The 72,089-nt window shown below is 36.9% G+C and overlaps 1 long non-coding RNA gene across 1 annotated transcript; it reads left to right on the top strand.

Moving 5' to 3' along the window:
* The first annotated feature begins 3,979 nt into the window (after positions 1–3,979).
* Positions 3,980–48,508, top strand: LOC106032374 (uncharacterized). Its single transcript, XR_010831170.1, has 12 exons — positions 3,980–4,242; positions 4,922–4,961; positions 9,399–11,073; positions 12,592–12,684; positions 17,152–17,295; positions 27,167–27,306; positions 28,440–28,527; positions 29,168–29,374; positions 40,149–40,487; positions 43,679–44,535; positions 46,225–46,445; positions 47,078–48,508. It is a non-coding gene; the product is annotated as an uncharacterized lncRNA (long non-coding RNA).
* The last annotated feature ends 23,581 nt before the right edge of the window (positions 48,509–72,089 follow it).

The following is a 72,089-nucleotide window of genomic DNA, read 5'->3' on the forward strand; positions in this document are numbered from 1 at the left end:
TTTCCAGTTTTCATTTGCTACTTCCCATCTGAAGTACATTAGTTACTATAGAAACAGCAATGTCATTGGCATGGGTCTAAATATAGTGATGTCCACTAGTGGAGTAATAAGCCAATTTTTTTAATGATTTAGAATATGCAATATGGTTTGGAAAACAGAATTTTTGATGGTACAATACAATGAAAAGTTTGTGAGGGACATAATTTTCACCTTACAAAGAAAAAAATCATGATGGTTCCATATTATACAGGTCTTACCTGAAATTAAACGCTAGCTGGAAATAAACACTTTTATAGTTTTCTATTTCCACTGAAATTGTGGCAAAACTAATTTAACCTGAGTTCTGATTTTCATAGTTCCCATAATTATAACTTACAGCAACGACTTCCAGTATGGAGGCTTCCTCTTGGAAGATGGCATTTTATTTTCATCATCCTCTATCACAAGATGCTTTACTTTTGACAACATCTCACTTGCTTGTTTTATCCGAGAGCTTGCTTCAGAATGTCATAAGTATTTTAACAGCTACCTCTACGGTGGGTTGTTACTTTGAATTAGAGGATGCCTTGGTATCTTCTTAATGCTGCTTAGAAATATAATTGCGTGTGTGTGTGTGTCTGTGTAAGGGAGTGGGGGAGTGATTTCCTAAATCACAAGGATTCTACCAAGAATCCTTAATGGGTTTGTAATTGCATTTTTTTTGTCAATGTAAGGACTTTCCTTTCTTTCATGAATGATAAAATTCTGTCTGCTGATAAGCACATAAAAATGCTACTGAAATATAAAATATCAATATGGTAGTGGTGTTTCCCAAAACAACAACAACAACAAAACACCAAAAAACAATAACAACAATCTTACCAGCAACATTGTCACCAAGAATTCTTGAGAGATTTCAACTATGTTAGATACGTGTGTAAGCAGGGTGTCTCAGTTATAAATTGCATGTTTTTGTATATAACACCTTAATTTAAATTATTTGAATGTTGTTTAGGTTTATTTCTGTATATGGATATTGCCCACACTCTTTGTTTCAGCAAAGAAACATTTGTTTAGTCCCTTATTTTAGTGATAAAAAGGTTAAGTTCTGATGAGTCTGTAGTGGTTTTACTCGGGTGGGTGGCCGAGCTCCACCACAACCGCTCTCTCACTCCCCCTCCTCAAAGAGGAACGGGGAGAAAATACGATGAAAAGGGCTCAAGGGTTGAGATAAGAATGGGGAGATGGCGAAGTAATTATTGTGATGGCCAAAACAGGCTCAGCATAGGGAGATAGTAAGATTTATTGCCTATTACTAACAAGCTAGAGAAGCAAGAAACAAAGGAAAGAAACCAAAAGCAACTTCCCTCCCGTCCACCCTCTTCCACCTCCTCCCCCCCGAGCGGCGCAGGGTAATAGGGGTTATGGTCAGTCTATAGCGCTTCTTCTCCGCCACTCCTTCTCAGTCACTCTTGTCCCCTGTGCTGTGGGGTCCCTCCCACGGGATGCAGTCCTTGCTGAACTGATCCAGCGTGGGCTGCCCACAGGCAGCAGTTCTTCAAGAACTGCTGGGTCCGTACTATGGAGTCCGTACCACGGGGTCCATCCCTCAGGAGCAAACTGCTCCAACCTGGATCCCCCACAGGCAGCAGCTCCTGCCACGTCACCTGCTCCTGCGTGGTCTCCTCTCCACGGGCTACAGGTCCGGCCCGGAATCTGCTCCGGCAGGGGTCTTCCGCAGGCCGCAGTCTCCATCGGTGCAGGTCCACCTGCTCCACCGTGGTCTCCCCCATGGGCTGCGGGGTGGAACTCTGCTCCTCCGCGGTATTCCATGGGCTGCAGGGGGACAGCCTGCTTCACCATGGTCCTCACCACAGGCCGCAGGGGACTTCTGCTCCGGCGCCTGGAGCACCTCTCCTCCTCTTTCTTCACTGACCTTGGCACCTGCAAGGCTGTTCCTCACTCCTCTCACTCTCCCAGCTGCTGTGTGGTGCAGCGTTTTTTTTTTCCTGTCTTAAATATGCTCTCACAGAGGCACAAAACAACATCGCTTCTTGGCTCGGCTCTGGTCAGCAGTGGGGCCCTTACCTAACATGGGGCATCTTCTAGATTCTTCTCACAGAAGCCACCCCTATGGCCCCCTGCTACCAAAACCTTGCCACGTAAACCCACTACAGAGTCCTGAGTTGTCTCAGGTTTAAAACGAAAAATATGGTTATGATTTTAATTCCAGCTTACTGAACGGATAAGAATTTCCATAGAGAATGATCGACTTTTCACTACAAGGAAATACATACAGTTTTAAAATTTGTGAGATAGCTGTTCAATAGAAAGACACAAAGCAGAGCATAGTATTGAGTTTCACTGAAAAGTTAACTTTTGGAGGAATTAATTGTAGATTCATAAGACATAAATTATCGCACTTTCAAACAGGATGTGTTTTCTATTCCCAGAGGAACTTCCAGATGTAAGCTCATTATGTCTTGTTAAAGAGAAATTGCTGGACTTGTCATTTATATGACAAACTTTTAGTTAGATTGCTAACTGTTTCCAGAATTCTAGCAATTAACACTGTGAACTTTAATTTTTGCTTCATTTGTATAAAATGCATTTGAAATAATTTATTTGTATTTCATTTGAAAGGTTATCATGTTATGTCCTGGTAAGTGACACAGTTCTACTTCCAAACTGTTGATCTCTTCCACGTACATTAGCTTCATCTGTCAGTAGACAGTATTCAGACTATTTATATTTCCATTTTTAAGTGAGAAGGGTAAGGATGTGTACAGTGCAACACTCTTATGCTTTGGAATACAGATGTTCTGTTTTTATACCACGCTATACGAATGAAGAGAGAATGCTAAAGGTAAAATTGTTTTGAAAGAATTATTAAACCTGATAGCACAACGGAACATCAAAAGCATTTATAAATCATATAGACTGCATTTTAGACTATGTAGTTAGTGATCTCATTTAGCCCTTTGTTTAGAGTCCTATAATTCCTATTTGTCTATGTACAGTTATTAAAAAGCTGTTCTTTGCTTTACTCTGCTTTACTTTGCCAGATTTTGTTATCTTCATCTTAGCTACTGCTATTTCCTCCCTCATCTACCAACATCTCATCTCTTCCTTAAATGATTCCAATACCTTTTTTCTATCTTGTGTTATTCTAGTCTGTGTTGCTATAAATGAGTAAAGCCCAGGGCTCTGTTAATCCTTTCTCTGTGGAAGAGTAGATTTGTGTAGAAAGGCCAGTGTCAACTCTCAACTTCTGATTAGGTTGCCTATAATTAATTACATTTTCTGTAGAAAACCTAAGGCTCATTGAACAGTTGCAGTTCCCTGGCAGGGTGTTCCATTATTTACAGCATAATTATGTATTGGGACTGCATGAACAAGTTTAGATTGGAAAATTTTTACTTCAGGACAGTTTTCATTTTGTCGTCAGTGACACTGAACAGGTGGTCATTTCATTTAATAAGGATACATAAGAAAACAACAAAATTTTACTATGTCTCACACTGAGTAGATCTTTATATGAAGAGCAGCTGTTGCAACAGCTATTAGGAAAATGGCATGACAAGCCCTTCAGTGGTCAGAGATTAACCAGAAAAATCACTTCAGACCTTACCACTAGAAGTCCAGGTAGGTATATCTTAAGAACCTGAAAACTGTCCTTCCCAGCTTTCCTTATCAGATGTCTTTCTCAGGAACGTTTTTGGTTGGTTGGTTGAATTTATTTATTTATTTATTTGGGAGGGTGGTGTTGGTGTTTTGTTTTTCCTCCCCTGCAGACAAGGACATTGTGAGACAGACCCTTAGATTCAGACTGAGCAGAAGGAAGGAAAAACCCAGCTTCTGTATCATGTTGAACCAATCAGTAGTTTCTTGTGATAATTCATTTTGTATGGATACTTTTTTGGAATATTCACATTTGTTTCTTTAGTACCAGTATTCCAAAATTCCCAAATTCCTTGTGAGACATCTTATTAGTGGATGTTGTAATGTTACTGAAAACAGTCTAGCAAAAGTCTTTGTTCTTCTATTTTAAATATTTTGCATTTATATTTTATTGTACTAGATATTCTTCAACTTTATTTATCAGGTGCTCAGATTTCATGTCTTGAGAGAGAGATACTAAGGAAAGCAAAGCAATTAAAAATCTGAAAGCTTCTCAGAAGAGCTGGTAAAAACAGCTATTTTGCTCTTTGCTGTGCTATACTGATATCAATCAGAATTTTATATTGTTGGACTAGGAAACAGGTAAGAAAGTCTTTGATTAATTTTTTGATACTGAAATCTTTACATCTGTGAAAGAATATTGCACCATCTGCAGACTACATTCTTGGAACCATTAACAGTAATAAATGCTACTGTGTTCTTCATGTGGCAACTCCATCCCAGATAACGTGACTTGCAATTCACATTTATTGTGTGACTTAGCAGTGGATTACTACAATCTCCTATGTTCTGTGGAGTTTGAATTGCATTTTGAAGTTCAAGCGCAGGGCAAATAACTGTATGGTTCTGAGAAAAACGAATATATTTGACTCTTGTTTCTTAATTTGTGAACATTTCAAATTCTGTGTGCAATCACTGTGAGGGACTGTTAACTTTGGCTTATTAATTCATAGTTGTCAATGTTTTTCTATGTAATTTTTTAGTCTTGCTGCAGCCCTACAGAGTAGTTAGCAATAAGTTTGTTGTTAGAGAAGGCAAATTCTTCTTAGCTGGAAAAAAAGTATCAGTGACTTCATGTAGGATGTTTTTATGTGTATTGCATTGACTGAAAACAGTCTGCTGCAAAACACAGCTATGCTTATAGGTGACAATGTTTATAAAACAATGTTCGAAATAACACAGTCACTCAATGCATCCAAGAGAAAGCTGCAATCTACTAGCAACTTCCCAGCATTTAGCTTTCATGTCCTTTCTTTCCTAGATCACAAATTTCTGCAGAGATTACAGGATCCATTTTCATGGTAAGTTCTTTATTCCATGTTTAAACACCTCAGTATGTATTCTGATATATCCAGGCAACAGACATCAGAAGCTTTTACAGAAATAAAGTGTTGATGTAGATATCTAACCCAAAGGGCAGCTTGCTTGGTTCCTAGGTTATTCCCATAGCATTACCAACTTCATCTGAAACAAGAATCTTTCTGTTTCAAAGAGGTTAGCACAGTAGTCTTAAGTTAAGCCTTGGGGTGTGTTCATATTTTATATGATTAGATTGAGGTATATCAAAACAGCCAAGCCCAGAACAGGAACTGGAGGTGGTTATAGACGAATGGATGAGCAATAGCTTTCTCCTCAGCTTTCCCCTATCTGTCCTGCAGATGTTCTGTTATTTCCAAACATTCATACTGGTAGCCTGTTGGCTGAGCTCTGCCACAAACATGAGGCCAAACCCTTACAATACTCATGGTCATGCTTTATTTGGCTGGCTACTAACATATTCCTGACACAAAAGAGAATAAACAGCATAAGTGTGAACAAAATGTGAATAAAGGCAAAGCATTTGGTTAGTCTGAAATTTTTCCTTTTGCTTGTACTCAAAATCCTGCTCTAATAAATAGTTCCCCCTCTAGAATGTTAAAAAAGGGAGCATCTTATATAATAAAAATTTTAAGCATGGTAATAGGGTAAGCATTATAGTAATAGCCATAAGTATATACCATAGCACTTAGATGACCAAGATTGGAAAGATTTATTGCTAAAATAAATAATCATTAAAAATGATTTATTATAGCAATGTATTAATGATCTTTTGAATAAAGTGTTTTAAGTTTGAAAGAGATGGGAACTGGTACAAAAATAACTTAAAGGCTCAGATGTATATGTTTCATTTAATATTCAATTCTATACTTTCAAAGATATTTGCATGACAGAGATAGTTATCTCTTCCTATTTCACCTCTTGCTCCTATCAAAAGTAATAAAAATAAGTGTACAGAGCTATCAACTTTCAGTTAGGAGCTTTGTAAATCAAGCTAATCAACACTAGATTGAATAAGCAGCTGAAATCTTTGAGTCTTTCTGTCTATACCACAACAGAAAAAGAAAAATATCAAGGTAACTCTTGCTTATTTTTATAGTGCTCATCACTTTTTCCTCTGTAGCATTAAATGAGAATGTAAAACAAAATGCATTTCTCCACTCAACATTTATTTTCTATATAAAGCTCCAATAATAATGTGTTTTTCCTCTTTCATTCTACTTGAGTTGATTGAAAAGTTTTACATATTTACCAACCCCACACTTTGCCTGGCTTCATGAATTATGCAATTAACCATGAATGCAATTTCCTGGATTTTACAGTAATAGCTTTAATTGTGTAATGCAATGCTGTATAGACAGCTCATTCATAAACTATAGAAAACGTTAGAACAATTTCTTACATGGGTGAGTATTCCTGGGCAAAGTCAGATGAATATGATAATTTGTCTAATAAGCTATTTCTGGACAGTTTTTACACAGGGTTAATATTCCTTAGCAATGATATTTTCAGGAATACTTTTACCAGGCTATTCATGAGAAAGAGATCAATGATATTTTTGCATGTAAGCTGAAAAGACGCTAGTGTCTTCATTTTTCCTTTCCTTATAGTAGCTTTATAGGTACACATACACATGCAGACCATATAGTAGAATACATCAGTAGGTGTTCAGCCCTTCTAATTCTGCTGTGGGTAATTTAATGCAGTTAAATGCAGTTATTTATCGTAAATGATAGACACATTCTAGCTTATTTTACTAATTTTATTATATTTACCACTTAATCCTGTGTGTTTTACACAACTAGCTTAATGAGAAGGAATTCAAGAAATTGTTTATCTATTACTGAACAACCCTAATGCAGTAACAGAATTAAAAATCATGAGTATTTTGCTTTGCATTGCACAGGAACAAATCTGTGATCCTCAAGCACTTAATATCTCTGAGCACAATGTTTACACCAAGTAAACAGTAAGACTCATACAGAATTCAAGAGATCAGAAAGCTGAGGCAGTATGAGACATGAAAAACCTTATCTTTCATCTTTCTTTTATACATTTGTAGCCTTTAAAATAAAAGATTCCTGTCTTCCTCATGGCCAGCCCACCTTCTTTACCTGTTATGGGCATCCATTTTCTGTCAGTGCATTATTTGTATCTTAAACTTCAAGAGCTCACCAAATTTGCAAAATTGCACTTGAGACTATTATCTGCAAGAGTCTTTTCTTTAAATCAAAGGGCCCATGCACTCTGCTGTTAGATTGCATTTTGTCTGATCTATCAGATTTTTTATGATTAAGAACATTTGATTAGAAGTGGTTAAAAGAAAATTAGAAACATGCACACAGTCCTGCTGTGCTTGAAATGGTCAAACAGCTGTTTCAGGAGTAGTCTTGAGATCATCTATAATACTGGGAACAGTCAAATCAGTCATCTCAAAGCAGCCTTCTTGTTCTTCGTTACCTGGTGTCAGTACGGTTCAGCCTGGTAGTCAGCTAGCTACCTAGCTGTCTGATTTGCTCTTGGGGCCCCTTACCTCACTGAGGAATGGAGGATTAGACACCCTGGCCTGGGTTCAGTGGCCTAAACAGAGACATTTAGTAACATTTTGGATGCTCAGGACAGCCAAGAAATCTGCAGCAGCAGGCAGACACTGAAGTAGTGAACTCCTGCACCTTTCCAGGTGTCTAGCAGCACCTCAGATGACCCCAGTTATTTATCTGTGGGTAACTGAATCCTGTAAATCATATCTGTAAAATGCACAGTGAGAGCATTTGAGGCAAGGCAAATAAAACAGCAGTTGAAGGGACAAACAGGAAAGAGACTCTATAAGGTTGTACTTAGTTAAAACCTAGAAACTGTGGGCCTCCATTTGCAGGCTACACACTGTACACTTCATCCAGACTGTAATCCCTGATTTATTTAGAAATCTGGTTCCAAATGTGGCATTTACTTTCCAAAACTGGCTTTCGTCAGGCTCCAAACCTTACTTTAATATCACCCATTATATTTTAGCTTATTTCGCCTTTGTTGCACATGAGTTGAGTTGCAAACACAAAATTTGCATTGGAAAGAAATCAGCTTTTGTTTACTTTTCATGTGAAGTCATTTCTGAAAAACAAACAAACAACAAACTATTTTTTGTAAACAATATCTTGCTTTAATAATGAACCCAGTTGCCAAGGAATTTTCTGGTAATTATTTCTTTATTATTTAATGGCCCGAGGCAAGTATGAGAGTAGAGAACATTCCCCTAAAATAGGAAGGAACTGCAGCAATGGCAACTCTCTCTGGGATTATTGCTGTTATGAACCATTTTCAAAAGTTTATGATGCAGACATACAGGCTTGAAAGCACTCAGATTCAAGTTATTCAGATATTTTAGAATTAACAGCCTTTTTAAAGCCCTAATTCTTTCTAGCCTACATTTCAAAACAATTGCTGAACTATTTTATATTTTTTTTCTACCCTGAGGCAGATAATGTTCAGTAGACCTGTTGTCTTTCCACCTCTTGTAAGAAAGGCGGAGCATCATAGTAACTAGATATAAACTCCTTCATGCATTTTCCTAATGCTTGTATGTCTTGGTTTGAAAACCAAAAAATGTCAACTTGGTTTGACATTATGGAGTTATAATACTTGAGCAGAAAAATAAGGCTGCTTTGGTCAACACTTGCAAGGACTATGTCCTATAGAATGTTAGCAATCCTAAAGCCTTATAAAGTCTATTAAAGGCATGCTGGTACGATCACAGTTTACATGTTAAGTAAATGAGATAGAGGAGTTCATGTACTGGAGGCACTTTGTTGTCCTAAAGGAAAAGGTCATGGTACTGTGTTCCTGCCACCGGCAGCTTTGCCACAGGCAGTGAACACTCCAAGGCTTGACCAGCCTTGACTTACTCTTAATCAGGGTAGATGTGAATCAGCTGGTACTCCGGACAGGAAAATAAAGTCCACTCACCAACTTTCTGCTAGTAGATCTGAAAATGGATGGTAACACATTTGGGAGAGCTTCCGAGGGTCATTTCAGGAACCTGTTTCTCTTCCTTGAGTATTAGACCTTTTTCAGGCAGGCAAAAGGCTTTATCAGAAGCCATTTTATTATTTTATCCTTCTGCCTGAGGATGGTGAGAGCATATTAAATATCTATCATATTTCTGCAATGGCTACTAATGGAAATAGTGCTTTCTCCTTTATCTGTTTGCATGAAATCACTTAAGAATTGTCTAAATTACAGAAACTGCATTAATTTAAGTTTGTCGAATATTTTTGTGGTTACAGGAAAAAAGGCTGTTGAAATAAAAGAAAAATTAAGTCTAGTGTACTTGGTCTTTAAACTCTGAACCAACTAACTTGTATAGGTCCAGTCTGATTCATTTATAGGGAGAAATTTTCTTTTTAGACTTTCCTCTTGTCTTTCAGAGAAGTACATTTCCACTCTCTTATTTCTTTGAAGTATCTCATGTCGCCCACTTCCAAAAAGGTAACTTGTATGATTCCAGCTCTACAATACATCGTTTTCAAGGGCGCGAGCTTTACAACTGTGAATCATAAGGTAAGATATAAGCATGAAGATTTTATTGCAACCAGATCACTTTTTTTTTTTTTTTTTAAGTGGTAAGACTGATTTGAACTGGTCTGCAGTTTAGTTCCTCAGCTGCTGAAGTTTAAAAAATTGTTTGTTAAATATATTCATTCTTGTGTTTTCAAATACAATTATTTTTTATTACTTATTTATTTATTATACAGGTGCATTTATACTGGTACACATTTCACCAAGTGATAGGACAAGGACAAATAGCCTCAAGTTGCACCAGGGGAAGTTTAGGTAGGATATTAGGAGAAATTTCTTTACTGAAAATGTTGTATGGCATTGGAATAGGCCATCCAGGGAAGTGATTGAGTCACTATCCCTGTGGGTCTTCAAGAAAGGTGTAGATTTGAAACTTAGTAGCATGGTTTAGTGGTGGACTTCAGTACTAGGTTAAAGGTTGGACTAGATGATCTTGCAGTTCTTTTCCAACCTGAATGATTCAATGATTCTATGATTTTTTTTCTCCTGCCTCCTTTTTGTATTGCAAATTTTTTTTGCATATGTGTATACATATAAATTGGGCCTGTGTGTCTGCTTTCTCTCAATCTGTGTTCACATCTTCTTATTTCGAGATCTCTTTTCTTTTTGCTCAACCTTAATAGTTTTTAGCTGGTACTCCTTGGTAATCCTGAACCAAGATTGCTTTAGAATTCTCTGCAATATTTGACCCACAGAAAATATGAATTATTTTACATTAAAATATATTCTTGTCCCCGAGATCTCTGGGAAATCTTTTAGCATCAGAAATGTATTTACTATAGTCAGTAAGTAAGAATTTGTTCTGAACTGAGGAATTCAGGAAGAAGACTACATTTTGCAGCAGAGTTATGTCTTCATTCAATTGTTTGTATCCCTGTGTCTAGTCTCTATGTACAAGTTGTTCATTTTATTTGTGGCTTGCTTGACTGACTATACATTGATTTCTGAAATGTTAAGACTTTCAGAGTATGAAGTCTGAATATATCACTCTGCAGCTTGAAGGTAGTTCTTAAACACTGTAGTGGGTTTACGTGGCAAGGTTTTGGTAGCAGGGGGCCATAGGGGTGGCTTCTGTGAGAAGGATCTAGAAGATGCCCCATGTTAGGTAAGGGCCCCACTGCTGACCAGAGCCGAGCCAATAAGTGACGTTGTTTTGTGCCTCTGTGAGAGCATATTTAAGACAGGAAAAAAAACGCTGCACCACACAGCAGCTGGGAGAGTGAGAGGAGTGAGGAACAGCCTTGCAGGTGCCAAGGTCAGTGAAGAAAGAGGAGGAGAGGTGCTCCAGGCGCCGGAGCAGAAGTCCCCTGCGGCCTGTGGTGAGGACCATGGTGAAGCAGGCTGTCCCCCTGCAGCCCATGGAATACCGCGGAGGAGCAGAGTTCCACCCCGCAGCCCATGGGGGAGACCACGGTGGAGCAGGTGGACCTGCACCGATGGAGACTGCGGCCTGCGGAAGACCCCTGCCGGAGCAGATTCCGGGCCGGACCTGTAGCCCGTGGAGAGGAGACCACGCAGGAGCAGGTGACGTGGCAGGAGCTGCTGCCTGTGGGGGATCCAGGTTGGAGCAGTTTGCTCCTGAGGGATGGACCCCGTGGTACGGACTCCATAGTACGGACCCAGCAGTTCTTGAAGAACTGCTGCCTGTGGGCAGCCCACGCTGGATCAGTTCAGCAAGGACTGCATCCCGTGGGAGGGACCCCACAGCACAGGGGACAAGAGTGACTGAGAAGGAGTGGCGGAGAAGAAGCGCTATAGACTGACCATAACCCCTATTACCCTGCGCCGCTCGGGGGGGAGGAGGTGGAAGAGGGTGGACGGGAGGGAAGTTGCTTTTGGTTTCTTTCCTTTGTTTCTTGCTTCTCTAGCTTGTTAGTAATAGGCAATAAATCTTACTATCTCCCTATGCTGAGCCTGTTTTGGCCATCACAATAATTACTTCGCCATCTCCCCATTCTTATCTCAACCCTTGAGCCCTTTTCATCGTATTTTCTCCCCGTTCCTCTTTGAGGAGGGGGAGTGAGAGAGCGGTTGTGGTGGAGCTCGGCCACCCACCCGAGTAAAGCCACCACAAACACACACTTTTTTCTTGCTTGCCTTGGCAAATTCTCTCCTCTATGCTTATCTAATGCAAATTTTTAGAAATGTATCACAAGCTATTAGAGAAAAAAACATCACAGTTAAAACTGAAATTAATTGCTAAAGACCATAATGTTTTTCATATGGTCTATATCAATGTAAAGTGTATTCATTTCTCATTGGATTTTGGTGTGATGCAGCTTTCTAGAACTAGCAGAACTGAATCGTTGTAGTATTCTCAGTCTGGAGCTATGCCTAATTTAGATTTAGATGTAAGATCACCAAGGAAAATATGCGGCTGTGGAAATGAATTCAACATGGGGAAGAATTTAAGCTAGAGTGTTTTGCTGATTATCTGTGCCTCAGTGTTATATGCAGACTCTTGGTTGCCCAAATTTTCCTGGTAATTGTTAGACTTGCAAGAAACACTCAACAAAATACTTCAGAGAATAATCCCACATTTGATGACCTACCTTAGTGCATTTGCATTTTATGATCTCATATGACAGCTGAGATACAGTTCCCAGCACAGAGACAGTTTTAGAAGTCATTAAAATAATTTTTTGAACAGTTGATTAACAGGATGTTGGTGTTTAATATTCTCAGGGTAGGAAAGAATGCACTGAATTAAGTTTATGTGAGTCACAATTCTTGTAGCAGTCATATTTACTACAGGTGGTAATATACTGAAGGTTATTTTTTCAGGACCATTGTAAAATGTCTATTTTAACAAGTTCCCCTATCTGCTGCAGTGCAATTCCAGTTATCAATGGTAGTGGGATAAAACACTTGATAAGGAGCAGATATGATCAAAAGAGGGAGTCAAAGAAGCATTCAAACTTTTAATGTAAGGAGACAAACCAGTCAGCTCAGAACAAAAAGAGCAGATGGAGAAATGGTGATGTACTTAATCAGATTCCACTCTCAACAGTGTTGTAATTTGTGACACATCTCTATAAGCAGGCTTCACTGAAGCAAGGTGACAACATGGAGCAAAGAATATGTAAAGATCAATGACAAGAATGAATGTACCTGAGAATTGGATGTTCGACAATGGTAAGAATTTTAAAACCTTGAAAGCTCATCAACTTTGTCCATTAGGAGGAGACATTGGCAGTTAGACTGCACACTGTGGGTTATAATCTCAGTAGCTCAAGCAAACCAACCAGAAATGAAAAGAGCTAACAGAAGCAGTGCTAGAAAGATCTTGGAAAAACCTTACCAGAGTCCTTCATTCTCACGCTCAAGGGACAGAAGTGATCAGAAATGGCAGGAGTTAGAAATAAAGGGCTGTTAAAAGCAAGTCATTGAAAAGCAGAGCAACTTCCATATCGTAACCTCACTCACATGCCAATTTAACACATGCGATAGATCACAGCTGTAGAATACTAGGGTCTCAGATAAATTTTGGTGAAGGACTTTACTAACAAGTAATGTTAACATGAACACCAGCTATGAGATAGCTTGGTAGTTTAAAAGCATGTAAACCATTCACATCAAATAAGACTCTCTACATAGAAGGTATGGAATTATACACTCAAAGAAAGCCTCTGTGCTTTTATGAATGCCATAAAATGTGAACCTGGTCAGCAAAGGGGCCCAGCAGAAGTAGGAAGAATGTTTGCCTGTTAGAAAAAAAAGAGGTTAGAATGTTTATGTCTGAATTTTCACATTGAGCATTTCACACTGATATTACTGGTTAATAGGGTTTTTGCTAGGAAGTAGTAAGGGTATGAGGACACTTGACAGTTTCATATCCAGTATGGTAAAAGAACTAAAATACTGGAAAACAGTACTATAGATTCTGTATAAGCAGTCTGTGAAGTAGACTGATGTGAGGTGCTTTAGCACTGCGATAGTTAACAGTGAGGAAAACACTTCTGAATGAAAATCCAACATAATGAGCTGCTGGGAATAGTATAGCAGGAGGTTGAAGGCAATAATGCACAGAAGCACCATAATCACTACATGGGCCTTTTATTAAGAGGGTCAGTAAAGTGTTATTAGAATAGCAGTACAGCCGTACTAAAATGGTAATGCTTTAGCCATGATTTCTCTGTTAGACTAATTCTTAGAAATAGGCCATGCATCAAATAGTACCATTTCCTTAAGCTTATAATTTCAATATTTATGAGTTAATTTGAATCCCAAATCAAAAAAAAAAAAATCAGTTATGCAGCTGTAGCAAACAACTTATCTGATGCATAACTAATTACTTTGAAAAGTTCAGCTGATTTCCCAGCCTCCCTCCCACCAACTCCATACGCATACAAGTTGATAGCAAATTTTCTAAAAGAAATAAGCTCATGAATACTGCTAAATACCCACAGCCCAGTTTCATTTTTAAGAAACACTGAGATATGGAATAAACCCAAACCAATGTGAGATAAGTGCTTTCAGTTCCTTCCTCTTCACAAGAGTCATAATTTCTGTACTTTTCAGTGCCAATTTTCTCTCCTCTCACTCTATCAGCTTTATGTAGCAAGAGTTTGTTAGCAGAGGGAGCTGCAGGGGTGGCCTCTGAGAAAAGTCCAGCAGCTGCCCCATGTCAGATCAGAGCCAGTTCCAACTGGCTCTAAAGGGGACCCACCGCTGGCCAGAGCTGAGCCAGTGAGAAATGCTGGTTGAGTCTCTGGGAGAGCAGAGTGAAGAAAGGGAAAACAAACAAACAAAACCAACCAACCAAACAGCAACAACAAAATGCTCTGCAACTGTGACTGGGAGAGAGGGGTGAGAACCAGCCCTGCAGGCCCCAAGGTGAGGACAGGAGGTGCTCCAGGCAAGCAGCGCAAGTTCCCCTGCAGCCTGTGGAAGGGCCCCTGGTGGAGCAGGCTGTCCCCCTGCAGCCCATGGGTCCCACATGTAGCAGATCTCCACGCTGCAGCCCATGGAGAGGAGTGCACACAGGAGCAGGTGATTTGGGGGAATCTGCTATCCATGGGGAACCCATGTTGGAGCAGTTTGCCCCTGACAGATGGACCCCATGCTACGGACCCATGTGGGAGCAGTTCTTGAAGAGCTGCTGCCTGTGGGCAGCCCATGCCGGATCAGTTCAGGAACGACAGCATCCTGTGGGAAGGACCCCACGTAGAGCAGGGGCGAAGAAGTGACTGTGAAGGAGCGGTGGAAATGAAGCGTTAGGGACTGACCACAGCCCACGTTCTCCTCTGCTGCTCAAGGGGAGGAGGTGGAAGAGGGTGGATGGGCGGAAGGTGTTTTTAGTTTGCTTTTAGCTTGTTATTAGTTTGTTCTAAGTTTGTCACTTCTCTAGTCTCCTAGCGATAGGCAACAAATTACATGAATCTCCCTATGCGGATTCTATTTTGCCTGTGACAATAATCAGTGAATGATCTCCTTGTCCTGATCTCAACCTTTGAGCCCTTTTCATTGTATTTTCTCCTCTTTTTCCTTTGAGGAGGAGGAGAGAGAGAGTAGTTGTGGTGGAGTTCAGCTGCCCAGCTAGGTAAAACCACCACACCCACTGAGAAAATTAATTTATTTATCAGAATTGAACCAATAGCTGGCTATACGTAGTTTTTCTCTATCTATATAAAATTTATATAGATAAATTTTCTAGGATTTGTATTTTTTGTATTTTAGGGATTCAAATCATTCATTTCAGTTTCAAGCACAACTGGGGAGGTAGGAGTAAAGAAATAATAGAGGAAAAGAAAATATTTCTTTATTTTCTTTTTTATTTTCCCTCTAACTCTTAGAGACTTTGAATTTTGGAGGGAAATGATGGTGCTGACCTTGAGGGGGAGGAAGCCTGCAAGATTATGGTTCTGTCACCACCTACTCAGAGCTAACATGTCCAAATAGCAAATGAGTACCACCAAAGAAACCACCCTTGTTATCAGAGCTAAAGATTTACTAGGGGCTGTGCAAAATTTTGTGTAGGGTAGGTCTGGATGTGTAAGAAAAACATGGTGATTGCCTGAGAAGTGTGGATTTGTGGACTTTGTTACGCACGGGATTCTCCTGTATTACTCTGCTAAGGCAGCTCTGCTTTTTGCTGGAGCAATTTCAGTTCATGCTTACAGAGTCATGCCACCTGGAAGGTTGTCTCTCATTTTGTTTAGTACCTTAGTGGTTTGTGCTTAGGTCTGTTTTCTTTTATAAAGACAGACTTTTCAGATGTGGAGTGGCACACAAAAATTCTATTTTTTTCCATTGTTGTAAGTTTTCTGCTACATGGAATTGGAATTTTTTGGAATGCTGTATTGCAATTAGATTAACAAATTCCATGCTTATTGTCATGAAGAAGTGATATTTTTTAGACCAGTGAATTTGTGAACTAAAGCTATGCCTCTAACTCTGAAAGCTCAGAAAAGAATTACACTCTTTTGCTGTTAATATTTAAACAGAAATACTACATTTAGAAAGTTTTAAGTTACATTTTTGTTACATTGGCAGTGAGTAGGCAAAGGACCCTGAATAGTCTTGGTGCTGCAGAGTCTACATTTTCCTAACCTTTGTTTCACCCTTATGCTCTCCCCAAAGCTCTTGCATCAGCATGTAAAAATCCTTTTGTTTTAAGATCATTGCTTTTCTGTAACTCAGGGGGCTCATTATTCAACCTTTTGAAATTGATTACTATGTTTAAGAGGAACTGGAAACTGTGTTTCGCTGGACTTCCTCTTTTGGAAACAGGTGAATATAAAGGGTTTGAATATAATCCTAGGAACTTTTTTTTTTTATTTTATTTTAATGGCTTCATTCTTCTCTGAATATAAAACAGCACTTTAGTGTTAGCTCTTTTGCATTTCTCTTGAGTAAACCTGATTTAATTTATGCTAAACATGATGGAACACCTGTGTGCAATGGATAAAAACTAGAGTACATAATATTGGAAGGAGAAATGTCACATCCTAAGTATGGAAAACAAGCAGCAAAGCTCTGGAGTTTCTTTTAACCTTTTTGTTGTCATTTTGGAATTAAGAAATATCTGAAAACAAAAGAGATCTGAGAGAGATTATTCTGTTTTACCAAAGCATGAGACAAATTTTCAGCCAGTTCCTTATGTGTACAGAAGCCCAGCCTGTGGAATGCAATTTAATGGATAGACTAAAAGACTAAGAATTAAAGTAGTTGGTTTCTGATTACTTTGCCAGTGCGAGATAAAGCAAGTTGGAAATGTTGTGAGCAGTAGCAGGGCCAGTGTACCAAAGAAAGATTATATGAGAACAATCTAATAGCTTTCTTATATTTTTTTTTTCAACCATGAATATGATATGAAGCTTTTGAAAGAGTACAATATTTGATATAGCTCCATTTGGAAAACTGTGTTCATGTAAGATAAAGTATGAGGATGTGTTTTAGAGGATATACTGCATTAACAGGGAAAGAGGAAGCCTGACTTTCCTCTTGTAACTGAGTCAGCAATTTGATTTAGCCTGAAAAAAAAACCACAAATGTTACCCCAAGATATATCATGTGAAGTATCTCCATTGAAGATTGGGGATTATTACTTTTATTCGATACAGAGTTAATAATTTCCCAATACTATTCATTCCTTAACAGGAAAGAAAAAAATAAACCCTGGATTATAGATTAAATTCAAAGCTGTAGAGTGCCAACTCTGGGAGAATTCTGAAGGGAGGTATCATTGCTTCCTGTAACTACTGCAAGTGGATAAGCACCATGGAGGGGAAAGAATTATATAAGGTAAGGAAAAAAGACTGTGTCAAACCAAATAAGCATAACATACATGTGAATAAACCAACTGTCAGAGAGAGAGGATATAGCTCCAAATAAGAAAAGTGAAGGCCAAAAATGCTGTTTGTTGTTAAGGAGGAGTTAAACAAGTTTACTTTAAAAGGCAACATGTGATGAGGTTGCCTGTGACAGAAAGTGTCTGAGTCTGGTTCAAGGGAGGTACCTCCTGGTCTTGCTGCAATAGGTTCATATAATCCTCCAGGCTGCTGTGCACTCCAGCACTCCTCAAAAGAAGGACGTTATAATAATACTTAAGCAAGAGATAATGCATTTATAGGGACTTAACAAGGAGAGAACAAATACAAGATGTTTTAATGTGAAAATATTTCCTGGGGATTGTTCTCAGCTAGTGGGAGAAAGACGTTAGTATGGAGAAAAGATTTAGCTTTTCCATTTATGTAGGTTGTAATTAGAAGTTCTGCTCTTGGTGGAACTGGCTTATGATGTCATTCATATTTGCTGTTATGGTGAGTACGCAGACCATTGGCAGGGGGGTGGGGTAGGGACAGGGCGGCACTAAGTTTCACAATTTACAGGAAAGACTGTAATTACATTATTACTTACCCTCTCATCCAGAGCAAGGTTTTATTGTCAACTACAATGAGAAGCAGGTGGGTACTAAGCTCATCAGAAGTAGGGTTGCATACAGCTGCATTGGAAAGGAAATAGAGAAAACAGAATAGAGGTATAAACAACAAACTGAAATATTGGTTGAGTGGGATCAATACATAAGGCTGCTGGACCTAGCAACGTTAAGGGGAAATACAGATTTCACTTCATAAATTTTAGTAGTCCATCATTTGTTTTTACTTTCAAGTAGTAGTTACAGGCCAACCAATTGCACTTGGAAAGAGAGAGAGAAATGAGCTGCCTTAACCTAACTACAGCTGTAGGTGATTGCAGCGATGAGAATGGGAATCTATTCAAAGGTCTGGTCTTTCTCACCATCTGGCCCTTTGGCTCCCTAGTGTGCTGACACTGTGGTATCTTTGTGAACCAGCTGGCAGACATTGCTTTGGCTTCCACCTTCCTCCCGGAAGCAGAGTCTGTCAGTTTGCAACAATGACAGGAAAATTTTCTAAAACCATTATGATGTTTAGGACAATTCAGTTCCTAACATACCTCCCAGGGCTCTTGAAATAGGTCATATTTATTTGCACAGTGCATCATATATTTTCAGCAAATATATTGAAACAATCCTGAAATGCAAAGGTGAGGTATAAAGAAAAGGTAATTTTTCAAGTTAAAATACAGAGATGAGAATGAGCTTGATGTTTTGAGGTTTGTTTCATTTCTGCCGGTAAATCAATACATTACTTAGATGCTAAGGCCAAAATTCTCACATCCACTTTAGGCACTAAAAGAAATGATCTTATTTTCAGGGTTGTGAGCTTCTACTGCTCCAGTTAACATTAAGATGAGAAGTATGCTTGCAATTCCCCAGTAATTAATAAGAAATGTTTCATGGGGATATTATAAAACTTAATTAGTTAAAAGTCAAATTTCCTTCTGTGTTCCCCCTTGCTTTTCCAAAGTCATTTTACAATGTATCAAGAGATTCATAGTTGGAAATAAACATATGACTTAAAAAGTGTACTATCTTGAACAGGAATCCAGATGACCTAGTTCAGAGTAAATTCTTTACGTTTTTCTTTTTTGTTGTTGAGTTTCTTAAACAGGGCTAACCTTCATCTTGTGGAAATGTCTACATTATACAAGGAACTTCAGACACTTTCAGGAGTACATATTTTTTAATCTGTTTCAGTATACTTTCCTTATAACTTTCTGCAGCTTGTTTACACATTGTGCTCTGTAAGCCCAAGAGATTCTCTAGACTCACTTAAATGTGAGACAGTTTTGAAGCCCTAGAAAACAAGATTTTTACAGATATATACTTAGAATTTTATGCAGGTATGCTCAGCAAGGACATTACCTGAAGCTCAGTTATTTCTACTAAGACAAAAAAACCTGCAATTCGTTAAAGAAAAATACATGGCAACATACCTCATGAGAATCATGTCTACATCTCAGATTTTCCTGTTGCTAGAGACTCCATGAGGAACGTGCATGGCTTTAGGGTTTCATGCTGATAAATTATAGATGGACTGAGAAGAGCATAGGAGCAGCAGATGTTACTATTGTCACTAACAGTATAGAGAGGCTGGCAGTGGAGTGTTGTCTTGTGCTTGCTTGGAGGGGACTATTTAGAATAGACACTTCTGATAAATTTCTTGTAATACCTAACACCTCTCACCTTTTTGTCAGGTATAATTATCAGATAGAAGTATGTAAAAGTGACGAGCATTACATACTACATGAAATTTATAGAAAACATATGTCTGTATAGAGAATGGAAGGCAGTTTTAGGGGAAACAGTGCTCTGGATCCTGCAGGGGACAACACTGAGAAATCTAACAGGCAGGAGCTGAGAGAGGGATATTCACACAGAGTAAGTCCTTGGATTAAGACACAATATTTTGTAGGGTTCCTACATGGGGGGTGAGAAAAGGCATGCAATCCTCCAACAAAGCATGATTTAGAGAAGGAGTATGATATATTTCCTGCTGTTGTGTAACTCAGGGTATAAAACTATTCACAGAATATATAACATGCTTATTTTAATGTGGTATTTTTAAAATGGGAATTGATCTAAGAGTTTTCTAGGATGTTAAAACTATTGATTTTCCTCTTGGAAAATGTTTTCTTCTCTTCACCTACATATTTAATTGTATGTTTACAACATGATACATATCATTTTATTACCCATATATTTAACATAATCTATAGCCAATTTTAATGAAAAGAGATACAATTTCAGAGAGTAAATATTTGTCTACTGACAGAAGAATTTTCAAGAATTTTCTAACAGTAAGCATAGTTATTAATGTGTCCCTTCGTTAAAGAGAATATAATTATATACAATATAAACAGACACAAAAAAAAAAAAGAGAATTTGTCATGAATCAGCACACATCTCCAGCAGGGAAGTATATTTTAATGCTCCCTTTCTTACTAAAGGGTTTTGATCAAACTTTAAGTACTTGAGGTTAAGTAGCAGCTGATCACCTTGCATGGTTTATCAATGTGGCCGGATATTTGCACCTTTCAGTGACGTACCTGACTCTGTTCATTACTTGGTCACTATGAACTGATTTTTGATGAAATTAAAAAAAAAAATAAAAAAATAAAACAAACAAAAGCTTCTCCTTTTGAATTTATGATGCTGGGCTAAGCTTCCAATGAAGTCTCTAGATTCTTCATTTACTTAGTGCACTTCCATATGGTTATTTTTTTCCGAGTTAAAAAGTGTGTTCTAGTAATAGACTGTCATTGCAGTTAATGCTGAAAACTGAATTTCTCCATTTTTAACAGAAAATAGACAGACAATACAACATTTTTTTTTTCCTGTGTTGCACTGGATAGACCAGTTCCAATGCTGACTGAGCTGTGAGGTTTTCAAGTGAGACTGCCAAACATGGCACCTATTGGCAGAAGAAGCAATGATATTGTAATCACAAAAATCTTATGAACACAGCTGAGATGTAGCTCACTTTACTGAAGTTATCGCTTCAAAGCATTAACCAGGTAAAATAAATAAGAAATATGTCGTTTCCAAGGACATTAGATTCATGGTGTGTCTTGTAAGGGTCCTTCGGAAAGTTTATGCTATGTGTTTTAAATGTTCCTCCTCACCTACATAGTATGTAGTAGTAACAGCTTTAAATAAGCACAGAGAAAAGGAAAGGAAGTTACAGTTGCAGACGAAGATGAGAAGTACATTCAGCTAGGTGTACAAGACTAACAGTGCATGGTCTGTCAGCTCTGTAGTATAGTGGAGCAAATTAACAAACCAACCTGGATAAAATTTGTCAAATAATACTTTTTTTTTTCAGATAAAAAAGATAAAACTTCATTTTCCAGTTTTACTATGCCAAAAAAAAACTCACGTATATTTATAAGGTTAAGCAAAGACCACATGACACCCACCACTAAAAGATGAAATCTGCTACTAATAATAGTACTGGAAATCACTTTTTAGTTTTCACGTGCATTTCCTGCTAGAGAAGTCCCTGAGAACTGACTCACATTCTTAAGAAAATATTTTAGGTTTGTCCTTAATTTGCTGTAAAGGCAGTCATGTTGTCAGACAAACACCAAAGATGTCACAGTTATAAAGATGGAACAAGGGCTGACAAAATGATTCCTGAAATTTTTCACTTCCCGTTCCTCTGCAGTCTACACTGACTCATATAAATGTTGTCTACAAGAAAACAAACAGATGTGCTGTAACTCTACCGCTTTTCTTTGGTTTCTTCACTTGAATAGAACAGCCAGACAGTACAGGCTAATTGATTCAGTACTGAAAAACAGAACAGAAATAAAATTACTTTTGCTGTTTCTCACTGAGAAATAGATGAAAGTCATTTTAGTCTTACCATGATACAAAAATCATTGTCAAAAATTCTATTAATTCATTGTGTCAACTTCAGAACAGTAGTTCAAGCCTAATATTCTGTAGCTGTGTTTATCAGATGGTATGACTTACACATGAATGCTTGCCAAAGTGTAAATTTCTAACACAGTAAAGGAAAAAAATTAGACAGTGCTCTCTGTATCTTGTCAAACAAGGATGCACATGCTTTCATAGTCCACAGGAGTCAGTCTGTTACTTTCAGGCTGACTCACATGCTTACCCAATGCCAAACTCTGTTTGAAGCACCTGTCATGAGTTAAATTAGTCACCATCTGCAGGTAAACATAATCATAAGCACTATTGTAAGGTTCTTGTTCTGTAATCACTGCATGAGCTCCTGGTACACCGAATGCTCAGGGTTTTGTTTTTTTTTTTTTTTGCTTAACTTTTTAAAAAATATAATAATAATGAAACTTATTCCAATAGGTTTTTCTGTTATCTAAATTTATGTCTCCCATTAATTTAACAGTGGAATTCTCCCTTAAAATCTCACTACTCATTCTATCTTATTCTAATCAACTGCCCAGATAATTGTATACAATATACGTATGTATCTACGCGCATATGAATACGTATAATTGTATATATAACTCATTAAGAAAAAGGATGATTCATTTCTGATTTTCTACCTTTTTTATCATCTCTTCATTATCCATTTTGCCAGTCAGCAAGCTGCTCAGTTTCATTACCTCTCTTAGAGACCTCTCTACAGCCATTTGATTTGCAAAAGTAGAGTCACAGATCTCTTCCCTCAGTTCTGTCCCCTGGGCTCTTTCCACCAGACAGTTGGACAGCAGCACAGATACATCTGAGGCATCAAGTAGTGAAGAAAAGGTTCCTGTGCAGTTATGGAGAGTCACACAAGGGAGTCTGACCCGTATCATTTTATCTATTTCAGCATAAATCATACATTCCTTATTCAGCAGCATTTAAATAATGTAGAATGCGTTCTCTCTTCCTGTACTTGCCAGGAAAGCCTCCACTTAACATCCGTTGTTTAAACCATGAGAATCTGCACAGAAACCAGGGCACTGTATGAACATCTTTTTTTTGGGGGGTTTTCTCCAATTTTTGTGCAAAAGAGTGGGGGAAAGGCAAGCATGGTCATTGTCTTTTCCAAGCCCCTTCTTCCACCCTAAAGAAAGAGGAAAAAAAAGCATACACCTGTAATCTCTTTCACTGACAGAACACCACACCTTCAAAGAATGTATTTTCTGTCTCCAATGTGGTAAAGTGAATTGATGTTCAATATAAATATGATAACAAATGTGCATGTAAATGATCTGAATTCTGCAAACGCTATGATCTGCACCATTTTCAACCTTGGGGTTCTTCTCTGCTTGGGAACTAAATAACATTGTAGATAATGTGTTTAGAAAAGAAATTTTAACAAGTTCCTATAATAAACGTGGTCTTTGCAATTCCCACAATAATTGGGATCTCCATGCTGGTAATACATTTACAGATTGAAATTAAGTAGGGCATAACTGAAAAAGACTGTGAAAATTAATACAGTGCAGCAAAACGAAAACTCCTGCATATGCCTCCTCCCTGTAACTCTGCTGGCTTTGAAGTTGTCAAAAGAATTTATTGCTCCTTTCTCTGATCTTGTTATTCCTTTCCTTTGAATTCTCTTTGCTACACCAAAAGCTATCTTTTCTCCTTGCTTTTCAATATCAGCCTTCCCAATATTCATTGAATTGTTAGCTTACAAATATATTTCTAATTTTACTTGCCCACTAGATACTTTTATTCTTCCTCCCATGCTGTTCTTCTGGAAGACCATCTTAGTAATAAAATATGTCACTTGCTTTCCTTTTGCAAAGCTATTGTAAAGTTTCTCTTAACTGTAATGAGTCCAATAAACAACTGAGTAGACAGGTAGTGAACAAAAACATCATTTTAATGCATTTAATAAAATAACCTGGAAATTTATCTAAGAGGTGAGATAAACTTAAAAATTTCCATACACTTCCATGTGAAAAATCTTACATTTTGTTACTTCCTTTATGTCCTCCATGTTTTTAGAGGTTCTTGTACTTTATCCTGTAATCAAGATAACTTCTACATTGCTTATTGGTTTCTTCAAAGAGAAGAAAACCAGCAGCTAAACCCTCAACTTTAAATACACGCATTTGTGATGAATATTTGGCAGAAGGTACCGTTCCCTTACAAGTCTTGCATAAATCTCAACCTGTGAGACCCTGCTGACCACAAGTTAGGTGATGACTCATCTTCTTTGCTTTCTGATAACAGGAAGCAGTTGTGGAGTTGCTGCTGGGAATCAGTAGCTAGTCAAGGGCTACCTACTTTATACAAAAGACTTTGCTAATAATTTCTCCTGACCTGTTTGCAATATCAAACAGACTACTTTCTGACTGGTGCAGAAAAAAATGTATCTTTCTTTGCCTAATTAGCCCATTTTCTCTTCTCTTTCTTTCCAACACAGTCAAACTATGGGTTTTTTACTTCATGGTCTAGAAAACAAACAAACAAAAACAACAACAAAACACATACACACACAAAACAAAAACAAACAAAACCCACAGCAACAAACAACAAAAAAAGACAACCAGTTGTGAGGACACAGAAAAAAATATCACTGGAAAAACATCAGTTCTTATATTTTTAACCACTCAAGTCTATGCTTGATCAACCATGGTGAGTCCTATCTGAATTCCAGAAGGTTATTCTTTTTCCTTTATAAAATTATAGCTACATACTAACAACAAACACTTCAGGCAAAATCATGTATCAAGCCTATTATTTCTAAGTCTTCATTTTAATATTTCTAAGCCTTCATTTATCCTCCTAGGTCTTTTATCAGAAAAAGAATATCTGATAACACCGTCATTATGAAGAACAGATGAATGTTATTTATCTTAATATTAAAAAAAAAAAAAAAAAGGAATTTATCCAAACATGCCAATAAATGGTTCTGCTAATGCTAAATGTGGAGAACAAGAAACTGATGTTACTGCTGAAAAAGTTTTTTTCTCCACAAAATTGTAAAATTTTCATTTTCAAAATATAACATCTGTTGTATCTGGAAGGCCAAGTGGTAGAGAAGGAAAGGACAGCACAGAGTTACAAAGGAAAAATAGAAGTGGTTATTAATGGGCTAGAAAAATAATCTTCTAGTGTTTCTTAATTTGATTTTGCTGCCATTGAATCTCAGGGTAATAGTTTAAGATATAATTCACTCTCCATAAGTATCAATATAGGTGTTGTTTTTTATTTTAAATAGAAACCCACCTGTTGGGTCCTGTTTTTCAATGGTATTTTTCTTCTTCTCTGCTAGATTAGCCAAAAAGTAGATTAAGTGAAGGTACCCCAAAGAGCAATAGAGGAATTGGTAGGTACCAGAGGGCTGAAATAGAGGAAAGGGTTATGAGGATACCTTGCTGTCTATCCTGAAAAATTGCTATGGCATCTTGGGGCAGCAGTTTTGAAAGGTGTTTTTGAATTGTGCTCCCAGGTGCTGGCACCACACAATGCTGACTCTCAGACAAGACAGTCCGTCTGGGAGCATGTGGAATTGGGTCACCTTGTTACTTTGGTGCTACATGTTAAGGAAAGCAGAAAGGGGCCAGACAGCAGTGTGAGCACATGGGGTCAGCCAGATGATGGCAATAACGCAAAGTGTCCGTACAACCTCCATACTAACTGTGGGAAGTGCTCAACCATGGTGGGCACTGATGTTACATCTGTCAGGCTGCAGAAACCTCCTATTGCTGACAAGCTCAGCAAATGCCCAGTTTCTGTGGGGCTGGTTTATGGCATCCTGATGGGTTCCTGGGTAGATCTGGATACTTGGTATGGGTTCCCCATAAGAAACATCTAGCCAGCATCTTACTGCTCCAAAAGTCAGGGAACTAGTCTGCTGCAGTTCAGTCTGCCAAGACATGAGTTGGCTTTTATTTGTACCATATTTGCTTTACTTTATTTTATTTATTTATTTATTTATTTATTTGTATAGAATAAAGCAAAGATTGGCTCCAGTTGTGCCTTCACATTGTGGTTCCCTACTTAGATAATCCTAGATAGGATTTACCTGTTCTAGCACAAACACTGCTGCTTCTCTGTCAAAGTGGATCCATGAATAAGGCAAAGGGTTTCCTGAAGTTTATGAAGTCATGTGCTATGTGCAAAAACAGTGAACTGCACATTCTGTTAGCTGGTTTGGGAAACAGGTAGGAAATCAGCAGGACTGAAGGGTTCACTGGCAAAGTAGTTCACCTGTCTGCATAAAGTGCCCCTTGCAAAAGTAGTTTGTGAAACAATATGCTTCAGCTCAGTCTCCCCAAGAAAAAGTTTTCTGGAGATATGTGTTTTGCTATTGTACTGTTTCACTATTTATATTTGTTTATTATTTGTTTGTATTTTGCTATTTTGTATTTTTCTCTGGCAGAGAAAAAAGCGTTTTAGAAAAAAGCAATCGTTTTCTGACTATCCCTGTTAGATACACAAGTTATATTACTTTGTTCTGTACTTTTATAGGGTTCTATAGGAGTTAATTATAAATATCTTGAAGTCCACATATTGTCATTTGAAAATGCAATCATTTTTTTGCAGTACTCATTTTACCAACAAGACATGAAAAAATTGGAAATTGCTCATATTTTTTGACTTAAATCATGTGTTTAATTTCTTAAGGAAAATTCTAAGAGAAAGAATACAAGGGTAAGGAAATACTTGAAGTTTTCAAAAAAAAAAAAAAAAAGGAAAGAAAGTCAAGCAAGCTGCAAGCCTTAGGAAGGTCCAGGTCCTGTTATGATTATTCTATTATCACCTTCTACTGGGTGTTCATTTGATTCAGGCAACTTGAAAATGTCCTTGAGATCTGTAACTTTATCTAGATGCCAGTATACCACCTCTGTGCTCTTTAAAATGGGATGTCTTAAACACTGTTTTTATTTTTATATCAAGTGCTGAGCTGTATGGGGAGTAAAACTCAGGGAAAACAGAACTTTAAAGGATATGAAAGAATAAACTTGTCTTTGATTTGGCACTAAAACTTAGGACTTGAGCTTTATGAACTGGGCTCTGTTGTAGGGGTATGGCCCATGGGGTTCAGGCCAGGAGAATAAAACATAGTTTTTTATTTCTAAGAAAATTATGTAGTAGAAAAAGGAAATTCTTATTGGGATTGTTTTCAGTATTCTGGGGAGCTCTGTCCTGACAAAGCAGCAGTGGGTCATGGAGAGGCCTCCCAGAAAACTAAAGGGAACAGCTGAAAAATGCAATGCTTCCATATAGAGCTCAGGCTGGTAACAGACAAATTATTAACTTAGGTTTATCAACCCAAATGTAGCCTAATTTAATAAAATCATATTACTGTTACAGATCCTGTTTCCTGAGCCACATTAGAATTCCGAAGACATGACTTGGGACTAGTATCTGTGAAATAAATTGGAGTACTCCTATAAAGGCTGTTTTAAGACTGAAATTTGCAGTAACATTCTGAATTTCTAACCATCAAAAAGGTCAGTAATGATTTTGATGTTACTGATACACATGCTGAAATTCAACTCTGGTTTTATTTTATTTATTTTCTTTTTTCTTTCTTTAAAAGTTTATCTTAGTCTTGACAAGGGTGAGTTTAAGTTGTTTTCATTCTTATGGGCTTATTGCAAAGCCTGGTTATTGTCATCTGATATACAGAAAGGTCAATCCTTGTTTGTAAAAAAGAAAGATCTTTTTTTCTGTCTTTGATTATCTTACCACTTCTGTCCTCTAAACACTATGAATCAAATGGTATAATTTTCTCTTAACTCCACGTCACTTTTCAGTTCAAAATCTAACTTCAAATATTAACTTTAACTTAAAGGGTATATAATGCTTAGACTACATCTACACCTCAAAAGGAAAAAAAGTAAAATAAAAAATGAAACAAATGCATTGTTTTGGAACAATTTGCAGATCAACATTTGGGAAAACAAACATCATTTTCTATGATTCTTCATATTCCTCTCATAGTTTTGTTCTTCCTTTTTTCTTTTTTTTTTCTTTTTTTAGGTGTTGAAGACTTTAACAAATTTAATGTATGTGTATACTGTGACAAAATTACGATGACTGTGCAGTAACAGCCCAAGGCTAAATCTTCTTTTATTATACTTGGTATTCAGAATGCAGCAATACCTCATAATAAGTAAGCTGCTTCAGCTAGAATCGTTATTATATTCCAGTAGACAAACTCATTGACTGTAAAGAAGTTGGTTCACAAGTGGGATTATTTTGAAAAGTATTTACATGGCAGATTACAATATTTCTATATTAATTAACTGGCTTTATTTTTCCAAGTGTTTCTGTAATTATATGTTGGGTATATGATTCTTTTTAAATATGGAAATAGCTATTTAGAATTTTTCCTATTTTATTATGATCTTTATTGTTACCAGTAAAATCACATCCTTCCTATCATGCTATCTTGTTTCTAGTGTAGAGAATGTAACACTTACCAGGCAGGAAAGAGTAATTGTCAAAAAGTTAACACCAAACTGCTTTCGTTTTCTTCTCTTTAGTCAAAAGTATAATGCTCTGTTCCCATCTATTCCAACCTATAAGGCTTACCATTTTATCTACAAAGTATTTATCAATGGAACTGTCTGTTTTGTAGTCTTAAACTGGACAGAAGAATTGACCTTCAAGATTCAAGGATTAGACTCACAGAAACCTCAAGAAAGCCAATCTTTCATCTCACAAAGGTAGAGAAAAAGAAATCAAAAGTGTTATAAACATATGGATCTTTGGGGCACAAAAGAGAGAGAAAAATCTCAAAACTGTATTTTCAAATGTTGTATTCTGAGAAGCAAGAATGCTGGAGGCAAATCTGGAAGAATATTTGGGGAGAGCAAAAAGCAAAAATAAAATCACCATCACTTCTCTGCTAATACAGTTCCATAGACTGCAAAACTGATTGCGTGCCAACAGCTAATGATTGTCATATCATTTTCATGAGGAATAGGACAGATCGTGATTAAGGTGGAATTACTAAAGCAGCATGTCATAAAAGGTTTGGTCAAGTTTATGCACCTCAATGCACCTACTTTTTTTTCACAGTCAAAATGAGTAAGGGGTTTTCTAGATTTTTAGTCCATTGTCAGCTGTGGGGTAAATTAAATGTGAAAAAAGTAACTGGGATGTGCTTAGGAAAGGACCTTGGTGGGTAACTAAATTAGTCACTGAATCCAATTCAGTTGTGTACCAGAAAGGCAAAAAAAATATCTAAATCTATGCTATTAAAATCCACCTATGACTGCACACTTGTTAAAAGAAACACATCAGGCTTGGCAGTGGCAAGGAATCTCTTCATAAATAATCCTATGTTTGAATCAATTTCTTCAGCCTATCTCAAAGTTCATACCGATCTAGTGAATCCTCTGAGAAAATAAGTACTCAATCACACCTCACAAAAGAGAGGAATAAAGACAGCGATTCAGAGAATATCCGATAGCCAGACTATGGGATACCAGCACACGGCCTCATCTAGCACAACAGACCTGAAACCCATGCTATCTTCATCCTGTGGGAGTCCTTGAACCCTTAATGCAGGTACAGTTGAAGTGTAAGTCTTAATCTTTTATACTTGTATTTCATAAGTACATGTTCACTAAGTCAGAGTGACAGTTTGTCTCTCCCTAAAACAGAGAAGTTTGGGGTATTTGCTGATTACCTGTAAATTTTAGTGTGATACACATGGCATGGGTGCACTTGTATATAATCCAACCCCAGAAACAGGTCCAAGACTCTGAAAGAGCAAGGATTATGTCTTAAGTATTTTTGTTGCATTTCCTAACCATTTTGCTATTGAGTTGACAAGTGAATTTTCTTTTTTTTTTTTTTTTCCTTTATGAAAAGTAGTCTTAGCCAAGGTGTGCAAATTTGGAAAATTATTAACTATAGTTGTGTTTGTGAATCAGAAGCAGAGGCAAACAGCCATTTTTTCTCAGATACCTCTTACAAATAAGGCATAGGAAACACCCATATCCATGGCATTCATTAAACATCCCATTTAGGCAGTTCTACAGCTTTGTGAACTCTGTACTTCAGTGCCTTTTTTTCCCTGTGCAGAGAAGTGGGTGATTCATTAATACATAGCTTCTGCATACCTGGAGGTATTTTTCTGTCCACTAAATAGGATTGGAATGAGAAATAAATATTTGGTGATAAAGGGAGAAACTGTAGGGAAAAAAATGCTTCTCTAGAATCTAATATTGGATTAAAAAATCAGTTTGGCACAGTTCAAGTAGACTAGTCTACAGTACTTATCTATCACACCAGACTTTGGTGTCAATATCTTTGTAGATTTTTCTTTCCATATAGTTTATTTAATATCAGGTTTCAGTCTTATATTAGCTGATTAAATGTGGATTTTAGTCTTGTATTAGCTTTCATTACAGCAGAAAAATATTTGGTCTGACAAATTGGACTAGAAAGGGTGAGGGCTAATTTTTTTGATACTGAGTTGATCTGAGACCCACAGAATATTTTCACAAGGGAGTCAGAAAGAGACTCCATTTAAGAGAGGGAAGATTTTATTTTCCAGAGAAGCAAATACACTTAGAGATTTATTTTGGAAATCCCTGCTTTCATAAAGAAAGGCAAATAAACTGGAAAAACAACATATGTGGGCAGCAGTGACTTCTAAACATCAAGGATAGGAAAATCACATTATTTATGTTCTCTCTCTCTTTTTTTTTTTTAATTGACTATTGCAATTATGATTAAACAGAACATTTAAAAAGAGTAAGAAAATGAGTTTTGCTAGAAAAACACAAAAATACTACACCAGCACTGCTATGAATTTCTTAAACTATCCTGAGCTGAGGTTCTTCAAACTTATCTTTATTTCAATGCTTTCCTCTGCTCATGGCTCTGCTGTTGGGGATATTAATGGGGTGAAATATACTTTTGTCTTTAAAAGATTCATCTGGACAAATCTCATCCTCTCCAGAATCAATTACTACATTCCTTATTGTCTATTAAATTATACATAAGTGCACCAAGTGTAATTCCATTGATGTCTGGTGATTTCTTCATTCCTGTGAAGAAGATTTTATTTTCAGTTTATCAGCTTGTGATTTATGTTAACGAATAGATTATTTCTTAGTCCCCAAAGAATCTTTATAAACGACTCTGGCCTCTCTGACCACACACTTCTATCCTTATCTATTGCTACAAAAGCACATTAACATGCTCATACAATAGTTCATAGACACCAGTGTCTCAGATGAAGTGCTTTTATGTGGTTTGATTGAAAGATTTTCTCTGAGGGATAATCATATTCCTAGCTATTAGGAGAAAGAAAACAAAATGAAATTGATTGCAGCTGTATTGAGATACAAACAAACACACACACACACACCAAAAAAAAAAAAAAGGTGGCTGTTCCGTTTTAGTAGGTGTTTGTCTCCAATAATTTTTAAGTTCTATTTCACTGAAGTCTGTGTTTTCTATAAGTTATTGTCCTATCTTATGGCAGAAGTATGTACAGACTTTTTCTAGTTCATTTGGCCTCGTGGGAATTCCTAAGGATATCAATGAATCTGTGTCTTTTTGATGAAGAGAAACCCTGAATGACCACATTCTATGCACCCAGCACTGAAAAAATATATTTCAAAAATTAGTCAGTTTCCAGACTAATCCATAACTGTGAATCGGCCGTCACAATGCCAGTGATGTGGTGTTTGAATACTAGGTCTCAAAAAATTTGACGACACCCACCATTCATAGTTAGACACCTCATTAACTAGGCAGTAATGCAAGACTATCAAAAGAATGCTGGAAACACTAAAAATCATGAAGACATGGGAGTGCATCAAATCCCACCTTTTCCTAGAATTTCAACACCTACCTCTAGCCTGCAGGAGAGTTATATTCAATTTCCTCCTCTAAGATGATCTGAATACATGTTCCCTTCCCAAAAAATTGCCTTGGATTCACTTCTATTAGTGGTATAGAGATTTGTGCCACCTGCAAATCTCTCTTTCTTCAGTGCACACCATCTCACCCCACACTCCAGAAATCTGCTCCATGCATTGATTTTAGACAGCTGTGAGAGTTTCAAAAATTCCCTCTGTTCTTTCTTTTTAAGTGAGCAGTTCAGATTTGGGTACTGTGGAGATTTATCTATTCCAATCTACACCTCTTCTTTGAAAACTCAATTAAATAGTCCAGAGCTCTGTCTGATGCAAAAGAAGAAAACAAACAAACAAACAACAACAACAACAACAAAAAACTGTCGTTGTAGCCATAAAAGTAATAGTACATCCATAGACAATCTTAAGAATGTGGGTGTGCTGAAACTTCAGTAAGATGCAGTTAAAAGATTAGTAGACACTATGGAAGAGTATTTTTCATAATATGATCCTTTTAAACTAAGTAAAGAAGTTATAGCTCTGTTTGGTACCGTTGTTGGTCCACATTGGATTGTTAAATTCTTTTCAACAATTTATTTATAAAAGCTCTTCTGTTTCATTCTGTGCAATGTGTCCACTGCTTGATGCCAAGCTTCTGTTGGGAATCGTTTACACCTATGTAACATAGGAGTTTTAAAAAGTTATGTTTATGTAGCATTTTGCATCTACTCAGAAAAGGTGTAAATAATAACATAAAGAGTTGGGAAATGTAATTTTAGTCCTCTGATATTTAGAAAAATGTTACTTTGTCCCTGGGTTCCCTTTTGGCTGAAGAAAGTGGTCTCCTCTGGGGCAAAGTCCAGGCATTGGACTGGTTTGGTTCTCCCAGTGTCTGAGATAGATATGATGACCAAGCTATGTCAGGGTCTCTTTCTGCCTGACCTTCACAGGTCTCCAAAAATTGTCCAATAGACCTTTGACTCATTCATACATGTGCCCACCAAGGTACCTCATGTCACACCCCATGATATGAATTGTAGTAAACTCTCAATTTCCTGTTGTACATAACTACAACACAGATGTAACAAGCTGAACAGAAAATAAAATTTAGTAGAATAGAACAGAACAAAATAGTTCAATGGAAAGGGGCCTTCAAAGACCATCTAGTCCAACTGCCTGACCACTTCAGGACTAACCAAAAGTTAAAGCATGTTATTGACAGCATTATCCAAATGCCTCTTCAACACTGACAAGTATGGGGAATCAACCACCTCTCCAGGAAGCCTGCTCCAGTGTTTGACCAGCCTCACAGTAAAGACATTTTTCCTGATATCCACTGGTGCAGCTTTGTGCCATTCTCACATGTCCTGTCATTGGTTACCAGGGAGAAGAGATTAACATCTCCCCCTCCACTTCCCCTGCTCAGTAAGTTGTAGTGTGGCAAAGAAAATGTAAAGAAAAAGAAAGAATTACAACCTGTTGGGGCCACAGGCACCCAGATGAGGGCTGGACCAGACCAGGATTGATTTGTGTTCTCCAAAGCTTTCATAAAAGACTGAATCCAGTCTGCACTATGTGAGAGGAAGACCAGGGTCTATGCCCTCCCAGGGGAGGATGCACTTTTCAGTGCAGACATGGCCATACGCACATGTCATGCTGGCATTGGTAAAGCCCATTCCCATGTCTTAACAGCACAGAACAAAATCTGCTTTTGGTGATGAGAGGAAGAGAAGAGCTCAGTAGTTTAAATTAACTGCATATGTTTCTAATCCTGGTTTGCTCTATGCCTGGGATATATAAATTTGTCCCAAGAGCTTGTCTAAACAACTTCTTAGACTTCCTGTTGATTTGAAAGCAGTGTATAATTTAAATGGCAGGAGAACGGGGTCTCTCTCCTGTTCTGTTCTCTCATCCCATGTTTTCCCATAATAATGACATATTCTGTAGGCAGTCCTCAGTTAAATGCCTCAAAAAATAGAAAGACCAGTAAGAAAATAGTTAGACTGCCATCTAGTCTGGAGCCCAGATTGTAAACTAACGACAGGAACTGTAAGACAGAAATAATAGGACACTAATGCTCATTATGGGACAGGATACTACCAGGGTGTGCTAATTGTGTGATGAGAGTGACACCCTCTCTTTCTGATAGGAACTCTTCCTTCAACACTCTTGGAAAAAATGCATAGATGGTTTATGTTGTACTAACAAGTGGAGCTCTAAATCTGACATTTTCTGTTTCCCCATGTGTTACCAATGTAATCTTCTCAAGGCTGCAGCAAGGCCCACAAGACTTTTCTCTCCATGCATAATTTTTCCGTATTAAGATTTGTGATACTTAACAGATACTTTGAAAGTATAACTATTAAGAGTTTTTTAATAGACCACTAAACTGATGTTCTATACATAGAATTATTATTATTTACTACAATGATGAAAAATCGTTGATAATACAGTATATAAAACTAAGTAAGCAATACATTGTCTTTGAGTGGTTGGTAAAAACAGTTCTAATAATTAAATCAGAAAGATGGTTATCTAAAAATTAAACAAGTTGGACAATTTGTAGGTGCTTGTTAATTAAAACCCTTGATTAACATTTCCTAGTTAACTGCCAAGATCGTTTATAATGTCCATTATGAGAAGTCATTCAGAATAAGAATACACTAATAAGCAAATCTGAAGGACTATAGAATTTTTTTTTATTGTTTTTTTTTAAATAAATCCTCTCATCAATACATAAATGTGAACATACACACACGAGATTATCTAGCTGCCGTATCAGCAAAGCATTGCTATAAAATCTGCAAATTTCAATAACTGTTCACTGGAAAAAGATTATACCAACTGAATAATGGCCTCAGCAACGCAAGAAAAGAAAAAAAACCTTATGACTAGATTTAGAAAGCTGATGCCCAACCTGATGTGCAATCTATGCTTTATGTCTATATATATATAATTGATAGGTCAATGAATAAGAGAACTTCCCTGGTCATAAAATAGCTAACGGTACATTTCCATGGCTCCAAATCTCCCATTACTGTTAACAACTTCATTACTAACCAGATTTATATTGATTTCAGGATGAACATCAACATTATATCTTCTCTCTATAATTAGTTAAAAGAAAAAGATCCAATTTCTTCTGTTTTCTTGCATTCAAACTATGAAAAACAACTTTGATACGCTTATCTGTAGATAAACTAAAGCACATTTCTAAATGTCATTTGTCAAGTACACACTCACCTGTGCTAGAGATTTAATTTTAATTAAACTGCCTTTATTGATTACAACAAGCATGCTAGTAGTGTTTTTCTTTGGAAACTAAAAATCATGACCTTTTTGCACCCTAAATGAGTGCACTATGAGTCATATAATGAATTGCTTATGTGATAAAGTGATTTTAGTCCAGAATCCATCAAAAATTAGACTCAAGCAAATAAGTTGTTATGCCCAAGGAAAATTACTAAAAGCCTATAAAGGGAAGAACAGTTTTGCTGTAGTTCTGCTTTGTTTCTTTAATAAATTGAGATAATGATTATAGAAAATATTAATACCATAAAATAATATTTTTGAGACTATTTTACCATTCACCACTGTGTCTGCTGAAGGAGTTGAACATCAGCACATTGTTTTATCACATGCAACAGCTTTATCTGTGAATTTTCTAAATGAGTGCAGGGTTTGCTCCCATGAAATATCTGTTGATGCTTGGCCTAAGTGGTCACAATGACACTGATGTTGTGTCGCAAATTTTGTTTAATTGGCCCAGGTAAAGAGAGAGTAAAGATAGCTGCATGTGACACCTGCACATTTTTGTGTGTGTTTCAAGTCAAACTAAACTAATGGAAAACAAACTTTTTTTTTTTTAATTTATTTTTTTTATTCAACAGTTAATCAAAAATTGAGAAAGCTAGAAAAAAGTGGTTTCACATAATATTATGAACAAATTAGAATATGTCTTTTCTAAAAGCATGTAACTGTTTAAAGCCTACAATAGCATTTCTGTGCATGATAGATCTGCAAGGAAAACCTGCTTACATTTAGGCTGAAGTTATAACTGATGTGGATCGGGGCTTTGTACTGTGCTTCATGTGCTCCACAGAAATGTGTGTCTGACTGTGCAAAGTTTTTGCTGTATTTCATGGGCAAGATTGAACTTAACAGCTGAACTGACTGCTGAAAGTGGACTGCCAGCTTTAAAAGGACTAGCATTAATTGTGGCTGGGAGATGGTTTAAGAAGCTTCCGCTTCTGAATTTCTCATTAGGAATTCTCACCTGACTGGCCAAAGCAGCTGGAATTAGCATATGTTAATAGTTGAATGTGGGTTGATCCATGGCAAGGTTTGGGAGGTACAGCAAATTCTCCCAGCACAGAGACAAGCTCTTAGGTTCTGCTAAGAAAACTATTGCAAAACAAATGTTTCCCCCTAGTAATGACTGCTGTGAAGAGACAGTTTTCACAGCAGTTCTACATACACAGGTCAGGTGTGGAAGTGGAAACAATACAGTGTTATAAAACCCAGATGTAAAATTCAGTGTTTGGGAGCATATGAGAGACACATCACATGAAAAACTTGGTTTTCAGCTGGATGGGGGAACTGAAGACAAAATGGCTTTTGTGTAAAGCACACTCCCTACCTCTGAGGACATAATTAAGAAGTTATGTAACCAAACTGAAAGTCTTGTAAAACATAGCCAGAGAACCAATTTGTGAACAATTGCCATCCCTGTGGAGGATGTATGAGGCAGCATGATTTGCTTTGTAACTGAACTTTTACAAGGCTTGTTTGGAGACGTTCCCCCCAACCCTAGTGGAACAAGGAACAAACATATATCTTTCCTATACTTGAAACCATAACATACTGGGAAACAGTTCTGGAATTATTTATACTAGGGTTGAATTTTTACTGAAGACCCCATGCACCTTGGATGAGAGGAAGAAAATATTTCCAGGGTCTCAATCTTTTGCAGTTCTAAATGTGATGTTTTGTCAGGCAGTCTGAAAAGGCACTGTCTGGAAGCTGATAAAATGCAGTGATAAAGGGTTCACTTCCGATGTATCTAGGAGTTAAATCTTAATGATTATTATTTTAAAGGTTTCAAAGTATTCAGTATATAATTCTGCCAAGAGGAATATGATGAAATTTTAAAAGTTAAGAAATTTGTTTTTCATTTTACTGTAATGGAGAAATCACTGACTTATCAAATACCACAAAACTCAATGAATAAATATGGGATCTGACTGATATCTGGGAAGAATATTATGAGAAAATAAGTAATGTGCAAGAAATTGAATTGTCTGGCTGAATGCTGGTAATAAATTAGCCTGTTGATTTAGTTATGAAATACTGCTTTTGCACATGTTCACTTTCAGGTCTGGAATTATATTTTGCAATATATGTATATATAAATACATAAATATATAGAAATAATGTAATCAGTAATTTTCTTTTAAAACAGAGTAATTAATTAACGTTTGAGTTAAGTTTTGGTATAAAACTATTCTCTAAAGAATTAATATTTTATTTAAAGCAACTTCATTACAAACTAAGGTCTTCAATAAAAAAGCAGATGTATTAATTCAACAGTGCATTATATTTAGCTATGTATGCTAAATCATATCCTAACATCGGGTTGTCTTCAATGTGTTTTAGACAGTTTAATTTCTCATCTATCTCTGTATATTTCTTCTCAGTATGTTTTTTGTTTGTTTTGTTTTGTTTTGTTTGTTTGTTTGTTTTAAAGATTTCAGGGATCTTGCTTTCCATAGGCTTTGAAAGACTGTTGGATAACCCATAATCTTGGGTATTTTGGCACAAAAGTACAACCATTTATTTAAAACACAGTAATGTATTATTTAGCATGAACTGACATTAATTAGGAAATCAAGATGACTTCACAGGAATAAATGAAAATCTGTATATTAATATATTAATATGAAATGTAGGGTTTGATCTTCAGCATATATTAGAAGAGACCTAAAAGCACTGAGCTACTGTAGTGGGTTTTAAGTGGAATCTAGCCTGAGTGGTGTATGAGCTTCAATATCCCATTAGAGGGTAGTCTTTATGTGTCTCTTCCAAGAGGTGAGTAATATGGGTTTGAACTTCACCAGAGGGAAGCCAGAACTAGATGCATGTCTTCCACATGTCATAGGAGAACTTAAATAGCTGGAGAAAAGATGGGCAAACAGCTCTCCTCTGAGACTTCTGTCTTTTATGCATAAATCAGGCACCTTCTTGCTCTGTGCTCCAGACCTGTGCCCAGACTAAAATCTGTTGGTCTGTGACAATCTTAAGCCACAAAAACTGCAACACCATAGAGTTTATTGTTTTCTGGCATATGTTGCAGCTGAATGAAGGCTTTGAGAGTCAAAGTTTTTGAAATTGGGTGGACAGGGCCCAGGTTAAATGTGACTTTGAAATCATTTAAGAGGACAGAAAAGGGAAAAAAAAAAAGCAAACTATCCTAAACCACAGATTCTGGAAGTACTAATGTACATGAATAATTGTATCAATTGCATTTAAAGAACAAAAAAAGCTTGTGTGCAGATGTATTTATGAATATGACTTCTTGCATTTCCATTATTTAAAGTAGTTTTTAGATAAAGGTCTGACTTGTAAAAATTAAAAATAATGTACATTTTCACTACAGAGCTAACACATTTCTGGCTCTGGAATTCTGTGTCTGGTTGGATTCCATACTCCAGCTGTTCTGCATGTGACAGTTTTGTCAAAAAACATCCCCCCCCCCCCCCCCCCCCCCCCCCCCCCCCCCCCCCCCCAAAAAAAAAAGCTATTTCCTATTAGCTTCAAGTCTAGCAAAGCATTAAAATTACCTGTGTGGCATTTTTCTGCTGCTTTTGCTCAGTTACATCATTACATTTTAGCTCTCAAGATAAAAAGGATTGGCATCTGTTATGTAATACTTGCTCTTTTATTCTGCCAAGTGCCATAAAATCAGATATCTAATAGCTCTGGGTTTAGAAGTTCATTACACTACGGTGATATTGCTATCACTGTAACAATGTTATAATACCCTCCATGATAAACTTTTACAGTAGAGAGACCAATATTTCATTATTGTTGATGTGAATAAGAATGTCCATGTAATTCTGTGCTGACAGGTTACTGTAGTTGATGAGCTTATCAGATTTCTATCTTTCTAGCAATTCTCATTTTTATTCCAATCTTGCCAGTGTTCATGTTTTAACAAAACCTGAAAAAAACATTCTCTATTTCATATGTTTGGCATAAATCTGATTGTTACACTAGACATCTCTCTAAGTACATCTTATTTTTCAAGAAGATACTTTCATCTTGAATTAACTTTACTTAGCAATACTGTACCTTTTATATATATATATTTATTTTTCATTTAATTTATGTGATGACATTTAACATCCAGATATATGTTCACTAAATGGACTGTGCATATTGGTGTACATAGCAGAAACACAATTTCTTCACCTTTTCTGGCAGGGAATTAGATGTTCTGTGAGAAGGTAGTTTTGGCTATTATGCCAGAAGTGACATCAGTAAATTATAAACATTACAATGATTTTATATATGAGGAGGAGGGCACCATGAGAAACCTTCTGCAGAACAAGGCATATACAAAATCTTAACATTATGCCTTGCTGATTCAGGCAAGTTTTGTGGAAACTAAAGGGAGAATGCAAAGTTTCTTTTAAATAGCAAAAATGTTGCTTTTCAATTTTTTTATTTTTTTTTTTTTTTAAAGATTTGATGGCTTTGTAATATAAAGAAATTATGCTGCACATCAAATAAACCTAGAGATTTTTTTCTGTCAGGAAAAAAATGGAAAAAGTAATCATGAATGAAAAGACTCTTTAGCAAAGACACATGTAACTTGTTTTTATCTATATCCAGTTAGCACTTCCATCAATGGTCTCTAAATGTTACATCCTTCTTTTCTTAATGTAAATCCTTATCTTGAGCTATCACATTCCCAGTAGATGACATTTTACAAAGGCACCCCCTGGAGCTAAACACATCTCTGGAAATCAAGAAACTCTTGACAGATTGTTTTTCCAGCCAGTTCTGAAGGCAAAACAGGCTCTCCACATAGTTTAGCTAATTTTACATTAGGAACGTGATTCTTTTTTTAAGCTCACATGAACTTAAATGGCCATGTGCAATTATGGATGCTGATTGTTAAATGGAAACACATATTCAAATGTCAAAAAAACTTCTTGTGATAAGTCACATTCAGACTTCCGGAAACTCAATTATATTCTAATTTGACTTTCATTATAACCAATTTTTGCTGTCTCTTTATGTGTACAGTTTTTATTTTTGTTATTATTTTAATCTCTTAAAGTACTTTTCATTATGTTAATTGCCATTCTTATTGATATGCTTAAGAAATAATTGTAATTTTAATCACTTAATTGTAGTCTTAATTCTAACTAAAATATCATGAATTAATTTCCTTGTCTTTACAGGAGATGTGGTGAAAGGGAAAGCGTAGCTTGAATCACAGACAGCTCTGACTTAAATTATTTAGCGCATCAACCCCAAAACATTTAGAGCATCCCACTGTGATCCCCGTCCTGTATTGGGTGGCTCTTGGGTCATGCCTGTGATGGTCCATCATACAGAAAGCCAACCAGTGCTGATGAACCCAGAAGCAGTATGGCTGGTGTGTCCCATGTCACTTACTCCAAAGAGCTGTGAAAATGGGCTGAACACACATAGTGGCCATTTGCACAGAATTTGCAGCATCATGGTTTTCTGACAGTGGAGAACCACAACACTTCAGCTACACCAGAGCACACCAAAGAGTAAGTGGTTATTAAGGTGAGAATATATTTTCAGGAGAGGTGTTGCCATCTGATTCTCAGCATTAATATAATTATGTTTGACAGGAAGATTGTAATATAGAGACCCAATATGGTTTCCAGTTAAAGAAAGACATTGCAACTGACATTGCAACTGTAGCAAAATCATGCTGTTATCTGTGGGTTTTAGGTTGCAAAATTCGCTTTCTATGTCAGAAAGTTGGTGTTTCATTAACATTTAGAATGCAGATTTTTTAAGGACAGCCAGATGAACGAGTGTGAAAGAGAACTTATGTATTTATTTAAATGTTTATGCAGCTATGTTCTGTCTCCATGTTCATGTCATAGTTTGGTGGTACCTTCTGCCAGCCAGGACCAGAAGTTACTGGCAGACACACTGGCACGGTCTCTTTTGCTCAATGCACTGAAGAACAGAACAGAGAGACTTTCTGCCCTCCTTCACATCAGCATAAATGCCCTTGCTGTCTTGCTAAAGGAACACTCTTTTACTCATGGCCTCCTAGAAAGCCTGTCCATTTGTAGAGTTTTACACTTGTAGGTAAGCTAATTTCTGTGCTGGAAGCCTGTTTAAATCAGCCAGCTGGGAATCAAACCTCTGATCCCAAACTCTAAACCCACTCACCTTATAGAATAGAACCAGCTGCTTCTTATTCCTCTGTAAGAATCCATACAATCTATTACACAGATACATTAAAAGCTGCAGTGCTTTTGGTAAGTTCAAGATAATTTAGTTTTACCTGTTAAAATGCAATTGAAATACCAATAGGCACAAGCCTCAGGAAAAGGCTTTAACAACGGAAAAAAAACAAACAAACAAACAGGGATGGCACCTGTGAAAAGACATATAAAACATGTATGATATATTTGATCAACATCAGCCCCGTGGATTGGTGATAGAACCCTTTCAAGAAGAGATGTAACATTACCTATCTTTATACCCAATATCTTGGGCCTTTTGCAAACTGCACCTCTTAGACCAGAGCAAACCTGAGCTGAAATGAAAGTGCTCTTTGTACTTTTGGAGGCTAGCTCGACATACCATGTTTCACAAAATATACTAAATATTTTAAGAGGATCATCAGTAAGGTTAGGCAACACCATTCTTTTAACAGAAGAAATATTCTTTTTTTTTTTTTTTTTTTTAATCTCCTTGTGTTATCCTTTTTCAGTCAGGAAGTGTGTTCAAGGTAGTGGAGTATAGTTGTAATGAACATGTGAGATTATTAAATGTTTCATCTGTGTATTAATATTTAATCAACTACAAAAGCCATTTATTGTTCCTCATAGTCCTGCCCTAAACCTGTAAAGATTAGTGTTAACTATTAGTCCTACTATTTTCACATACTAACATTGGTTATTTTCTTGATATTCATACAAGTGAGAGTTAAATTATCTAAAAGTCTGTGTCTGGTGTAAGTTTGGGCTATTTATTTATTTATTTATTTTTACTTTCCACTTTCTTTATACCTCTCATCTTTGTGGTTTCAAGAGACAATCAGATGCTGTCTGGGTAGATTGGCCTTGCACTGAAAATCTGAGCAAATATTCTTACTTAGGAAACCCAACACTGATGAAGCTAGTATTTCGCTTTTAATGAAGCCAGAAATCTATAAACCTGTGCAAATTTTAGTACTTGCTGCTACTGCTGCTTGTTTTCCATACCGCTGCCACTCACAGGTTTTCAAAACCAGATTGTTTTATATTTTTCTACGTGTAATTAAAATGAAACCACCAATAATTTAAATATTCTAGTTACAGTATCAAATCTTAGTAACAAATACTTGTAAATAAATTAAACCTTCTCTAATATGATTCCTCTGTTTTTACCCTGCAGTCTGCATGTGAGTGAGGAATAAAAAGTTACTCTTGGTACTTCCACTCACTAGTACAAAATTTGCATAGATGGAGGCATTCAGGATTTATCTTTTCTAACTTTTCTGTTTCCCAATAGTTTTAATTATGATACTCTGGTCTTATAGCTGTTCCTCAATAAAAGTCCAGTCCTTTTATTTACTGTCCTACCCTTATTTATCTGCAGGCACATGCCTTTTTCTTTTCTCTCTGTCAGCCCAACTCCCTCTATCTTTTCCATTGTGCTTTCCCATGTGCCTCACCTAAATCCCTTTAATGACTTCTATTCCCTCAACCACTTCTTTCCCCTTGTATCTGCATTTTTCTTCCTTGCATGCCTATTGATGACATCAAATATTTCTCTATCTGACAGCATTCAGAAAGCTGTCATCATCACTCTGTCAGAAATGCATTATGATGTCTTTCATGCACCTGCTTCTTTCTCTAATCTTCTCTACATTCTTGAGAGGACTTTTGCCCTCAGAAACTCATCCATAGTTTTATACATTTTCCCTGGAGAAAGTAATGTCAATACAGCACACCTGGGATGGCATACTTAAAAGGCACTCTGCCTAGTGGGAGGTGTCCCTGCCCATGGAAAAGGTTTTGAAACTACGTGATCTTTAAGGTCCCTTCCAAACCAAACCGTTCTGTGATTCTATGAAGTATTTAACTATGAGGAACAGTACAACTATATTAAACTGAGCTAGTAGGGCTGCCCCAGGAAAACAGCCTTGGAACTGTTTCTGGTATAAGATAGGGTATACGTGACACTAAATAATGTCATATAAAATGTTACAGAAATAGCAAGTGAGATTTATGACTAGTTTTCTACATTGTCTCTTGACCAAAGTGACAGGACCTTTTCCCTCCAATGTGATCCTGCTTCAGCTGAATTTAATAATAAAACCCATAGAATTAATCAAGGGAACATTTCACGCTTTTGTTAAATAGCAATGGCTTTTTGAAAAGTCTCATTTACTGCTTCAGCTAAGTTCAAAGACCAGAGTCTGCATACGTTCTTCAGAACAATATTAGTTTTAACAGACTGCACTTGATGGTAGGTTTGTAGACCAAATAATTACTTATACATTAGTGTTTTAAGAATAATAGAAGCATCACATTTATTTAGTTTCCTCTGTCTTTTTAGTAATATAAAGTTTGTAATGGCATTGGCTATCAAAAAAGAGGTGTCAGCAATTTTAGGAAACTTCTTTTCTTTAAAGCATCCAAACCATAGAGGTAAAAGTTGTAAATTCAGTCTTATAATTTGAAATGTTTAGATTTTGTGTCTTCACTTTATTTCTGTTCTTTTCAAATAGATACAAAGGAATCTGAGTCACAGAACACTCCCTGGATTCTAAAAGTGAATACTGCAACATGCACTCAGAAGAATTCAATTTATAACCATGAAAAGAGAATGATCAACTCCACATCCAGCTCAACAGTATATATGTACACCTGCCAACAGCCAAGTATATTCATCATTAGAGCTGGATAGGAATACATGCAAGTGAAACAAAGCAGATCACACCACCAGCAAAAAAAAAAAAAAAAAAAGAGAGAGAGAGAAATCTCAGTATAAAAAAGAGAGAGAGAAATCATTATATTTATGTATTTTTTTTACAAAATTACCCACTGTAAAAGACAAAATTAATATTAATGCTAACAGCATGCCAGAATCCTGCTGTGACTAAGGAGGTGCCAATGTCATTCAGCTGCCCCAATCTTCTGAAATAATTCTAATAAATAAAGTATTCTAGAGCTTCTGCCACATAGAAAAATATGGATTTTCATTTTTAATACACGTTTCTTTGTGGCAACTCTTCCAGCTCAGTTTGGTTTGACGTACTGCAAACACACTATCGTGGCCCTCTTTTGGCTGGTAAAAATATCACACTTGAATTTCTTTCATATGGACCTACTGTCATTTTCTTCTCTTTGTCATCTTATAAATCTGAGCAGGAAATGATAAATAAGGTTTCCTATTTTATAGCTACATTTAGCAGTAGCCCATGGTTTAATCTGCTGGAATGTAACACATGGTGCAGTGCTCTTTTGGTGGTTTGGTGGTCTTTTCTCAGAAACGTTTAATTTCCCATTATCCTTTCCCCAGGGAAGCAGGAAATCTGTTAGACTGCCCCACCAGTAGACAACTCAGAGGCCAGCTAACCTGCCAGTGAGTAGATCATGCTGCAGTGGATGAATCATCAGTTTACAAATCAAGGTCACGCAAGATAACATGCATGGGGTATCTGCAAACATCATACATGTTGAACTCGAAGATGAAACAGTCTAACAGTGAGAGTGGGTGGGATAGTTTATATTGTTCAGATAAAGACTTGTATGTTGTGTTTTTTTTTTTGTTTTTGTTTTTTTTTTTTGATTGTCCAGTGCTTTGCTAGATTTTTCTGGTTGCAGTTTCCCAATACTTTTCATTGTAGAGTCTGTCAAATTCTGACAAAGTCTTTGTCAAGCTCAGTATAATTCATGAGACAGTAAATAGAATTCATTGCTTTGATCAAAGACTGACAGAATCTGATAGTAAACAGCCTAAAAAACAGAAAATTCTGCTTTGAGCTGGGGCGGGGCAGGGCAGGGGGAGGAATACTTTAAAAAAAATAATAATAAAAGTGCATTTAGGTATCTTGTCCTCGATGAGCTTCACTTTTCCTGGAGTGAAGTAAATTGACTGTAGGTAGGATGGTAGAACTTGGCTGGGGATTGTTGAGTCTGCATTTTGTAATAGGACAGAGGACTCCTTGCTAAGGGAGATCTCTGATTGTAGCTGATGGAGAGTTAATTGTCCCTGTTGCTCAAAAAGGAAAAAAGCCTGACCTAAGCAGAATGTTTCACAGACATATCAACCAGCAAAAGGACCATTTTAACAAATAGCGTTTCCAGGATTTTCTGATTTTCTTTTAGCTTACATAAAATGGAAGACAACGTCAACAAGTGAGGTAACAGCAACAGAAATTAAAGGGGGTAGAGACAAGAAGAATCTGCATGTAGTACAGCCACAGGTGTGCTATCCTTAGGTGACATCTAACATTAGGTGTCACCTGGTAGATCTCATAGATAAATAGGTCTGAAGATTACAGATGTGGGGGATGAAATAGATGTGAGCTTGTGGGGATGAGATAAAGTATAGGAGTAAAAATGTTGTTCAAGCAATTCAAGACTGACAGATAATCTTGGAACAAACAGGGAAGATTTTATCATGCCAGAAAGAAATCTGTGTCCCCAGAGTCAAGGCAGAAAGTCTGCTGGTGATAAATACAGCAGAGAAATGAGCTTACTATATGAGGATAAGTGCAGAAATGGAACATAGGCTCACAAGGAAGCAGATGTTGGTAGGTGATCCCATGGGAAAGAGAAAAGAGGTAAAAAGACAAAAATCTTTAGAGAAATAAAGCTGATAAATATAGAGGAAAAAATAGGTTGCTCCTTCAGTCCACATGGTCTTAGACTCCATCTAGTTGATGCCATTTGTAGTATCTTTCTGCAGCTGTCTTCTTGAATGGTAGCAGCTTCTAACAGGGATTAGATATAATTTCTCCCATTTTCTCATTTTTTATGGAAGTCTGGCCTTCATTAGAGATCATGAGAAAGAAGACAAAGGAGAACATTAGAAATATAGAGGAATGCCATCTGGATTTTGGCCTATGCAAGAAGAAAGTGCTAAGTTAAAAAAAAAAAAAAAAAAAAAACAACAACAACAAATAAACAAACAAAAAAAACCCGCAGGATTGCCAGTAAAGCAGATGCAGGAAATTAATTGTCAGAAACAGGTGGAAACTATGGGGACAGGGTACTGAAAGTAATACTGCCGGGAAGTGGAATATAAGATATTTATTTGATATTTCAGGTGCTGTAGGAGCAGACAGTAAAATAACGCTAAGGAAAATGGTCACAGAAGCCTTTAGGAGAAGTCTAGTAACCACAGAAAGTGAAAGTGTGTTGTTTAAAAAAAGAAGAAGAGAAGGAATTAAAATATATAAGACAACCCAAGGTACCACGGATGCTTTGTGGAAGATTTGATTGCTGGGCTGCATATGTGGAATATGAGATTTGGACTTCAACTGAATGGTGAGTTCAGTTACAGAAATAACCGTCCTGAGCCCAAATAGGCATAAACAATGTGAAAAACTTTAAGAAATGAGGAAAGAATGTCAGAAAAAAATCAAAATATCCAGAGACTGTATAACTAATCATAATATTAAAAAAATGACCCTTTTCTTCATTTACAGAAAAACAAGTGGTAAGATATAATTTTACCGACTCAATTATTTTTGTAATATATGGTAATATTAGAGAAATTTTACTATATGGCATTATAAAAACTGTAAGTTTATGTAAGTGTATTGCAGTGGAGAAAGCAGACAATGTTTTAAAATATATTCTCAGAATTTACTTAGAAGTATATTCAAATAAACCATCCTCAGCTGTTATGTAGCTGAACATGGAAAATGTCTTAATTCCAAAATAGTTCAGAAGTCTTAGAGTAGAGGTAAAGGGGGAATCAGCCACCTTCAGGTACTAGAAAACAAAAACACATTGTAGCTGCCACTCAGTGCATGGGAAAGGTTAGGTGCTTTAACCTTAATGACAGGCTACTTAAAATGAGCGTTTTTTTTATCTTTTATTTTATTTCTAGCATTTTATCTTTCCTATAAGAACTGCTAATGACAAGAACCTGACTTTAAATTCCTGCTTTCTAGGGACTGGAGTTTTCATAGACTTCAAGGTTACAGTGAAGTTTTCCTAAAACTCCACTAAATCAGGGAAGATCCAAGGGCAGGAGTGACCTTTACTCTTGAAACTGAAGTGGAAGAGAAATAGGCAATCTCCTTTGGCTTTACAGTGAAGTATTTATTGCCATGAGCTGCCCTGTTTTGGTTGCCAATAAATAACATAAAATTTTTAACTCCATCTTTCTTGTCCATGGAGTTATTCAGAAGATGGTCCTGAGAAAGAAGTTTGTTCTATTTCTCTTTTGGAGTTAGGTTACTGCAGAGATAAATGACAAGATTAACAATGGCAGAAATAGAGTAAGAATAACCATGATTCTGTGGCCGAGCATCCAAAGGTGAAAACCATATTCCAAACTATGATAACTTTTGCATCTTTTTCAGTGGCCCTTGATTACACCTGGATTGTTTTTTCCCATGCTTGGGGGGTGGGGTGTGGGGTGAGGGGGTGGGAATATTTTAGCATTTTTATATTTAAGAAAGTTGCAATTTTAAACTAGTGAGTAGCATTATGTTTCAGTCTTTCATCACTATTATAGCCCATGGTGTAAATCTGCACTATGAACTTGGCCAATCTGTTATACATAAGACAGATGGACTTTGTTGGCTTTGGACTCATCTGTGGCTTTGCCCCAAGCAAAGAACTGGTTTGCTGCCCCAGTCTGCATGAAGATAAAGAATATATGATCTGCCTCCTTGCTGTGCCCTGCTCTAATGAAAGTACTCACTACCAGGCCAATATCTCTCAGGATTTCACCCCTTACATAGGGGCTAGAGCTAAAGACTTTTTTTTTTTTTTTTTTCACTCTGCTTTTCCCATTGTGCTGCTCTTTAGGTAGTTAGGCAGGGGAGAAAGACAAGTGAGAATATTATTGCTCTCCATATAATCTGACTCATAGACAGACCAAACTACATCTTAACCAACTTCATGATTTTTGAATAAATTCAGTATGAAATGTATTTAATTTACTGTAAATTAATTATTAGCATTTTTAATGTTTCAGAAGACATCACTTTGAAAGTTCTTAAATAATATTTTAGTCACATTGAATAAGAAAGACAAAGAAGACTCTCCACTGTTAAAGCCCAGAATCCAGACATAAAATCTTGACTATTTTTCTGGTATTGCCACAGACATCTTTTTTGTCCTTGGGCAAGATATTTGTTCTTGGTGTCTAGAAAGAATATTAGCAGGCGCTTTCCTCTCTAAAACACAAAGCTTTTTTCTGGCATTAATCACCTGATCAGATATTTGAACTTCATTGATACAGCCTGGAGGTCTTTGGCTTTATGTCCTTATATTTCAGAGAGAAACTATTATTTTTCCCCTGAAGATTTCCATAAAGATAGGAATTTTTCTTTAAATCAAACAGAAAAGTGCATCCGGGTGTTTTACAGCTAGGCTACTGTCACTTTGTTCACAGCCCAAGCCAGCAGGGAGCCATGCAAATTTTAGCATTGATCCTGTGCCAGCATGCTCTCCTCCCCAGTAGGCTTTTGGTCTTCATTTGGTATAGCAAAGAAAGCTTGCATATGTTCAGATCATGGGTAGATCAAACTTCAGACTAAATCTAGGGGCATCTAGATGCACCTAAATAAGAGGCTTTTTTTCAAAAAGCAAGAAATGACACCTCTCCAGACACAACAGTAGGTTGGGTTCTAATCTACAGAGGAAATTTCTAACTTATTCTTCAGTGCTATGCACAAGTGATAGTCAAACTACAGTAAAGTGGTAAGGTCTTCATACAGAAGACTCATGTATGCATGACATAGCAACTATATAGCACTTCATACACTTTTAATCCCCCAGGTTCTTTGCTGGTATTTTCTGTTTGAGTGAATTTACACAATGAAGACATGAAATTCTCCAGAAATTTTATTGATCTAGAAACTGCTTTCCAGACTGTTTAAGAAAGGACCTTCAAAGAGTTGGGCCTTGCAATTTTGAAATATCACTTCTAAAAAGAAAAAGTGGTGTTGTTTCTCCCTTGACACAAACAATTAACTCTGTAAGACTGGGGAGTCGGAGGGAAAAGTGGCGACTTTTAGCATTTGTCAGCATAACACAGAGCATACTTATATTTGATCTTCAGAAAGTGAATGGGGGAAAAATATGTAAGACAGAACTATTATTTAACTTTCCAATCAAGTAAATAGTTTTCAGCCATAGAATATGGAAGAGGCAGAAAAATGTCCCTAGCTGAAGTGTGGAAGCCTTGGCTACCACAGTAAACATGGTTAATGCATACTGTCTACATAATTGCACAACCCTTTTGGCTCCAAATGTATTACTACACCAGAATATCATTCAAACTAATTCTATGGCAACATGCGAACATCCCTCAAGAAATACTACTTTTTTTTTTTTTTTACAATAGTTGATACTATGTCAAGTACATATATTTTACATTTTTAATCAACAACAAAATAAAATAAAGCTCATTATTTTATGCTTGATGTTTTGAGTCAAAAGCATTTTTTTAGTACTTGAGAACAAGTGTAAACCTGCTGCTTGAGGAAAAAGAAAATAAAAATAGCGTTATTACCCCAAAGAAGAGACAAGCTTTAAAATGCATTTAAATGTATAAATGGCACGTTTATGAATAAACTGTTTGCTTTATTAAACAGTTTCTGAAGTTCTATAGCTCTTCTAGGGTTTCTCTGTATTTTTATAATTCTCTTTGGTATCATTTCAGAAAGCAATTAAATACATTTCTATTCAGGCAGGCTCTATAAGCCCATGCCTGACACACTGAAATGTGCTTTGCAATAGAAGATTAAGACTGAGTGAAATGTTCCTATATCTCATATACAGCAATTATATTTTCAGTGTCTGATTTTTTGGGCATAATTCAGTAACCCCTAGGTTATTGGTCCTTGTGGGTGTGTCTCAGTTTGAATTTCTTGGCACAACACCCTGTTTTCCTTATAGCATATTTTAAGGACTACATTGGTAAGTATACAGGTACATCCCTAGGGTGCAGATCATCACAACACATGCCACTGGATGTGAAAGTAGAGATATTGCCAGTTCTCATAATTGCTAGTTTAAAATGGATTTTATTTCTTCATTCAGTTAATTATAATACTCTCAAATATAAAGATAGAAAAAAAAATTGAACTCGAAGTTAATACAGATTGCTTGAGATTTTTCCATTTAAACCGAATGGTTATGGAAAAAACCTGCTCAGCGTGAGAGTATTTTTCTTAAGAGTTCATTATTTCCAGCAGCAGTTTTTGTCTTCCCTATATTAAGGCAATTCTCAGAAGTACATATATATCTATACATGTACACCTACTAATGTGTAGTTGGAAATAATTTGTGAGGAGGCTTTTCTGTCAATGAATGTCTATTTTTTTTTTTCTTTTGAAAAATCCTTCATGATTCTAATGTGCATGGTACATTGCAGATAAGTCAATTTTGTTCTGCTTTCTGAATCTTTATGTAGTATGTTCCATTCTAGGTCAAGGGATCAAAGGTTTCAACCATAACAGAAACTACATTTTATATGTCCATGGGAAGTAGTGAGATGTAATAGCTAGTATGCTAAGGCAGTAGCTAAGTAAATAACAGTTGTTTTTTTTTTAGTTTTAGTTTTAGTTTTAGTTCACCTCCAGTTTACCTTAAAATGCTAAAGATTTATCAGAACTTACTAAAAGTAATTTGTTCAACTGAAAGGGGATAAATAGTCCATAGGACACTTTTAAAGGGATTTTTTTTTCATATAATTGCAATTTTCAAGGTCATAACAATTAAAAATCAAAAAGTTCAAAACAGTAAGTCCCTTAAGAACACAGATTTAAAACTTTTCACACAACACCGTTGCTGATGAATCTCTGATGTCACATTCCTAAAACAAATGATCCTGGGTTTAGAATTATTATTTTTTTTTTTTCCTTTTGGGCCTGGGCCTATCTGCCTGGCTCCCCTAATAGCACTAGTTAGAGCAAAAACAGTTATCGCATGTAACAGTGTTCTGTGATATCCAGTCCTGAAGAAACTGTCCCTGCTGACCTCAGAGAGACTGAGCAGATCCCGGGTTTTTGGAGAATTCAGTTGAGGAGAACAATGTGATTTTTACCTGCCATTCAGGAGTACAAAATGCTACTTTGTAGACAGAAACAGCAATAAATTCCTGTACTTAATGTGAGTGCATAGACTGTTTGAGGGGACCAAGCAACTCTCCAGTAACATCACAAAGGATCTGTGACAGGACCATGAATATGTGGTCTGAACGTGCAATACAAGAGAGGGGAGGGGAAAAAACAAACAAACAAAAAACCAACATCATTCCTATGTACAACCAGAACCAGTAGGCTATATTGTAGAAAACTATGAGAATTTGACACCTGAATATTTGTAGGACCTGGAATACCTGCTTGATGCCTTCCAGTTACAGCGGGAAAGGTGATAGATGGCATTACACATCTACTTCATGCTGCAGTGCTCATGCTTTAAAAGGTGGAGAGGTGGCACCTGTGTGGGTACCAGAACAGACTGAAGGATGCCACTGTATATGCAGACAAAATAACATCTGTCCCAGGGCATCAGAGATGGGTCTCATTCTCTGAGGGGTTTTGTCAGCAGACAGACCAGGCCATTTGCAAGAGATGGCAAGTCAGGAGCTATGACTGAAAATCCAGCCAGCGGGGCAGTGCCTTCGCCATGAGGGCATAATCTCACAATATCCCCAAAAAAGTGCAGGGATAGGGTACACTAACCAGGTTCAGTTAACAGTCCAGCAATCACTAGGTAACAGTGGTGAGGCAGGTCCAAGGCCAGGCCAGGAAGCCAAATCAAGAAGGCAAGGAAAAATGAAATGCCAGGCACAGTACAGCTATGTCATAGCTCAGGCAATGGCCAAGGACATGGGCATAATTGCAATTATGCTCCAATGCCTGAGCATAAATGCAGCTCCTGAGTTAACAAGTGGTTGGAGGACCCACATAAGACTTCCCACAGCTGTTTTGCACAGGTTCTCTGTTTTCATGGCACTTAGATCAAGCTTACACAGCTGTACTATATCAAAGGAGACCATGAACACAAGCATCTCCTACCCTGCGAGATGATATTAAAGAAGAGGAAGGTTTTGACTGGTCTGGGTAATTAGGTTGTATTGCTGTATTTTAAGTACTGATGGTTTTGCAATCACCATTGTCTGAAAAGATGAACAATGTGGAGCTTCTGGAACACAATAGATTTCTTCCTCTATTCAGGGGAGAGACACCATACTACAAACAGGACGGACAATGCTATCTGAGAGGTATGTTGTTTGCTTGACTCCTTATTTCCTGATTGTGGTTAATGGCATGGGGATCACTTTTCTCTGAGATGAAGACCTTACCTGATTCAACAGACAATGCATCTGTCAGTAGTGTTGAAGTGGTCACTAAAGAGCTGCAGTATAAACCTTTAAATGGAGTGCAGAAGATAAGTCATGGGGGCATATTTCATAGCGCAGGAACATCAGAAGCTTGTGTGCAAACTAACAGGGCCTATATGAGAGGTACTGAGCTTGCAGAGTTCGCAATACCCAGGACAAGAGTAACCTTCTGTTCATGAGCACTAAGGATGCAGTAAACTCCTGAAACCTGGAGACTTCTCCAATTTGATCACAAGCACGTGTATTGAAAGCTTTGGGCCTCAATGGCATGGCACAGCTACAGAAACTTCTCACTCTCTCTCATTAGATATGGTTTCTTGGATGCTGCCTGATGATGCACAGTTATCTCCTGACTGAACTAAACATCCAAGCAAATGCACGTCACTTGCCCCTTAACCAGAAATAAAGAGCATGATGGCATGCAGCTTCAAGGAGAAACAAGAAGTCCTTAAGGGAAAATTCTCAGGTTTTGGGGGAATAACATGACAACAAATTAGTGTAAGTACAGACATGCCTCAGGGTTTTATTGTCTTAGAGCTAAATCTCAGAGACAGATGAATACAAACTGGTCCCAAACCAGAGGATGACAAGTTAGCTGTGGAAGGTAGAGCAGTTGGAGAGGATTGTATCTTGATGCTCTTGATACAAGGGGACAGGGCTGGTGTTTTCTGGGCTTTGGAGAAAGATGTGGGACCTTTTAGCAGCAAATAATATGCATAGTCATTGCTACTCGGTAGGACAAGGGTTAACAACTTTAAACTAAATGAGGGTATACTTAGATCAGATATAAGAAGGAAATTCTTCTCTCAGAGAGTGGTTTCAGAGGCACTGGCACAGGTTTCCCAGAGAAGCTGTGGATGCCCCACCCCTGGAAGTGTTCAAGGCTGGGCTGGATGGGGCTTTGGGCAACCTGGTCTGGTGGGAGGTGTCCCTGCCCATGGCTGGGGGGTTGGAACTGGATGGGCTTACAGGTCCCTTCCAACCCAAGCCATTCTATGATTTTACTTTCTAAAAGCAGCTAAGACACAAATAATATGAAGTAAAGTATGTAAGGAAAGAAAATACTGGAAAAGGAGCAGATAAAATAAATGGATGACTGGGTAGATGACAGAGGAATATAAGATGGAAATTGTCTGAGAGAACACACAAATAAGCAACAATATAAAATGATAAACTGAAAATCAAAGACATTAATGGGCTACCTTTCTAGTCAGTATTTAAAAGGGTTTTGAAATAATGGTTGAAGTTATTTGCTGTAGAGAAAACTATCAAGTTATATAGTTGGTATAATATTTACTGGTGTTTGTCATTTCACATTGCGGCCACAAGAGTTCTTTCATGATGAATTAATTACATTACTATATACATTAGTGGCACAGTACATTACAAAACTGGGAATAGCCCTGGCCTTTCATCTAGACATGGTTAACTGTTTAGAAAGTAGTGTTAAGGGCCAGTTGAATAGTGTCCTGAGGAGATCACAGGAAGAGATCATAACAGATCATACCTTTCAATACCTTCAATACCTTTTGGAAAAGCACATATTAAAAGTTTGGTGTGCGTCTTCATATACATTACAGAGCTAAAAAAATAAATATAAATCAGAGCTCACAAACTTTGTTGGAGGCTTAATTGCCATGTTTTTACTTGGTTTGAAAATGTAGTTCTTTAACCTGAATGAACAGGATGGGGGGGATAGTTCTTTGTTTGTTTGCCTGTGTTTGGTGCTGACCTACAGTCAAATCTAAGATAATAATGTATTTAACTTTGTGTATGCAAATAACCCAGTGAAGTCAATTAGACTGGTCCATTAGTAGTATTATGTATGTGCATAAGACTTTATAGATTTGGAGTTTAATAATTTCCCTATTTTTGTCTTTGAATTTAAGCTTGTTGTCTAGACAGCACAAGTTCATACAGCTCTAAACTGCTATAATCTTCTTACATTCATTTGACAAATGTCTGAAGCAAATATTTCAAGAAAAAATTTAAAAAGCTCTTTCTTGAGACTTTGTACTTCAAAGCAAATCATTAATGTTTTGACAAAACCAAGAAAAAATATGTTGTAAGGTATAACACTGTTCTTCTATTTCAAAAGCTCTGCAAGGTAAGCTGTGAGTAACAATTTTCAAACTCTACGCCTGGGTCCTTCAAATGTTTTATACATGTTAACCTCATGCATATAAATATTTGTATAAGTGTTTGCGGAGTCAAGGTCATCAATAGGAACTTAATACTGTTTGGCGCTCTACTGTCTGTGCTTTGTCTCCTTAACATTACTTTATTTTGAATGACTTTCTGCATAATGCCAGTACTGAAAGTGTTGTTTATTTTGTTTTGAATGTGGAAGTGTTGTAGAAGTTTTCAAAATACCTTGTTGGCTGTCAAGAAAAAAATACGTTCTATGACTTAGGCATAGTTGCCTGGATCAGGCTGATGGTTATTTAAATATGTCTTTAAGAAATAACCACATATTTAAAAGTTAAATACATGAGATACCATAAACATTTTAAGTAGTATTATAGTGCTAAAACAGCAAGGTCACTTGGGCCAAACAAGTATGTGAGCTTCAGATCACTTTCAAAATATATATCCAGAAGTTCCTGAACAGACAATTCTACATATTTTCAATTAAGCTGGATACCCAAAGCCTTTTTAGTCCATTTATGAGTCAAGCAGAAGCAGATACACAGAAGCAATTAATTTTGACAACAAATGCTAAGCTTTTTATCTCTGTATTCTATAATGTGTTCCAAGTACTAAACAGCTCAAATACAAAAATGTCAAGTAGTGAGTCTAGCTTGAAATACAAATATGAAGCCTGACTTGCATTAAGAAGTTTGGCATTGGATAACATGATTTACAAATACTTTCTAGGTAAGAAATGTGTTCAAATGCATTTTTTTATTATATGCATGATATATTTTCATAGAAATAAATTCTGAAAGTATGTCCCAGTTCCCTATTCTAGGTGACTGATACATGAGAACCTCTTTCCTATTCTTCAGCTGAACATCTGTAGTTCTCAAACTCTTGGTTCCACAATGTCATATGTCTTTACAGGCATTCTTAAAGGAAAAAGTTGTTCAGATTTGTGGTTGAAATGGATACCAATTTCTATTTGCAACCCCTGCTGCCCCTCCACCTCCAGCCCCTTTAAACTAGGTATGCATTAACTCTGCTTTGCTCTCTGCAGTTCTCTAGTTCCAGTTTCAAGTGAAGCGGTTCCTAGTGTTTCTTTGTTGGTGATGGTTGGCTTGTTTGGGTTTCTTTGTTTGCTGCTTTTTTATTTTTTCCCACCCTTTTCCCTTTGGAGAGAACCACGGATTTATTTACTTAACATTCAAAGCTATTGCAGTGGCAATTTTCCCCCTTGTATAAAGTTTGTATGCTTCCTTGCTAAATGCTTTCTCTGAATTCAGTGCAATCTTTAAAGCATAACTGTGGATCATCATGGTTAACATTGACTCCAGAATGCTCCAGCCTGTAAATTCAGATTTAGAGAGAAAATGTTAATCTGCAGCAAACCTATACTTTAATAGACTGGTTCTTAACAAATAGCAAGCCTATTTCTAATGTAGCTGATGGCACCATCTCTTGAAAGTAACATGGTAAAACAGCAGAGATCTATAGCGTAACATGGTAAAACAGCAGAGATCTATAGCGAAGGACAATTACATGCCAACATTCTGCCCGCTTAAAAATCTAAACTTTTTTTTTTTTTGCCTGCAATTGATACAAGATTTGCATAATTTCATACACAGGCCTGTGTTTCTTTTGGCCTTTCACAAGTTTTCATTGAATGAGGGTCCCTCATTTTAATTGCTGAGGTTTTTTCCCTGTAGTCACTTCTAACATTTTGACACTGGTGTAAATTTTATTCTTCACTCATACATTAATTTACCTCTTCTGAAATAAGTAATGTGTTTCCATGGAAGATTTTTCCAAAACAGAGTGAAAGAGTGCTCTTCTTAATAAAGAAAAGGTAGAAAAGAGAAGCAAATTCGAGCTAATGGTATCACCATTAGCTATCCAGGAGTTTTATCAGTCTTTACTTTCCTTTTATCCTCCTTCATAGCCACAGAATTCACAAAATTCACATACACGCATGCAGAAAAGCTTTTTCTTTGAAGACCCTGATACCATCGAAGAATCCCCCAGCTACCACTGTTTTCTAGAGATCTACCTTGGAAGTTGCCTGCATGTGCACATTCAAGGCCAGAAACCTTACTGGTATTCTCATGTTTGTAAAATACCTCAGTGTTCATGAGGATTACTTCAGCCTCCACCGGAAAGTACTATCAGGTAAGAAACTATCTTTCAGCATAAAGAATGTGTTAGGCATCTCAAGGAATAGTTCAACTGTGAAGACACTGAATTCTTCAGATCTGTTCAGGGAACAACCCAGCTTACATCTTCGTATAGGCTGCTTCCTTTCATGATTGTCCCAGTTCTTGATTGCCTCACATTGAAAAGGAGTCATGACCTTGCTAGTCATTTATGTCCCTGATATTTTCTCATGATTTACTGACTTCAAATTAGAGCTGAAGGCTTTCAATGTACATGACAAAGCTGTAGCCTTCAGCAAAAAGTTTCAACCCTGGATTTGTCAAGTAAGAGAAAGCAACTTTGACACATTAAGACCTGCTGACCTGTTGTGGTTGAAAATGAGCAAACACTCAACAGTCTGATATTGAAGACTAGAGAGGGGAACACTTGGTAAGTCTCAGTTGTCAGTTTAGCCAATACACCTCTGAAATGGGCAAGGAGAATGAGAGCCATTGTCAAACATCTGTAGTTCCAGCTTACAATTTAAGGACACTGAGCAATTCAGCAGGTTATCTTGTAATGGTGGAAGGAAATAGGATTTCATGCAGGAACCTACTAAATGTGAAAAGACCAAGCAGTGTGGCTGTAGATAGGGCTTAACAATCCATTCAGGATCATATTTACAAACCCATTCTTGATCACTTCTACTATCAAAATAAAAATGAATTACCTTAAATGAAATGAAGAAGGTCTAATAATCAGCATATCATGCCTTTACCTGCTTGATGACAAAAAATAGTTTTCACTGTTTCTTTAGAACTAAAGGACAAAAATGGTGGACGCACTTTTTTTTTTGGGGGGGGTACAAACATGGTATTCATATTTATAGATTTAAATTTGCTATGTGGTAATCTAAATACAAAATTTATGACAGAAATTGCACCTCGATTTTAAGGAGACCACAACTTGGAAAGCCTCTGGAGACCAGTAACCTGGGATATGCTCTGACGCTTATCTGGCCCAGTTTAGACATATCTAAGCAACACCAAATAAATGCCTAATAACACCCAAGTGTGTTGGCTGGACCTCATGTAAAAATAATTCAAATCATAGCACTGAAGAAAATATTTACTGTGGTTACCAAGATCAAATGGGGAACAATATGTAAAATGGTCACTGAGGTTGATAATGGTTTCACAGCTGAGAAAGACATTAGTGCTTATACCAAAGCTGCCTCACAGGCAAAGCCTGTGGTATTAGGATTCAATAGATGAGCTCAAAAAAAAAAAAAAAAAATCAGCTGATCTGTTTAGGCAGAAAGAATTTGAGATGGGCATAGGTCAAAAGAAAGGAGTCATAGAGGTGTATGGTATATTGAAAATGAGGCGGTAGTGCCAGACTTATGTACATTTGCAGCTCTTTGAAAAATGTCAAATGTTCCCATTATTGCTACTAAGCACAGTACTGCTATGAGGAGGACATCTAAGCAAATATGTAAGAAGGACATCTGTTCAAAATTTTGGCTCCTGAATTGAGACTTTCAGAGAGTTTCAGAGACCTCCCAGGAGCATTTGGGCCACACAAAGCTGATGTTTGGTATTTACATCACAGGCTATTTTGCCCTGAGATTTTTCTGTGTTAATGAACAACACACACAAAGGCAGCACTGTAAGTCAAATTCCCCTGAAGACAATGTAACTAGGCCAGCTGACGTACTGAGGCCTTGCTGAATAGAGGCGAGTACTGATCTTTCATCGGGCTGCACTAAAAGCCTTGTCAAATACCTAAAAGCTTTGGAATGCCCATGCAGACTCGATTCAGCTCACATCTGTGCATGGACAGGGTGTGTATACTTGTGTTGGATGCAACAGCAACTTTAGGTGATGAAAGAAAACATCTACTTCACCTGCAAACTGTGGTTAGTTTTTCCCAAAAGCTGAAAACATGAAATTTGGTATTACTTCAAAGCCTAGGACCACTTTTCTCACACAAGCTTTTCCTCCTGATCACGCTTGCAAAGTTTTCAGTCCCTGATCCTAACCCTGAAGCTTCTAGATCACTTCAAACAAACTGGGAACAAATGGGGAGAAATGTCTGAGACCCTGAACAACAGACAGGCTGCTAAGCCCCTCATCTGAGTGTGTGTGTGAGTGAGCGTGCGTGCATTTCTATCTCGGTTGCTCAGAATGGATTAATGAGTTTTGCAAGCTACCAGGGAGAATTATTATTCCAGGACTGAAGTTGTTCGTTCATTTCTGTGGAAACAAAGCGTTGCTGAGACTTACCAGAGTGAATGCAACAGAGTACAGCAAGGCATGCACCCTGCTGAGTTCACTCCAGGCATTTGCTAAAAAAGCATGTATCATAGAAACAGAAATGAACTTTTGGGTCTCCCAGGGTCTGATTAAATTCCAAAAGGGGAGAGTTTCCCATTGTGTCTTCCATCTGCCTGTTTCAAGACCATACAGCAGATTCAGAGCAGGACTTCTGAAGTTAAATCCTTAATTCAAAATGTCTAACTCTTAGAGGGCTCATAGCAACACTTTTCATATCCAAAGTTGTTCAGCATATCACTCACATTCATATATGTTGATTTAGAATTGCATTATATTTGGTATACACTGTAATCCTGAATGCTGACCTCAATTTTCTTGGTCTGCCTTGTGCCTCTCCATGTGATCAGTAAATCCGTATTTGACCCTAGTTCTACATGTAAAAATTTTCCTGACAGTTGCAAACTCTGGTGTCAATGCCCTGAGTAGAGCATAAGGGAAGAAAGACAGTGACTACAACCAGTGCAGCTGGAAAAAACAATTTGGTTCTGTGGCAGTAAAATAAAGGTGTGTTACAGATAGGAATCAGTACTAAAACTCCATGCATCTATTTACATACATATACATACTGCTGCAGAGAAGACATGCTTTACTAACACTCCTGGAAGCAATAAGCAAGGGATTTAAGCTGCAAAAGGGAACTATATATTTAAGGTATATATGAAAAGTACTGGAAAGTTTTTCCAAAAGGCCTTTTGAAACAGCAATAAACCCAAGTAACAGCAGCAGGTTGGATGCATTTTATAAGCTAGAGTTTTGCTGTGCTGTGAATTAACCAAGTAACTTTAAACACTGTTCATTTTGTTTTCTTTGTAGATATGCTGTCTGGAGTTGCTATTCTTATGAAGAACTGCGTTTTTAGATAATGTAGGTTTTTTTTTTTTCCTTGTACATTAGTGATCTATCAAGTTCACTGAATTTCACAACGTACCCTAACATTCCACTTCTTTTGTGTAAGCTACTTCCCTTTTCATCTCTGCTGATAGTCTTATAATTTTCTTCACTACCAGACTCTATTTGATATTATAGGGCATGTGTTCTAGTAAAGTAATTTAACGGAGGAAAAAGAATATAATTAACCTCTCATCGTTGTGTAACACTGGAATAACAAAGTTATCTGTACTTGTACGAGCTCAGTTTATTTTTACAATAATGGAATTCTTAAATTTTCTTAATGACAGAGGGTAGAACCCATGTCAGTGTTTAGTGAGATTTTCAAAACATGGTGCTCTTAAGTACATTTAGGATCTTAAGTATCTTAGGACATTTACAGCCAATATTTGCAACATCAAAATATCTTTCCTGGAGTACTATAGAAGGAGCTCCACAGCTGCTGTCAGTATTACATAAGTTACATGGGCTTGCACAAGGTGACTGTTCATCAGTTCTGTTCATCAGCACATTAAGCTTCCTGCCAACAAGAGAAGATTTCAATGACAGTACACCTCCAGTATGTCGACAAAAATACATAAGCATTTACCTAAAGAGCTTTCTGAGGTAGGCATGGATTATATTTTTCAATATTTTAAAAGGGTTATGTTGCTGGAAATGACTCTTACCAAAACAGCTCGGGGGGGGGGGGGGGGGGGGGGGAGACAGTAATTGATCACACCAAAAAACTGAGTAGGAACAGGATTTTTCCCCTTGAAAGAATAATCAGTGTGGAGTGCAGAGATTAGAGTGATGAGGCAGAGCAGTGTGAACCACCCTAATTTCCAACAATGTTGTGATATTTTCCGCCATGCCAGTAGAAAAAGCACAGGCATAAAATCGCTACCCTGCTGAGAAGCAACACTAAAGATCAGTTATCAATAGCAGGTTGATGCCTCGAGGGGAATGCCCAAGATGTGTGTAGAGGTTTGCGTTCTGTTCAGAATACCGATAAACAGCTCTGCTTAAAATGGAGTATACAGCTATTTGAGCAATTAGGAAGCTTGTCGTGGAAAATCTTTTTCTGGATGTCAAAACAAGACGAAATTAAGGAAGATTTCCTAAACAAAATGGTTAGATTCGATAACTAAAACTCAAAATTTTCAGAGACAGTCTAGTGTAGTACCACAGAAGAAAATTATTATATTTGCAGATAAATAATTAACATAATCTAACAATGTAATACTATTGCAAAAGAAAGCAGATTTTGTTCTAAGGTGTATTGAGTTGCCATATGGAATATATTTCTGAAAATGTCAGAAATGAGGAAAAATTCACCTGTTTATAACCCCTCTGGTTTTCTTCAATATTGCAGTTGAAGAAGGGAGCCTTTTGCCCTGTCAAAACAGTTTTCCCTGTTGTGCAAAGACACGGCATTACTGAAAACTAAGGAAAAATATATGGTCAAAATTATCTGAAGTTTTCCTAAACGGGAAAATAGCTAATTCAGTAGGATGCAAGCACAGAAGGTCCATCTTATTTGGAAGGACTGAACGATATTTATTATTCAAACAACAGCATTATTTTTGTGGGAGAAGCCAGTCTGTGGAACAAGGACTCTACTGTAGTTCACAGCAGTCACTTTCCCAAAAGGGTGCACATGAGTAATGTTTTTAATACCATATAGATCATCATCACAATGCATTAAATAGTTAGTGACAGACTGTTTTGTCAATAGAGAGATTGTTTATAAATAGGACAGCTGGAAGCTGACTGTTACTGAGTCAGAAGTCACAGAAAACTTCATACTGAAAGGAAGGGTTAGAGTCTTTGGCTCTTAATTTTGTCTTTATTCATGAACTTCATTCTAAATTGCCTTAAACATTTAATTTAAAAATTAAATGTAGTTGCTAATAGATATCTCATTTCAAGCAGCAAATAACTTATATTGGACTAAAACAATAAGGTTGCGATTTAGGTGCAATGTGAAAAAATAGGCCAGAAATGCAGAAAGCCTGAAGTTACTTTAAATACTTTTTGATGACACAGAATGTTAATTGAATGAGTGTTTTGCATAATTGGCAGGGCTCTTTCAGCATAATTAAAAAAAAAAAAAACACACACACACACACAAAAAAACCCTACATTGGAGAGACCCATGGAATGACCCCCTCCGGAGAGATGACCCAGCTTTTGAGAAATCTCTTTGGTGATTCTTGACAATCAGTGAAAAGGGCCTTTAGGGAATGATTTCTCTCCTTTTAGCTGCTGACACTGTAATTGTCCTGAATACTTCAGCAAGGTGTCCAGAGAGTTATGGTAGTATCTACCAGACTTTCCTAATGGAGCTAAGCACCTGAATGTGGAGCATTTTGCTTTCTCAATACTAGCAAGAGTTATATCTCTCACTTACTGGTCAGAACATAATCTTAAATCTTACCTCTCACGAGTAATGACAATGTAGCCACTACACCCAGGATCTCCTAAAATCAGTCAGACAAGCCTACTTTTGCATCAGGTCAGTTGTCTTTCAACGGACGGTCCAGCGCTCATGGGATATGGGATATGTCAATGTATATACAAACGTGCATGAACATTAAGATTGCTAGATGGAAGATATTAGCTAAATAAGGCAGCAATGTGTAGACTAATTGAGCTTGACACTGGCTACCTTCACCAGCTGTACAACAAGCAGTGAAATCCAAGAAGGTTCTTCTCTAGTTCTTCATCATGAACAGGGGGCAAAGCTTTAATTAATTTGCTCATTTTGCATACTATTAGAAAGGAGAAGGTGACTTCCTAAACAAGAAGTTGGGTGGAGTCAAAATTTCTGATGTGCTGTTTGCCCTCCCCACTTAACAGGATTAGGAATCCTGTTAAACTTCAGCAGACCTCCTCCATTTTGTGTACTGTTGCAGTGAATGATGATATGAAAAAAGCCAGGAATGCTTGTGGGATTTAAGGTATGTGTCAAATAACGGTTTAGGATTCCTTCCTTAGTCTGATAGCTTTGTAGCCATGTCCACAAAACAGGAGTTAGTGTTTTAGAAGCTCTGCTATTTCCTACACTCAGGTACAGTTCTGCTTCTCTTGGGGTGTGAGTTCTTTGCTTCCTCTGAAATTAACTCTCAGGGCAGTTAGCACCTTAGAAGTATTAACATCATGATCCCTACAGAGATTGTGTTTCTGTTCATGTTACAATACCACAATCTTTGTAGAGGTTGTTTACACAGAACAAGTGAGAACTACATGTATTCCTTTTATTAAATGAATGGTTTCTTTAGTGTTCATAAACAGTACAGCTGAAACAAGTACCTAATTGAAAATATACTTCTGATTACAGGTGCTCATTGGTACATAGAAATCTTGAGTGTACTGTATGCTGAAACCAGGCAATTTTTTTTTTAAGTATTATTTTAAATATGTTTTCTAAGTCTCTCTACTGTCATAGGATCTAGTTTCTATAAGGATTATGAACTGCATTCCTACAACTCATTTATCACAACATTGCTGATAGTAATGTATATGTAACAGACTACACAACTGAAGCTATTTCCACAGCAGTAGTCAGTCAACTGCAGACAGGTATCACAAATGATTTTGCACGTCCTTTACTGTAGTCTGTCAAAAATTTGTGATACTGGATAATCTTTGTAAAGCTTCACACCATTAAGCGGTTAATAATGTTGTAAGAACAAAACTGATGTCTTCACAGTTGTAAAGACTGCATATACAATACTGCTGGGGAACAGAAAGAACTAGAAAATGGAATCCAAAAAGAGTAATGCAATATATTTATTATTGAATTTCTTTCCTTTTTTTTTTTTTTATGGATGTGTACTGATGACACCTTTAAATAGAACATTCACCATCTCTAAAACCAAGTCTACCATTTACATGTATTACTAATTCCCAACAGGTGTCTGTAAATTTGTAATAGCATGACCTTTGAGAACTGCATACTTTGCTTGACTCCAAGTACCATTTCTCCTTCTTTGAATGACTATTTATTTACCCAGCTCAGCTGGGTACTGTATGACAGCTTTTGTCCTCCATGGACACACGAAGATCCTTTTCTGTTCCATGAAATGTTGGTTTCTGGAGGTGGAGAATCTTCTTCCTGTTTCTTCTGGAAGTCTTGCAAAACCAACTCTGAAACAGAGGTGTTACTGAAAAATATTCTAGGGATTATTATTTTACCTGCATAATACACTATATTCAGTACTGACAAAAAAAATGAAATGCAAAAATTTTGTATACCAGTTTAAGGAAGGTAGATATGTTAATAAGTCAATGATTAAAAAAAAAAAAAAAGAAAAGGAATGCAAATTATCTTGAACACTTAGAATAATTATCATAAATTTTATAATCTTTCTCTCCACTTTATTTCTATAAAGAAGCTGAAATTTTGAATTTTACAAAAGCAGAAAGTTGCTTTTTTTTTAAATATCATTTTTTAAACAAATGGTCATCCATGATGATTTCATGAATAAGATATCACTACAACTTAATATTGTTAAATATGCTTCTAATGTTATATCTTTGAAAATGGAACTGCATAGAACAGAATTAATGTCACATACTTCAGCTCAAATTACTTCAAATTATACTGACATTTAATTAATTAAAAGTTATTCTTAGAATATGAAATAATTATGTAGTTCAAATATACTTAATTTATATGATACTTGAAATAAAACAGCCCTTTCCCCATCCTTTTGAAATTGAGTGCTGCAAACAGCAAGCATATCTAAAAAGGATTCAGACATTAATAGATGCTGTATTTTGAAACCAAAAGTTAGAGGGAAAAAAACAATGCAACAAATACCACCACCTCAAAATCAATTAGTTTTGTTATCAGGGAACAGTAGACCACTTCATACATTTCTCTTATTGTTCATATCAATATGAAAAACTCAAAATTTGAATGTTAATCATCAAGAAATATTAGTGCGTTAATTCTTAGGCTAGGAGCATGTCATGGTCATTGTAATAGGGTTCCTTCATGGGAAACTGTCCATATTTATATTCTTGCTGGAGACGTTTTATATACTTCTAAATGCTTGTTTATGATTGCTTACTTGCTTCAAAAGATCTTGAAAAGAACTGATCTGAGTAAAGATCATCTCAATTAAGTAGCCAAACAGAGTAACCGTGCTTTTAAACATGTTTTTCTGATTGCACCAGGGGAGTTTGCATATAAAAGTATGGCTGTGCTTCAGTCCCACAGGACAGAAGGCAACCAGGAGGGGAGATAGTCAGTGACAAGGAGTCATCTGCCTGGGACCCCAGGACCGGTCACCGGCAGAAGAAAATGTCTGAGATTAAATGAGGTCTGAGAGCAGTTTAAGAGACCTGGCGCACACAGATAAGTGTGTATGTGTGTCCATATCTTTTCCTTTAAATCACAGAACCATAGAATGGCTTGGGTTGGAAGGGACTTTAAAGATCATCCAGTTTCAACCACCCTGCCATGGACTGGGATGCCACCTATTAGAAAGGGTTGCCCAGGGCCTTGAACACCTCCAGGGATGGGGCATCCACAGCTTCTCTGGGCAACCTGTTCCAGTGCCTCACTGTCCTCTGCATGAAGAATTTCTTCCTATCCTCTAATTTAAATCTCCCCTCTTTTAGTTTAAGACCATTCCGCCTACCGTTATCTACCCAAGTAAAGAGTCCTCCATCTTTTTTATAAGACCTCTTTAAGTATTGGAAGGTTGCAATGAGGTCTCTCTGGTGCCTTCTCTTCTCCAGGCTGAACAGCCCCAGCTCTCTCAATCTTTCTTCATAGGAGAGGTGCTCCAGCCCTCTGATCATCTTTGTAGCCCTCCTCTGGACTCGCTGTAACAGCCCCACATCCTTTTTGTGCTGGGGGCCCCAAACCTGGATGCAGCACTCCAGGTGGGACCTCAGAAGGGCAGAGTAGAGACAATCCCCTCCCTTGACCTGCTGGCCACTCCTCTTTTGACGCAACCCAGGACGCAGTTGGCCTTCTGGGCTGCACACACACCCTGCTGGCTCATTTCGAGCTTTTTGTCCACCGAACCCCCAAGTCTCTCTCCACAGGGCTGCTCTCAATGAGTTCCTCTCCCAGTTTGTACTCCTGTCTGGGATTGCCCCAGCCCAGCACCTTGTACATGGACTTGTTGAACCTTATGAGGTTCACATGGGCCCACTTCTCTAGCCTGTTCAGTTTCCTTTGAATGGCATCTCCTTCTTCCGTTTTATCAACTGCATCACTCAGCTTGCAAACTTGCGGAGGGTGCAGCAATCCCATCGTCTATGTCATTGATGAAGATATTGAAAAGCACCGATTCCAAGACAGACCCCTGAGGGACGCCACTCATCACCAGGCTCCATCTGGACATAGAACCATTGACCGGTTTTCTCTGGGTGCAGCCATCAAGCCTTATCCACCAGATGGTCCACCCTTCAAATCTATATCTTTCCAATTTAGAGACTAGAATGTTGTGTAGGACCATGTCAAAAGCCTTACAGAAATCCAAGTAGATGACATCGATTGGATATTGACTTATCGACTGATGCAGTTGCTCCATCATAGAAGGCCACCAGTTTGGTCAGGCAACATTTGTCCTTGGTGAAGCCATGCTGGCTGTCCCAGATCATGTCCTTGTCCTGCATCTGCCTTAACATTGCCACCAGGAGGATTCATTCCATGATCTTCCCAGGCAATCAAAATTTTAGAAGTGCAGAGTAGTATAAGAACTACAGATAATTTAAATAATTTTATATGCCACTTTTCAATTTCTTCTGTGAAAGTCTAATTAAATTAGTTCATACATGTTTCTTATTTTAAAAGCAAACAAAAAAAAAGACTTATTATTTTAAAGTAAGATGAAATATGAAGACTTCCTCTACTTAAAATAATTCCTAACTTTACTGTTTAATTTTTGCTTGATAATAAAAATAAAACACATTAAATTTAAATGAAACTACTTTGAATTTATTAACAAAATTTCTGCATGCAATTAATATTACTGAAACTATTTGATCATAATAATAGATAGGAATTGAATTAGATTATATTCTACAATATTCAAGTTGTTTTTCTCTTCCAGCAGATGCAATATACAGTCAGGTCAATTTTATGACTCTGTTATTTTCTTATGTTTACGTCAGTATTTATTTGACATGTTTCTACCTTCTTATTCTGCAAAGGTTAAAGTCAGTTAACCTCTTTGTGGATATTTCAAATTGCAGAATTCAGAAATGTTTCATTCAAATAAAAGAGCTCATAGGTCCACATAAGGTCAACAGAAGAAATAGAAACCCCATGAAAACAATTCCTTCAGAAAGGCTCCACTTAGCTTACAAAAAAGCCATCTCTCTCCAGTTTATTTGTTGTGTTTGGAATAAGCCTTATTTGCTGTAGCTTACAGCTTGACTCTCTGAGAAAATCTGAGCATTCTGAATTGGCCTCTTTGAACTGCACATCGATTGACACCTAAGATCTGCAAACATATAATAGAAAACTTAGTAATTTTAATAATCAGTGACTGAAATATAAAAATGTCTTTCATTTCTTTTAAGAGTTTTGTTGTTTCAAAATTTTAAACAGTAAAAAAAAAAGAGCTCTTACTGTAAAAGAATCTGTAGAAGTAGATTTAATTATATTAATTATTTGGCTTGTCCTTTTGCCTAAAGAAACAATGCAGCATTATTTTTCATACTGAGGGTTCTCATCTGAATTCACCTGTGTTTAAATGTGCCTCTGGGGCTTCTGAGAATGGGCTAATACCCTATTTGATGAAATAACTAGTGTCTGCACCCAAGATGAAATTTACCTCTAGGCAGAGTCAGCCAAAGGTCTCTCTGCTGTTTAAATGGAATTAAGAGTTTATTCTGACCCTCTGTACTGTATTAATCTTACCTTAGAGAAAAAACCTCTAAGTTTTAAACACTGCCTCCACATTTCGGAAGTGGAATATGAGTTTAAAGAACAGAGCCTCAGTTGAACACTTGTATGACTGCATTTCAGGATTTTTGATTTTCTTTTTCAGATTAACATAATTGATCAAACTAAATGAAATAAAATAATCAGAATACTCTCTTCTGTCATGGCCATGGAAGTCATATTTGTCAATATCTAGTAACAGTTGCTCCACTGAATAATGAGTCTCCAGTGCTGACAGTACAAAAGAATAAATAAAATTGGATACCAGCTTATTTTTTTACGTTGAGTGCTTCTATATTCATATCTTATACTCAGAACAAAAATTCCTTCATGGATGTATTTATGTCCTTTAAACTACATAGTAAAGGGAAGAAAAAAAAAGAAAAAAAAAAAACACAATTGCTTTTCCAGTCTTTAATAGAGGATATTAAGTGATGGCTTCTTTCCATGCTTCTGGAATCTGCCAAAGTGACAATTGATAAAGAATGGCAATGGATATTAATTGTGTTTGAATTTGTTTGGTTTATCTCAGTTTTCTAATACATAAGGGTGTTTGCTTATTGTGTTTAGCACTCCACCAAAAGCAGTACTGGGGTACAGCTGTCTCAAAGCACTGCTGTGTGCAGCAGAGTTTTTCTTCTGTGGCCAAATGAACGGGTCATCCTGGCTGTAGCCATTGTGTCTGACTGTTTGCTTGGCCTCTGGCTAAGGCATACATTTTCCATTAGATTCCACTGAGAACAGAAAGCATAAAACCCTCTCCTTTCCCCTTCATCCAAAGCAAAATATCTGAGGGCATCATGCTATTTACTATTCCATGTGAAGCTGGACTGTTCATGGCTTTGTCTTAGCTCGATGTCATTTCTTTGCACTGGTAAATAATGCCATTATGAGTCTGAACCTTGGAAAGCATAGTTACATATCACAGAATCACAGAATTGTAGTGGTTGGAAGGGACCTTGAAAGATCTTTGGGTCCAACCCCCCTGCCAAAGCAGGTTCCTTAGAGCAGGAAATCTAGAAATATTTATATATCTAGAAATTTTTTTTAAAAACAATGTGAAGTATACATTTTATTAAAACAGACATAAAACTTTCATGTGCCTAACTGAAAATATAATCTGAACAGATAAAATATCGCATACTTGCCTACATAAAATTTTAATGACTTCCAACATTATTTACAGAGCCGCAGAGTAAAAATAGGAGTTAGTTTAGTGGCTTGGTCCAAAACCAGCCTGTGAATAATGGCCTGCAAAAGCCACAAGACTTTATATTATGTTTCATGTAGCCATAAGCAAACGAGAAAAAGTTTGGAGGTTAGGTGGTGGAAAGAAAGGAGAATACAGAAGAAAATGAAGTCACCATGAACTACAGTAACAATGGCCTTTGCAAAGCAAGTAGAGTATTGCTATGGAGGCAGTCAGCACACTTGGAACTAGTAGAATATCTAACGGATCTACTTGAGACAGGCATCCTAAGAAGAAATGCACGAAATGTGAATAAAAGAAATAGGTCCTCTTTGTGTTTGAGTGTACGACCTAAAGGGCGTTGCAACATTTCAGCCACTGGAGTAAATTTATTTAGCAAAATGGAGAGCAGGAGAAAGTAAGGAAAGCATGGCTTAAAGATTTGTTACTCTTGAAGATGACATAACTTTGAAGTGTACGTTCGTGAGCATGAAAAAAAGATGATACGCGGAACTTTAAAGTGAACTGCAGTGGGTTTAAGGAAAGACAGCCATCCTAAAAAGTACTTTGGTGAGTTCAAAGATAAATATGAGAAAATTGTGTACCTGGTCTTTTATGTACTGAAACATTTCACCATGTAACAGTTATAATGGGCATCTGGTGTGACAAAGTGTTTGATAGCAGCTGAAAACAAACTGACACTTGAACTAAAAGGCAAAGTACTCAGCTTATCTTGTTGCATGAGCTTGTACAAGCAATTTTATTATGTTGTGGATTGAAAAATCTTGTTTTCTTGTTAGTTTGTTTTCTCAATGACAAATAAAGTGTGGAAAAAATAGGGTAGAAGCAATGCCAAGTGCACAGGCAGTTCACTCCTTGTAGTCACATCTCACATGGTTTCCAGGATTAGCTATACTTCCAGAGTGTGAAAGGCTATTAAGTGCCACTAGATCACAGAGTAGCTTAGGCTGTCAGCTACCATAATATTGTATAAGAAAATAGTACTACTTACTCACACTGGTTTTGTAATGTTTCATTGACATTAGCAGAAAAAATGCTTGTTTAGTGGGAGTAGGATCAATTCTTACTGCAGTAGTCTTGAAGACTGTCCGACACATTTGGTATCTGAGAAGGTGAGCAACATTGAAAAACTTGTGCAACAAGCTTGTTATGGTAGACACGTGTCATGCCTCAGACCTGTCTTGTAAGTGATGTTCAAGAAACTCTCCATCACTGAAGTTTTATATGAATGAAACATTTCACCACTTTACCCCAGTTTTCAGTTTAGCTTGATGACATAGCCAGCATCATTAGAACAGAATATAACTTGAGAATCTCCACATCCAAGTACTGTGACAAAACAGGACTGATTTTCGTTCTTTATTTTTATTTTTTTAACCTAAACTGTAGTTGAAAAACTACACAGAAGTAAAAGGAGTCATAAAAATGTAAAATGTGTGTCAGGGAGAGGAGAATTAAAACATTTAACCTAACTGAGGCACAGTTGCTACTGCATCGCCCCGGCCTACAAATTGAATGCACCTACTGTATTACCAATTAAAGAAACACTAGGTGATCTATTATTTATTTGATTATTTATTGCTAGATACCATTTGTCAGCCTGAAGTTTTGCCAAGACACCTACTACGTGAATGTTCAAGTGCACCAGCTCTCTCTTCCATGACAGTAGTTTGCATCCTGCTAAGGAGGAGTAAGCAGTCTCAGTTTTCAAGATGGTACAAGTATTTACTTGGTTCAGTCCCTAAAAAAAGTATGACATTTTTACACCTCTGATTTTTTTTTTTCATTCCAGAAATGGGAATAATTAAACCACCATTTTTAATGTTTTCTGACAATATTCCAAATGTTTTCTTCTGGTACATCTTGCATTTTAATTAAAATAATTTTGTAATAGATATCTGTCTACACATAGAAATACATGTTTTGGATGCAGATTTTTTGGGGTTTTGAAAAAACTTTTAAATTTACTCTTAATTTGTATTTTACTGTGAAACAAATTATTTAAGTGCCTAATTTCATAATGTATTTTTATTTGCTAAATACTGTTTTCATTATCTGTCGCAGGCTTATTGCACAAGCTGTCCTGTAGAAAGCTCTATACAGACAGCAGCTGCAATGTTGTTTTTTTCTGATATTCTGTGAGATTTCCATTCTGTTAGTATCCATATGAGACTTTTAAAGCACCATTGTTGGTTATTTTTATTCTTTATGGACAACACTGGGTAGTATCTGACAATTCATTACTGAGAATAATAAAAATCCACAGGGAATTTGCTCCCCCTGAGATCTGCCAAAATCTAAACATATTTTGTTTATAATGTATGGCATTTTTGTCTAAGTTAAATTGGTAGAACCCCATAGATTTTTGGAAGAGTTGCATCAGTGTAATGAACTGAAGGACTGGTGGGTTGTTTCTCTACGCTACTTCAACAAAGATTTCCTTTGGTGTTTTCCTGTTTTGTTTTTCTCCTTCCTAGTTAGCTCTGCTTTTATATAAATGAACTATATTTGTAAAAGAGCCTGTCTGAGTCCCTGCATTAATTATTATTTTTTTTTTCAGTCATTCCTCTACTACTGCAAGGAAGAACAGTCAGGTTGCCCATCATGAAAAATACTTATCCACATCTTATACTGAACCACAAACACATTTGCATATGTATCTCTCTATTAAAATTGTTCTGTTCATTAGCAAAACTTTTTTATGGAAATGGCTTCCTTTCATAGAAAAAAAAAAGTTTTACCGCTTCTTAATCTATATTGTATATAACTTACTTAGGCTACATACAATCTCTCTGTAATAGCACTACATTAAATAGATACCCTTTATACCTGTGATAGGAAATGCACATATGATTTTATTTATTTTTTTAATGTCTCTAGGTTACATTACTACATTATTATTTACTCACTCTCCTTTCTCACAGCACTCTCTGGCATTCAGTCATCTAAAGATGTGGATGTAAATACTGTTTACTCTTCAATGTAAGAACACATCAATGAT

Source organism: Anser cygnoides, chromosome 4, assembly GCF_040182565.1.
Source record: "Anser cygnoides isolate HZ-2024a breed goose chromosome 4, Taihu_goose_T2T_genome, whole genome shotgun sequence".
NCBI lineage: Eukaryota > Metazoa > Chordata > Aves > Anseriformes > Anatidae > Anser > Anser cygnoides.